Source organism: Pipra filicauda, unplaced genomic scaffold, assembly GCF_003945595.2.
Source record: "Pipra filicauda isolate LSUMZ 115617 unplaced genomic scaffold, ASM394559v2 scaffold113_size4260070_pilon, whole genome shotgun sequence".
NCBI classification, from domain to species: domain Eukaryota; kingdom Metazoa; phylum Chordata; class Aves; order Passeriformes; family Pipridae; genus Pipra; species Pipra filicauda.
The window spans coordinates 2,932,032-2,992,979 of NW_024103585.1; the positions used below are offsets into that span (position 1 = coordinate 2,932,032).

The window sequence follows — 60,948 nt, forward strand, 5'->3', positions numbered from 1 at the left end:
GGCAACAGAAGCAGGGATAGCACCACCCCAGGGCTCCTGGGGTAGACAAGAGAGTCTTGATACTGAAGGAACTGAGCACAGAGGCAGTATATGACATGGACAGGTAAATAATAAGGCAGAAACACTGTGATGCCACTGCCAACACTGCAGCTACAGCTTACTGTACCAGGAGGAGATGTCAGGAGAATCTTCAAGGCTCTTTTACAGAAAGCAGGCAGCTGGAAATGGGTCTGCCGGAAAACAGCCCTTGGCCCAAAAAAACTTTACTAACTACTGACAGCCATCTGAGGGCAAAAGGAAGAAAAACTCAAGGGTGGAAGGAACCCTTGCTGTTAGGACTGTGTAATTCACTATTCACATATGATAACTGTTCAACTCTTCCTAAACTTTCCTCAGGTAGTGAAGATTTTCCTGTCCCCTTAGGAAAGCATTCAGTGCTTATCAGTGATAATGTGTTTTCCATTAAAATTGGTTGCGGGGGCATTTGGGTTTCTCAGCTTTCAGGGTGAAGCTTCGCTCAGCTTTTATATATTTACTGAGATTTTGAATCCTGCTCTCAGTTTTGGGTTCCAAAGTCTAAGGCTGCTTCAGAATAGCATGAGATAATTGCATTACTCATATCCTTATGCCCTTATGTTCTCCTCCACACTCCTGGGTCATAAAGTGAGGGACAGAATGGCCCCGTTCATACACTCCCAAATCAAAACAATCCAATTAATCCAATCAATCCAATCAAACCAATACCTCTGTAGGTAATTCCTGGAAGGATGTTTCTTTTGTCTTATTGACACCAAAGGGACATGAGGAACAAAAAACCCACACTTTCTGCGTTTCTCAGGATTATGGCTGAAGAACAGTTATGGCTGGAGAATTGATTTTTTCCACACATTGTGTGTGGTCAATGCATCTGGCCTCTTCCTAAATACTTTTAAGGAACATTCCAGCATTTATGGAAAAAAAAAAAAAAGTCAGGTTCAAGTGTTTATTTTCCAAAGAGATCATGCACTGGAATCCTTTCATAATGAGTATTTCTGTTATACCAGATGACTGATGGAGCATTAACCAGCTTATCTGCTGGCTTCTGTGTGCTAGAGCAACATTTTCTGACGCTATTGCTATTGATCTGTTACTGTCCCATTAGCTTACAGAATTGACTCATGGAGCACTTTAGACATAGGAAAAGTAGATACTACACAAAAGTGCCCTCTGGTTTTTACTAATACACTACAGCTAAATTCTCAAGAGTTGTCTTGGCACCACTGATATACAAGAAGTCTTAACTTGTTTGCGATTTATCCTGGTAGGCATGTGACACATCTTCACCTCCCTGTGGAGTTAGTGCTGACCTGAAATGGAATGTCCATTGCTTACAATAGTGTCTGTCTGTTTAATATTAACAGATCAATTTGCTGTAGGTTTACAGACACATGGAGTCTAAGCACAGTGTATTCTAACTTTAACAATATTTACAGTTCTCAGCAAACCACTTCCATTATCAATATCCAGTGCCTCTGTTCCCTGTCAGTTCCTGTTCTAGCAATCACAATGATAAACATTGTTTAGTGAAGAACATTTTTATGCAGCCTACTTTGGACAAATAACGTGGGAAGGAAAAAAGTTTATGAGCCTCAGAAATTTTCCAAATGCTACTTTTGGTTCAACAGATACATAACTCAGTTTCTTTTTCACATCTGGACTGTGTACACACTCTCACTGAAAACAGACTAAAGAAATTCCATTGATGTCCCAGGAAGATGATCAATCCCCATAGCTCACCTTTTGACAACAAGGACCTAAATAAATATAAGGTCTTTCACAAGTAGGACTGGCTTTGAGAAGAGGTGAAGTAGATGATCACAGAAAAATCCACACTGGCTCAGTAACAGTGGCAATGTGTCTCTTCCATGGCTCAATTTGTTCTGATGTTTCAGAGGGTAGAGAAGAAGCAAACTCTACAGCCTTTATAGTACACAGCTGTCTGCTACTGCCTGCACACCTGCCCTTGCTTTCTATCTACCTCTATATCTTTTGGTCAGCAGCCACACTAGCAGAAGGTGATTCCCAAGCAGAGAGACGAGAGCAAAGAGGAAACCCCAGTGGTGGGCAGCACTACCTTGTCTCACCTTTCCGTGGTCAGCAGGTGTTGCCTGAATAGGGCTTGGCACAGGAGATGGGAGGGAAAAGAGGGGCAGGTACTTTCTGGGTCCAGGCATGGAGGGAGGATATGCACGAGATATCTCTGCAGAGAGGGGGATTTGCTCAGCCTCAGAGCTCCCAGCTGGTCATGGAAGACAACACTTCAGTGAGCAGTTTTGTTGCTGGCAAAAATTTGATCTTTTTATGACCCAGTATGAGGACAAATTAATACATTTAATTTTCAACCATGGGGAAAAAAACCATATTTGCCTGCTTTACTGAGATCACTGAGCTGACCTTGCTCACTGAGGTTGAGAAAGAATGAAACAGTTTTGTGCAGTGCAGTGTGACAGACTGCCAAAGACATCCCTCTGACAAGACCAAGAGGAAGGCAGCTCTGTCATGTCTGCCCCAGATGCATGCAGCACATCTCAACCACCCTTTTACTTCAGCCTAGGCAGCCATTGATACCAATGAGGTTAGCTGCTGACAAGTCAATTTACATTCATTTCAGACCTGAGAAAAATAATCAATGCATAGAGCACAGCAATGGTGAATCCAGCCCAAAAAGATGGATGATTTATACCCCTGTTAACGAGTTAAATGAAATCAACTCTACTTGAACTCCACATTCTCTCTCTCAGCCAGATATACATATCATGGTGTATATCTTAGGAAGAGATTATAGTTTGTTTCTTAATTTAGACAGAAGATGCCAATATAAAATTTACCAGAACCTTAGTGATGGTGGTCACAGCTACTTTATGGGCTTCCGAGATAAGGCTTAGTTTCTCTTAAAATGAATACTGCCAACAAAGAGGCTTTATTCTTTACTGTCTTCTAGATCTTCATCACTTACCAGCAGTTTTGAATACAACCCTTTATTACTGCAAAAATGACTGCACGTGGTTCCCAGAAATGGACTCTCAGAGTCATGGAGAATGCATCTTCTCCTCCAGTGTAAGGATCTTCCAGATTTTTAAACTGCTCCAAAAAATTAATCTAAAATGAGGTAGCCTGGGAAAATAGGCCTGGGACAAATTTGCATGAAAGTGGATATTAATACTGTGGCTTCAGGGAACAGAAATAGAATAAAAAATAGAATAAAAAAATAGAATGGATTTTGTCAACTGATTATACTTTGTCCTTAGCTTTGGCTTGTGCACCTTGAGAAACATGTTTTCCTCTATGGAGATCATTCATATTAAATGAATAATTGGTTTATTCTGTTGCTTCAGTTTTTATTTAAAATATAATTCATAGGCAAATTCTGTATTCCCTCTAGATTTTATGAATTACAAAACATACATTTAATCTATTTTACTTAAACCCACAAATTTTCCTTTTCAAAGGATAGGAGCTCTTCAGCACTATAAGAATATCTTTAGCAATATCTAAACAGGCAGATGAGAATTAATCTGTTTCTTTGTCAAGCCTGCAAATCTAATGCACATTAATTGGAGGTTTATGTGCAGCTATGTAAAATCTCATTCTTCAAGGTGCTGAACAGCTTACCTAACACCTGGAGGTGGTAAACACACCTCAAGGTGCCAAGCTCCTGTAAGAACTTGTGCATTTATGGAGGCCTTTGTTATAACCCACGACTTCTTCAGTTGCTTAACAGAGTTTGATGCATTCATTATAAATTCTGTCTCAGAGTGAGAAATTCTTTTATATTTATCTGTCTAATCTTTGTGTTTCCCTCTTGGTCAGACAGACTTAACAGAGAACTGTGAGTCTTGTCAGACTTATAGGGATGTCAGTTGAGTTTTTAATCATCTTCCCAATTCTTATTTTAAACATAATATATGTAAGCGTATTAATGCAATGTAATAATAAATGTGTATATAGTAACTGCATACCATGCAGCAAATTATTAGACAAAAATCTCACACTCTTTAAATTCTTTATCTAGATCAATTCTTTTATAACTTGACTAAAACTGGAAGTAGGGTTTATTTTTCTTTTGAATGGTAGTTCTCTGTACTCTTGTGTTTGCAGTCGCTGTTCCACACCACATTGCACTGGATAACCAAAATAGGCAAAGACTATCTGAGAAATTATTACATGACTGTAATGATAACACCCAGAACTCAGTTGTTTGTTTTTTTAATTGTTATTGCCCTCTTTCATGTAATTTCTTGTCTTTCTGACAAGTGCACAGAAGATATTTTGTTCAACACACATGATAAATACTTGTCAAACGCTTGTATGCCCAGACAACCAAAATTTCAGCTATGTTTTTAACTTTGGTAGCATTAATCTCTTGTCTGTAGAATACTATCAGTTCAGTCCATTGGACAGTCTCCCTGACCAAGAGCCTTCTGCTGTAGTGTTTCAATTTCCTAAGAATGCCACTATACATCAGTTGCATTTCTGCTCCCACGGAGGTTCAATTTGCATACATAAACCATTGCATTCTTTAGGTGTACATTGCATAATTACAGGAGAAGACCTACGTTTCACAGCTATTTTAATAGTGCAGGTTTTCGAAGTAGCATTCTGCTTATTTTTATCATCCTCAGCATATTCTGTGATTCTGTGATATAGTACTCAAACTGGAAGAAACTAGAAGATGTATTGTTTTCAATTCAAAAAAGAAGAAATTAAATGAGTTTTGAAGACTACTCTCAAAAATTAGGAGGTAGAGAGTAAAATCTGTTATTTAAGTCTATTATGATTTTCTGCTCATATCAGTGTTGTGCATCACGATATATTACCAGAAACTACCTGAAATTTGCTGCAGCCATTTCACTTGCTGCAATGAGTATTTTGTTCAAAGACACACAGGAGGTTGCTCTTCTGGATTCTACTGGACAGGATCTGCACACTGTTTGAGTTGTGTTCAGTATCATACAGAGGTGTTACAGAATTATTTCAGATTTGTTGACTTTATCTCTGATGTGTTGGAAGTTGTTCAGACTTTTGCCCCAGCAACACAGAAATTATCTGAGGAATGTGACTATCTCACCATGAGTTACTGAGCACTGATTCTTTTTGAAATACACAGTGCAATACTCAATAGAAGGGTACATCACCCCCTTCTAAGCTGACTTACTACTCTATCTTAAAGCTTGTAATGTTTCAGTCTTTAAAATAAAGAGGTCACATCTTCTCACATGCCACATATGCATTTGAACTTTTTAGTAAATATAGAGGATAATAAATGATAAGAATTAGGAACAAATATCTGTAATTGTTATAAAAAGTTTATTTTAACATTAATTTACAAAAATACTGCACAATTATGCTTTCTTTCTAAAACAATGGGATCTATCTAGATGAGACATATTCTGCTATGACTGTCTTAGATGTTTAAGTGTTCCATTATGTGAAGCCTCTATGACTAATAGCTCATTTAATTCAGTGGCAGAATAGAAACTTTTCAAAAAAGTGTTATTTAACTAACTTAAAATACTGGGTTGTTTTTTTTAATTCAGATGGATAAATGAGTAATTTTAGAGTAAATGGAATGCCTAATATAAGAAGCTGCATTCTGCTGGGACCAAGGAAATCAAGGATGGATCAACTTCCACTTGACAGGTACCTTTGGTTAGCACACTTCCTGTGGCTGAACATATTTTGAGTTCAAATAGCCATTCTGCTTCAGGACAACTGAACCAACAACATCCAGAGGAGTGCTCTAAATCTTCTGAGCCCAGAAATGGCGGGAGTTTGATTTTCCAGTCACTTGCCTTTACTTATTTCATTTCAACATGAATAACACTGAATACGCACTGGGGACAAAGGATCGTGTGTCTCCCTTGCACTATGTCTGCCTGAGTGGCAGGGCTGGGGTGTTCCTGGGCTGTGCTTGTGGAATCTATTGCCACGTCACCATTCAGGATTGGTGGATAAAAGGCAACACTAGGCAGCATCACAGCTTTAAGGGCAACTCAAAGTGAACAGAACAACTAGGCCTTAGGTGCAGGTTGGGGATACACGTGGGAGGTCATAACTAACCACACAACTGAGGTAAGAGGATGAATGAACCCTGAATAGGTGAGGATTAGAAAAGGATAAAGACACCTAAAGAAAATTAAACAACTAAAGATATCTGTGCCATCTTGTTGGGGTTATTAGGAGGACAGGAAGTAAACTAGGATAAGGGAGAGAGAGGAGAGCGTGGGAAGAAACAAAAGCTTTGACTTGCTTTGTTTTATGGATACCAGAAGGAAATAATGTAGTATTCCTTTCTTTTCTATATGATTGTGAATGGGAGAGGGAAGTGAGAAGATAAGTTTCAAGCCTGCTCAGCAACAGAAAGCAACTCTAGTTTTGTTCTTTATCAGTTCCAGTGAGAGGAAAGGAGCTGGTAAGGAAGCAGAGCAGATTTTATTTGCACGTCAGCTGAAGGAGCAGTGAGCAGAGTGGGAGGACATTAAAACCTTTTGTAGGTTTCTGAGATGAAGAGAGCTGTGAAAACTCAAAATTTAGTCTCACTTCATTTGATCATTGTGTGGGGCACAGAATAAAACTAAAATCTTCCATTTTATTGGATGAGGGGCTTTCAGAGAGAAATACAGTATTTATTATTTATTAATGTTGTCATGTGCTTGTGTTTATTGTACTTCCTGTATTTTTATATTAGTATTCAATATGAGTATATTGCACAACTCGTATTGTGATTAATGTTTATTAAACTCATTCTAAAGGAAGGACCAAAAATATGATGCTTTTATGAAGAGGAGTAAGAAAGTAGTGACATTCCTTTTGTATTTTCTTTTTTTTTTTTAAGGGGTTTGAAGAAATTAAAGTAATGGCTTTTGTATGTGTTAGCTGTGAGGAGACAAGTTACTCCATATGTCTCATTTAGTCCAGCCTGTTTAGACTGGGGGTAAGAGTACATGAAAAATCCCATTGTTAAAGTCAGTGAGACAAACAATCAGTGCCTTTAATACGTTTTACAGTGGCACTACAAGATGCTACTGGGAGAAAAGAGATAAGTCCACTATCTGAAACCACTTTCTTATAGTTTCCTAGTGTTCACAAGTCTTGATTAAAATATGTTAGAATGTAACATATATCACTTTAAGGAATTTGTCTACTCCCTTTCAAGGCTGTGATAGTATCTCCAATTTTTCTATTTTAAATTAGCTTCACCAAGTGCTCTCTAGTCCTGCCATTGCAAGATGTAAATTTCACTTCTGCATTGACCTTTTTCACCACCTTCATAATTCTGTAAATCTTAGTCCTTTTTCCTTTCAGATTTCTCATTTCCCTTTTAAATCACTTCAACCTTTTTAATCTTTTCTTATAAGGCTGCTGTGACATCTCCATCATCATTTTACTTGCCTTTCTCTGTACCTTGTCTAACTCCACTGTGGTTTTTTGAGGACCAAGAAATTTTAATTTTGCAAGATGAGGGGTTTACATAGTGGCAAAATTATGTTCCCTGTCTTATTTTCAACACCTTTCCTGTCAATGATCGAGGTTTTGCTGGCTTTTTAGGGGGCTGGTACTGAATACCAGGTCAGTGATTTCTGCAAACTGACCACGATGTTTCCAAGATCACTTTCCTGAGCTGGAATAGCCAGTCCTGAATCCTGCATGTAGGCGCACTTTAGATTCTTTTTCTCTAGATGCACTTCTTTTCATTTAGATAGAGTGAAACTAATTAGATATCTTTTTGTCCATTCAGTTTTGTGAATTTCTTCTGGAGTTCCTCACTGCCTATGATAAGAGCTTGGTATCATCTTCAAACTTGAGGATTTTGCTGCATTTCCCTTTCCAGATCACTGGTGAAGACGTCCCTACTGAATTTCATGGCTGATATTTTTCCACCCTGGACAGTGTCAGTCTTTATTTCCCATCCTTTATCTATCCTCCAGTAAATAAAAGGTCATTTCCTGCAATACTATGGGTGTGTGAGGTTGGGTTTTTGTAGCCTTCATTTTCACTATGACACTCATGATTTTGTAGGCATCTATCATATTGTATCTCAGGGGGATGCTTCTGGCTGAATAGCTTTGTCTATAAAGCAAATCCTTTGCTTTCATACATTAGAGCACTCTTATCCTTCTCTGGGCCTTCAGCTGGAGATTTTTTGTTTCCTTGCCTATTATTCTTTGCCTGGTTTTGTGCAATTTGGGATAATTTTGTCTGGAGTATATAAACTGTAAAGTAGGGCATCCGGCAAGCCTGTTCATTTTCTTCCCCAGAGCCCTAAGTTTGTAACAGAATCTACCATGAGATTGGAAACTCTTTTAAATCATGTATACCTCTCCCCACTCCGCATTCAAAAAGCATCCCATATTTTCATCTGGGTTTTCTGGGAATAAAAAATCTGCATGTACATTATGGACAGTGCCCATCATGGTTATTCACACACACAGTTAAACCTTATGGCTGAACTAAGTTGGATGGTCACCATCTGTCAGGAAACAAACTTGTCAGAAAGCTAACTCTAAGTGAAAAGGGAGCAGTTTTTAATTGGATTAAAAAATTGAATCAGCTGTGAGGCATGCTAGAGCAAGAGAGTTATGCAGCTGCAAGCACAGGAAGCAAGGGCAGGTGCAGCCTTCTGGGAAGCAATGAGCCATGAGGATGGCCAGCTATACCCAGCCTGCACACTGACTCACTATGGGTGGGACAGATGCTGCCACAGATTGGTTGCAGAGCTGAGCTGGATATCTCCTGCAATCTGGTACTCTTTGGACAAGTTGGGTTTACTGCTGAGTTTACAGCAGCTGTATTGGGTGTCCACGCCCTGGTGTTGGCAGCAGGGGGGTGCAAGGGTGGTCTTTGTGAGAAGAAACCAGGATCTGCCACTGCATTAGGCAGTTCTAGATGGCTCCAAAACTGAGCCACCACATGACACACAGCTGGGTCTGTCAGCCAAGCTGTGGTACCTCTGCAAAAATGTATTTAAGGAGGGGTTAGAAACCTACAGAGCAGCAGAGAGAGAGAGGAGTGAGAAAATGTGAGAGAAACAGCCCTGGAGACATCAAGATCAGAAATGAAGGAGAGGAAGGAGGTGCAGTCCATAGAATATGATGGAGCAGTTATTCACATTGAAGGCCATGGAGTTCCCCACACCACAGTTGGTGGATGCAGCCTTGAAGGAATGTACAGCTCATGGAGAGTCAATGCAGGAGCAGGTTTCCTGGAAAGAGCTGAGGTACCCACGATGGAACAGTCTGGTTTTGAAGGACTGTGCCCTATGGGAAGGACCCTCACTAGAGCAGAAGGAAAGTGTGAGGAGGAAGAAGGAGCAGAGAGGAGACGTAATGGACTGACTGCAACCTCCCATTCTCCATACATCTGTCCCACCTGGGGTAGGAGGAGGTAGAACAGTTAGAGGAGTTGGGAGAAAGGGATTGAAGTTGAACCTGGGATGAAGGTCTGGAGTGGAGGGGAAGGTGTTTTGATTTTGTCTTTCTTTCTCACTATCTTACTGTTTTTCTCCTTTTTTTTAATAGATAATAAACTAAATTAATCTTTTCCAAGTCAAGACTATTTTGCCTGTGACAATGACTGGCAAGTGATCTCCCTGTCTTTATTCATGAGCTTCTTCACCTTATTTTCTCCTTGAGGGGGGAGGCCAGCTGGGTGCGTGTCTGACAGCCAAGCCAAGGTCAATGAGTCAGCTGCAGTTGTGATATTCCATGTATTACAGAAATCATATTCTCCAACTCATTTCACATGCAGAGCAGTAGAGAGTACTCATTTTGTTAATGAGAAGCTCAATACAAGCAGGCAAGGAGCACTTGCAGCCCGTAAGACCAACCGTATCCTAGGCTGCATGGCCAGCAGGTTGAGGGAGGTCCCTTCCAACTGGAAACATTCTATGATTCTGTGATTTCTCGGAGCTGCCCAGTGGGAAATTCAATCAGAGCAGTAAGATCTAGTCACATTGTTAGAAATCTGGCAATCCTAAGAAAAAATATGGTGATAGTATAAAAAGCACAGAAAACCACAGCAAATTATTACAAGAAATGTTAAACTTGACCAGTCTGTACTAAATAACAAACAAGAAAACATAAAATTTGATTCAGAAAAGAAGGTGATGTGAAGTATCATCCCCAGCCATGGATATGGGAACCACCAGCACTGTGCACTGCCTCTCTCTTCCCCCTCCTTACATTCACAGCTGCAGTCAGACTCATCTGCTAGGGCACCCACCCTGCAGCACTGATGGACAGGTTTCCCTGGGGAGAACCAAGAATGGGCTGGCAAATTTATAGGGGTTGGAGTGTTGCAGTTGGACATAGGAGCCCTGGGATGCAGTATACCCCTGTTCCTACACATTGATGCAATGGTCCCTCTGTGTGTTCAGAGGAGAGTGTATGAGACACAGCCCACACGGTCCTGATAGCATGGAGTAGGATTGTTTGAGAAAGAGGTGGTTTTTTGGACCTTACGGAGTTCTTCATTCAAGCAATAGTGATAACTTTTATTATTACAGGGTTTGCAGAAGTGTTGAACTCTGTCCAAATCACACTTGGCATTTTTCCAGCCAGAGGGATTGCTGTTGTGGTTGTACTTTCATTGTAGTTATGGGTATTGTAGAAGCTTGCTAGTTATAAGTCTTTGCTGTTTCCATCTCTTTCTAGTTTCACGTTTATGCAGCTGTAATGAGAACAATAACAAGCCCCTTGAAAAGCTGCAGTTAGGTAGGGACATTCTCTTCACAATTCTGCAGAGTTTATTCTTTGGTTCAGCTGCTACAGGGCATAGGCTTAAAAATACATGACGATACAATGACTGCAAAGCATAATTTCAAACAGACAAGTGAAAGAATGATTTAGCTCTGTGAAATCATTGTTTTTAGGAGAAGAGCGCTAACAACAGTAAGATGAAACTGCAGGTGCTGAATCTGCATTGTTCAGGTGAAATGCCAACAAACCTTAGAGCCATCCAGAGATACCATTGCACTTGTTCAAGATGGGAAAAAGATTCTCACACATTTCAGTGTGAACTGGATTAGACCCGACCATCTCAAATATAACAGGTAATTAACACACCATGCAAAAGAATGAATTTGCAGTATACTGTCCCGTACCATTTAATTAAAAAAATGCACTATGCTTTGAAATTTGTAATTATTCCTTCTTTTTTACTCATTTGAGCATCTGAGTACAAAACTACGTGGATTGTTGGCTGCTTTATTACTAACATTGAAGAACCAGTACAACTCCACTATTCTGATGATCATGCTCTCTTTGGAAACCTGTTTCAAATTAGGTTCCAATCTTCTAACACGACCATTGAAAAAAAATGAGATAGTAAAGCCAAGCATTCACAAGCCTGTAAGATGCTCCAGTTAGGGCTCTTCATGCAATCTCAGCTTGTTCTTCCTTGTGTGTGAGTGTTATAATATCACATTTAATTTTAAGTTAATGACAAGATATTCCAGATTCACAAAAAGAATGGGTGATGCTCTAGGACAAATCTGGTACCTGTGAAGTTAGAGATTGTAGGCTGCTTCATTTAGAGACATAAGTAGACATGCATTGGGTAAGCCAGGGAAAAGCAGGATATCAAGTGATGACCTTAAGACTAGATAGTTGAGTGCTTTTCTGGGAGACTGAACCTTCCTCAGATACAGACTGCTTCTGTGATTCTAGACATTTTTTTATATTTAATCTTTTGTCTTGGCCAATAAGTGAGTCTCATGCTCTGAAAATTTAGGGCCCTGATTTAATTTTTTTTATAATAGCAATTGGCATATATTTTGTATGGATACTCTGGGTTTTCATTTCTCTGCCTCTGCTTATATATTGTAACAGTTGCATTGTGGAGATAACTATAATAATGATTTTGAATTACTTAGCTTTTTCTATTAACAGCAATCCTGAAAGCTCTGTAAAGAAAATGAGATTTCTTTTTAATCCAACATGGGCTGATGTGGGAAAGTAGTGAAAAATGGAAGTACAGTTTCATATTATTAAAGACAATCACAATGTCTGTGCTTTGAAGGAGCAAATTAAAATTGCACAGAGATCCTGAATTCTGTCATCCTACAGATTCTAAATATGTGAATTTAAAATCTTTCCTCTATTTTAATGCCCTAATTCTGAATTTAAATTTTAACTTTCATTCCTAGTGCTCATTTAATCACTTGAACTTCTGGAAAAGTAATAATAAGATGCTATGCTAGGAAGAGTCACAAGTTTGGAATTTGTTTTCTATTATCAAGATATACATGTTAGTTATCACAGTGTCTTTCCTTCTAATTTCTTTTGCCATCCTTCCAAAGCATTTCTGCCATTCAGAATGTTAATTTTCTACCTTCCTAATTCCTTCCTCACTGCCAAAGTCTCTCAATCAACTTACAGTATTTTGTTTTGCTGCGTTACAGAAAAAATCATGTTTCACTTCCAGAGCTGAGAATATTCTCAGATTTAAAACGCATTCAAGCTTTGGCAAGCATACCAAATGGTGCTTTCCCAATTCTAATTAATTTCTGTGTCAGATTCTTCCCTCGTTTAGCCATGTTTCTCAATAAATCCAAACATAAGGGGTCCTAAACATCTAAAATTTAGAAAAAAGATATTGAAAAAGCAGTATGACCACTAACAGTGCTGTATCATCTAAATAGCTAATACCAGCAGCCATGCATGAAGTCATGAGGGATGGCACAAGAGGCTGAAGGAGCTCTGCCTGTTAGGATCCATAGTAGTAGAGAATGCAGGGTCCTGCTAAGCTTCTGTCCCCACAACATGCTGCAAGGAAGAATCCCAACCTGTATCTGCACAATTATTGATCTGCTGATATGCTTGCACCTGTCTTCCCCACCGTCACGCTGCATTAAAAGCATCTTTTAGTTTCACTCTGTAGGAGACAGGTAGTGAAATTTTATACAAGAAACCTTTGCTTTCGGCTTCCTTTGGGACTGCTGACTTATGAAACCATAATGTTGTTCTAACATAATTGGAGTAAAAATATACTTGACAAAGAAGCATTTTTATGTAATGCTGCTACTCCCCTCATCCTGAGCCGCTAGCCAAAAATGAAGTTGTTGGCTACTTATGTAGGAGCAAAAGTAGTTGGCAGTGTGTTTCTTTGTTACTGTTCTCTTTATTTTTAAACATGTACCAAGGTCCATATCTTTGCACTGAGAAAGGGTAAAGAAATAAAAACAGATTATTCATTCCTTTTGAATTTTCCTTCAGTCTAAGCACACCTCTGAAAGCCCATTCATTTGCTTCTAGCTGTGATCATGCCCTAGAGCTAGGGTCAACCTTTCACCTCTGTCAACTTCACTGTTCCACCGTGCTCCTTTACTCAGATGAAGTCCTTCTGCTTTATGCAGTCAGATTTTTGCATTCCAGTAAATAAAACTGATGACAGACATCCTGATTTTGACTGAGAGTTGACAGATTAATCCAGCATATCACATAAATTAGCATAAACTATCTAGAAAATTTCAAAATGTGATATGCCAAGCTTGCATTTATCTTATAGTTAATGTAGAAATCATGGCACTAAAAATAAACTTTACTAGCATGAAGATTTTGCTTTTCTCGTAGTCATTAGATCACAAAGACACCTTACTTCCCAAATAATTTATTACTTTTACATTGCAGTATCACAGAAGTAGTCATTCTTAAAAGCAAGTCAAGTAAGAAAAAAATTTTCCAGAGTAATTAGCCAAGCAGCTATGTCTGAGATGAGTGATTCAATTAGAAATTGAATTATGCAGAGTTTGTTTTTACTGATATGAAAAAAAAACCACCAAAATCCCCAAAAACCAGAAGGATTCAGTCCAGCCTTGGAAGTCTGTGGCTTTAGTTGACATTCCTATCAAGAAAACTTCAGGAGTAAAGGCTTCCTTTCAGGCAAACAAATCTTTTTCTGAGTAATTATTACCGCACTTCAGGTAGCGACTGTTGTAAGCTATGATGCTGCTTGCTAAGTGACGGGCTGCTAGAGACATGGAAGTGGCATTTAGAAATTCTCTGTCTGCAGCGCTGCTTGTTTTTGAAATCAATTAAGGAGCAGTAATAAAGAGCAAGATCGGGATTTTTTTTTTCTGTAGGTACCTGAGAAGGTGAAATGGTGTCAGAAGACATCCCCTTATACTCTGCTTGTGAAATGATTACAGTCCCAGTATTTGCTATCTCTTGAGAAAGTGGTCAGCTCCATTCTAGCAGGGCAGAATTGAGCCTCCCTGCTAGTGCCCCTTCTGCAACAACAGAAGGATACAGAAAAAAAAAAAAAAAAAAAAAAAGAAGAAAATACCCTTTTAAAATATAAAAGTGCAAATATTTTCTTGGATGTTGCAAAATTTGGGCTGCTACTCACGCACTTCATCTCAGTTATTTTAGGCTCCTAACTGAAGTCCTAATTTGTTGCTTAGGGTATTATTTTACAGCAAATGGGAGAGATATCTTTAAAGAGTGACTCAGCCAAGCCAATTGCAGGTGCCTATCTCCACTTGTTGACTGGAGAAGGTTTGTTGGGCAATTCAGTTAAGGCTCCAAAGCTTTTTTTTTTAACATGTTTATTATTTCCAGAGATGTCATAGAGCTGATGGAACTTCATATTGTTCACACAGATGAGTGCATTGTAAGTACAGTCTGCCCACAGATATCAGCCCACACCTCTGCTTGTTATTATTTTGCATAGCAGCACTTTTCTGGGAATATAGGACAGCCTATTCTTGGTCCTGAAGCAATATTACAAAGATTATTATATTATGTTCATAATTTGTAAAAAAATATTAACTAACTATGCTATTCTATGCTATTTCATTCAGTCTCATGGTATGAAGCATTATTCTTTTAGATTATGCACCTCTGTGTGCTAAACTTATTTTGCATAGCAGGTCATATACACAGAAATTAGATACACACAGAATACTGACATTTTGCTTTAAACTAAAGACAGAAACTTCTGTGTAAGATTAGTTATCTAAACTATACTCCAGCATCATGCATTGAACTGAAAATTTAGAAAGTGGCTTGATACTTTCTGACCATCTGTACAGAGACAAATGCACCACTGATACAAGAAGATTCAACTCCATTTCATAAGCATTCCGTTGATTCGCCTGCAAAATACTAAATATAGTCAAGGAATTTCAAAAGGTTGGGACTACCAGCAGAGCAGAATACGAATACATTATCTCATACACTTATAACATACAAAAACTTGAATATTTTACATAATACAGTCATGACACTCCATGATATGTTTATAACTTACTGTGCATAAAAGTTGCCACCAAAAAGTCTTTCTTTGTAGTTGCTGGTCAGTATCATTTTGGATACCATAATATCTCCTTTTATTTTAGGGGAGAAATGGAAGCACAGAGGTATTTCCTGTGCAAATGGGTTCTTCTTTATTCTGAACCTCATGTTATTTTCCTCCTATGGACTATATGACACAGAAACCCTTTGCACAGCTGGAGATTTGCTTGTTGTTCACCATAGTTCTCTTGGCAAGCCGAAAGCCTTAACCACTCTGGTTATTAAGAAAATAATATGAAATAAGAGGCAACACTGTTGTTACAGTAAATCAATGCACGTACACAGAATTGCACATCAACCTTGGTGTGAAACAAGAAGGGCAAGCCACAATCTAAAACTTTCTGTGGTGTGTGTATATGAAGGAACACAAAGAGAACACATTCATCCAAAAGCAATCCAGACTCATCCAAAGAGCAATGGAGAGATGGACAAATTAGCTAGTGACTCACATACAGTTGCTTTGTGACTGTGGCCATTATCAATGAACATGCTGGAAGGTCAAGATTAAGGCAGAATCGATTGCCTGATCCTTCCCAGTATATTGATGGACATAGGTGTGTCTAATAAAAGCATCTCATCTGCCATCCAATTTTGTGTCTCTTCTTGGGGAATTAAATTAGGCAACAAGCTGTCAGAAATAACTATGGCTCAGAAACAGTGTTAAGAAAATGCAGAAACATACATATAGAAACAGGAATAGAAATGGTAATGCCACTTCCAAAGCGCAGTTGAGCTCCTCTTCGTTTTCTGAATCTGTTGCTCATCTGAATCGAGTAATGCTCATAATGACTGAAAGACGTTGTAATACAGTCTGCTGAAATTAGTCCATCTTCATCACAAAATAAATCATCACTGCTCCTGCCACTAACCAGCATCTGTGCTGGCATTTTCAGCAGAAGAGCTGAAGGTACTGCCAGCAGACAGAGACTGAAACCCTTACTGGTCATTTGGTTGTCATTTGGGACAGGCATGAGATGTCTGCAGTAACAGGGAGCATGTAGTGCCTGAGAGCCCACAGCTCCCCACTAACTCCATCTCATGACCACTTATCTGTCCTTACACAGCTTGCATCGCTCAATTACTTGAGCAATGTATGTGTGTGTTTGCCTCATGCTTTGTGAAGTACTAAAGCATTCCTTCACATTTCCTTTCAAATGGATAAAAAAATTAGGTGACCATGCTGAATGACTTACCAGCATATATAAAAAAACTTATTCTCACTTCCACTGCAGTCACTAGGCGTGAAGCCAGTTTCCCGACACTTGTTTCAGGAATGGTTGACTTTCAGCTGGGGTGAACAGAGGTCTTCAAATTCCAGGCCTGTTGATGTGATGTATTTTATAGATTTGATATTCTGCATGCGTGATATTTTAAGAAAGAATAAGACAGAATATAAACTGCTTAGTATATTCCAAATATGTAAGCAGGAATCTTATTCTATTGTTTAAATATGATGGTACCAAGTATGCAATACTGTCATTATTTGTGATCAGTGTTTTGTTCATCCACTTCTTGCGCTTTTGAGATTTAAGATGACTACAGTCTATTTAATCTGCCATTAAATTGGTATTTCTCCCCATAGTAAATTGGTATTTACTATGAAAATTCAAGTGATCACTAATTCAAGTGATCAAATACACTGAAGACGAAATAACGAACTGGTGTCCTCAGGAACAACTAGAGATGGACTTGTGCAGGCTGTCTCTGAGAAGCAGTCTTTGCCAGGGTCACTCCTTAGCAGCTTAGAGTATTCCTTTCTCAAAATAGGTGTTACTAGGCCTTGCTAAAATCAAAATTTAAATGCTCTTTTATGATGCAGCAAAATATGGATAGCAAAGTGCAGTCTATAATAAATACATAATAAAAAAGATCTGTGCATGCTTAGGGAATTTACTTGATTTATCATATTATTTCTGTGGAAAAAAGTAGCTCTTTAATGCAAGAACTAGAGAAATAATTCTTAATTTGCCATGTTTCATCTGCTTGTCAGGGTAAAATTCCTACAGAGACTTAGATCAACACCATCTTTTAGCTCTCAAAAGCAAAATGACTGAGATGTTTCCTAGTGTTATCATTGCAAAAGAAATTATACTACTGAGGTCATGTACAAAGGAGTACAGTGTTGGTATCTTTGTGAGGTTCTCCACCTTTTTGCTTGTTTGCCTTATTTTGACCATCATGTTTTGAAAACAGTCTGCTTTAAAAACACAAGGAGTGTTTTATCTACAACCCAGAAAAAAAAAGCAAAACCAAACCAGTTTGTGAATTAAATACACTTATTCTAGTGAGTCTACAGACCTTTGTCTCCACAGAAAAATACTATGCATTCAAATAAATATAAAAAACCACAAATCTTGTTCTGGAGATAAGAAATCATGTGACGACTTTATAATATTTCTTTTATCCATATCCTTGTCTTTATTTTTACAGTATCAACTCTGTGTTCCCAAAACCAGGTTTCATTTCCACAGGTCCTTCTGAAGTGCACAGTTTCCAGCAGTTAAATATTTAATAAGAAATGTCAAGGCTACAGTGTTAAATGCTGTAACCTGCTACCACCATATTAATATCCCTCTCATCAAGCAACAATTTCAAAAAATTAGATATCTTTTTTCCCTCAAAGCCTTAGCTCGAGGGTCTAAAAGACACAGCAGCATTTGAACTAATTTATTTTTTAATCTGGAGTTTAAAGTGAGAATTGAGACAGTTATCTCACACAGGTCTGTGTTTACATCACAAAAATGATCATCAACTGATAGTTTCTGTTCAGCCCAGGCTGGGGATCAGAACACCTTACAAGCTCTACATCTCAGCTGAAGCACTTCGGCAAGACAAAGTGGAAAAACCTGTAGCTCTACAGACGTTAATACCTCAAGTCACTACAGTTAGGGTTGAACTGATATTGCTTCACTGTTTCCTTTATCAGTCTAATGGGAAAAATAATATGATATTTACCAGTGTTGCAACAGCTATGTCTTACAATAGAAGTTATCTCTGAGTACAGGTGTGTGTCAGTAAAAAGGGAGAAGTAAGAAGCAGTAAGTATATTAGTTTGTGATAAGACCCTCTGATGGACATGTAGTGACAGGACAAGGGGAAGTGGCTTTATACTGAAAGAGAGTAGGTTTTGAATAGATATTAGGAAGAATCTTTTTACTGTGAGGGTGGTGAGGCACTGGAACAGGTTGCCCAGAGAAGTCTTGGATGTCCCACTTCTGGAAGTGCTCAAGGCCAAGTGGATGGAGTTTTGAGCAACCTAATGGGAGGTGGCCCTGCCCAAGGGAGGGAGGTTAGAACTCAATGAGTTTTAAAGGTCCCTTCCAACCCAAACCGTTCTATGACTGTACTATTGCTCAGCTTACTCAAAACTAGCCTTTCTACACAATGGGAATTATTACAGTAGAAATATACTGCATCATGCTCATATGTGTGCAGCCTTCTCAAACTCAGGAAGCTCTGTGGGCAGGTTTGGTGGTTTGCTTTCATATAAAGAAAACAAAATTACTTTTAGTTTTCAGCAGCTGCTGCAACACTAGTCTCTCTGTCTTCTTTCAGCATTGAAGACTAATGTTTTGGTTTTGTTTGTTGACTTGGTACCTGATATTCAGATTTACATTTTGTTCCTTTCTTTGTGCTGCATGAGAGAGCTCTCAAAGCACTGAGATAAAAGGATAGCACCGTGTCCTTATAGGGAGCAGATTTCTACTCGTGAGAAAGTTTCCACACACTGGCCATTAAGTATGTAAAGCAGATAGACACAGTGGTGCCTCTTCATACACGACATTTTCTATTCTGATCGTGTGGCAGATGTACATCTTGGTCAGACAGGCTGAGGGGGAGGTCATGCTCGGGATTTGATGAAGTAACAATTCATGCATAGCCACTAATTCTAAATCTGTAATTGTGAAGTTTTACATAGCGTTTACCAGGGCATGAGGCTGAGATGAGAATACTTGTTTTCTTCCTTATGATGAGCATCCTGGCCCTCTTATTTCAAGCTATCTTGCAGCCTTTGGGGAAGGATTTACGTTGTCTAAAACCACTGATGCTGCAGGCGTATGAGGATAGCATCTCATTCAGTTAGGAAGCTCAATGAAGTCAGAGAAAGGTCATAATGCTTTCAACCCTGCATACTACTCCTGCAATCTTCTTTCAGACTAACACAGCTCCTATGTGTTTGTATATGTACCTGATGTATCCCAGGCTCATTAGAGCTGTTACATATGTACAGATGGAACTTCGATGCATGCGCTGCAAAATCAATTTTCAAAATGAGTTTTACTTCCAGTTCATACGCAAATCAGTTGCACAGTGGGTCCCATAAGCTATAAACCTCTCATGCTGTGCCTATACACTAGAGCACTTGAGAAGTGGCTGTGTGTCCTGGATTTGTTGATGCACAGCCACTGAGATACTTAGGAATCCTTGAAAAGTGGCAAAATCCCCCAGTAGTTCAGAAGGCTATTCATAAAAGCAGCCACCTACTGCTAAAATTGGTAAAGCAAGAGTGTGCACACTGCGTTGCAGACTAGTTTTCCATTGTGGTCACGATGCCAGTTCAGTCAGTTCAGCCAGATTGCAGTGTAACTGGGGTGTGATGACCATTCACATTACAAATAAATTTAGGTTCTTAGATTATTTCAGGGATCTCAGAAACTATTTAGACAGTGTATGAGCTAAGCTGTGAATAGAAAGTCTGAGGGGATATATTGGACTGGAAAGCCATGTCAGAAATTATGAGCATAGTGTAACTAATCTTCTACTGATATCTCTGACCTCTCTGGGAGGGATTCTCCGTTCTGTGCCAAATTGACCTGCACTTAACTTCATATGTATTAAATGCCTTTTCATTGTGTTTCCCTGACTGTCTAATCAATTGAGCAGAGCAACTGACCATGGAAAAAGAACTCCTTCCCTTGCTCTTACACCCAATATTTCCTTTTTGTCTTCTGGAGAAATGTTATGTTATAAGACTAAAAAATCCCATCCAAGAGGAAGAATAGTCATCAGTAGAGTTCCCAAGCACTGCAACATAAAGAGGAATTAGAACTGCCAAAGCATGCCAAGACGAATAGTAAAAGGAACCCAAAGTTACATAAATTTCAGATTAAGTCAAAACCACACAGAGGTTTTTAACAAAAAAATTTGAATTTTATTTTAAAATAGCCCATTCAATACAAAATACTGCAATACAGCAAATGAAAGTATATCCACAGAGGAAGTGAATCCACTTATTTTGAAGTAAATGAGAGTAAAATTGGGGCCCCAGTATTTTGGAAAGAAAATTGAGGAATAAGATAATCCTTTAGGCAAGAAACTGAAGTGTGGGTTAGCCTAAGAATGCTGTAACAGATAGAAAGAAAAGCTTTGAGCTTTGAGACAGACTCACACCAGCCTTTCATCTGCTGCCCAGTCACTCTGTGTTTTCCATCTATGGCATAGTAGTTGTTATCCCATAACATGACTGTATGTTTGACTAAGCGTAAAATAAAACTGAATCACCACATAAGAGATAATTTGGTATTAGATGCAACTCTGCCAGCAGCTCTTGCTCACATTTGTCAAAATTTCGTTTCATGTGCTTCATACAGTTGTGTCCATACAAGATGTTGGCCATACAGATGTAGGCAACAGAAAGTTTGCCATGACTTCAAAGGAGTCAGGATTTCCCCCATATTCATCACAGTATATTCAGCATAACAGCAAAAGTGAGGATATTTTAAAACTCATTTAATACGTGCAAGGAGTATTAGGCAAGTAGTCAAAGATGAATCCATTCAATGCCTCATCTTTGCCAACACATATTTATCCTAAAAAAAGTACACTCTTTGGCTTAGTTTACTTCCTAAGATACACATACTTATCAATTTTAGGCAAATGAGTGGTAAATTTCCACTGGCTTACAGTCTTGTAAGTGGGCAGATTAAAACTATCTGCCTGAAATCCAGCTCCCTTGGAATCAATACGAAAACTTCGATGGATGTTGCATAGTGCCAGGATTTCCTGTTGCCTCAGAGACAGTATCTGAACATACTGGGCCTATTGGTTGTGACTGTTGACTGGAAGACAGTCAGAGTTTTTACGACCTTCAGCAAATGTTTACATTCTATGAATGCAGAAGACCCAGTATAATTTCCTTTAGGAATCTAGAACTAGTATTTTCCTTAGTAGATAAGTCACGAGTCACTTCGGCTCTGTATTTGACTGTGGCTAGTACTGCATACTTGCAGAAAAAATGTTAGGAAAAATCATGGATATAATATAACTTTTCTTTTCATAGTATGTCCCACCATGATGTTCTGTTCATTTGCAATAAAGAAACTTTCAGAGGTCTTGGTTTCAGCTAGACAATTGTGTTTAATGTTAATCAAATCAAATTTTAGAATATATAATTTTAACAGAATCACAGAAATGTTGACTAGAAGGGACTTACAGAAGTTGACAGGTTTATCCTCCCACTCAATGCAGAACTATAAATGTCTTATCTTTAAATCCTCCCTCCCTCATTAGACAATTTAAGACAGCAATTGTATTATTCTCTTGGCTATCTCTTCAGGTTGAACAAACTCCCTCAGGCTTTGTACATCACATGCTCCTACCCCATCACCATGTCAGTGGATCATATTCAACTTTGCATCCACTGTGACCCCCACCAGTGCTCCTACTCAGCCAGTTAATTCTCAGTGCATTGGCTTATCCTGCTCCAGGTGAACAACTTTAGTAAATCTAATGGTATATTTTTCTATATTTGACCTTGTGCTTCATGAAAGAGATATTGGAGCTTTTCCCCAAACATATAAGTGTGTGAATGCCAAACAACCATGAAAAAGATGAATAGCAAGTACCCTTTTTTGGAAAAATCTGGTGTGGCTTTTAAGTCACCACCATCTCCATAGCTGTTTTCTATTGTCCTTCTTCTGTAGATCACCAAGCAAAAGCAGCATCAGTACACAGGTCATGTTGCCATGTTAGGTTAAGCTTGAGACAGGGCAATGCCATCATACAGAAGTGGAAAAGAAATGGTCACATACTCCCTCTGTGAGCTGAGCTGTAAGGACTGTAAGTCCTTGAACTGTAAGACTAGCATGTGAGAAGTGAAGATAGAAAAGAACAGGCAGGGAAGGTGTTGTTTATATTGGCTGAAAGAATTGGACGACTATCTAAGGCAAAAAGAAGGTATTTTATTTTAATTAAGACTCTTAGCAGAATATGCCAGATTGTGAAATAGTAAACCTGATGATATTGATATGTTTTGTGGTTACAAGTAGCAGGTTTTTTGTCTCGAAAATGGAATATCACTTCAAAGATATATTGATAGAAGTGATCAGTTACTGTGAAGAAAAGCATTAGCAACAATAGTGCTATGTGACCACATTACCACGGGCACTACTGCCTTACGTTCAGGTGTGACCTTTATCATTTACAAGCCTGTGTGTAGTCAGCCTGCCAGAACCCCTTAAATTTTTTTCTTAATTTTATACAACAGCTTGTAAAAAATGAATATGCACTCACTTACAGAATTAGGCTCTGATTTGGAATACAGGCTCATTAGAGCAGCATGAAGAAATGCATTTTTTTTTCCAGTAGAAGATTTTAATATTTCAAAATTTGGAATGAAACCAAGGAGTGTTGAGTCTTTTCATGGTATGCTGCCTCAGCTCTGGGGAAGTCTGTCAGCCTCACCCCCCGCATGTCTGGGCAATTGGGATTGCCAAGAAGCCATAAACTGGAGGTCCCTTCCTTCCCAGCTCTCAGCACTCTGTCAGTCCCAAAGCAAAGCAGTCTGTAAGCCCAAGATCGCTTAGAACCAGCCAGAAGGGCTGTTAAGGAGAGAAATGGCAGGCTCATTTGTCTTGGAAACCTGCCTGGATTCCATTGGAAATTGGTCAAAAATGGAAATTCTTTTGTGGAACATTTTGATTTCAGTGAATGGCATATCCTGACGAGAAAATGTTTCATCAGAAATTTTCTAGCCAGAGTGTTCTCTGTTGGAAGTAGATAAAGCTATTTTTTTTACGGATTTTTTTTTTTTTTGCACTCCCACATGGTTTTGTAGGATCAGATTAATGAGCAAAGCACTCTGAACATTCAGTGGCATTTGATTCTGAGGTTTTGCTCCAGGAATCCCTCCCTCTGGCTGAAATCTAAGTTCTAGCTCCATCATTCAGGCTCCAATTAGAGAAATTGTTATCAAGTGAAGCTGATACCAAAAGATAATTAATTGCTCTCTACTGACACATTTCTTATATGCCCATAAATGCTCTTAAATTCAGAACAATTAATTGAACTAGAGGCCTCCCTCTGATTAAAGATAGACATTAATACCAGATTAGTCCTAAATACAGGAAGGGGATATTACCTACGGAAATCCTGGTATATCTTTCTGTAAGCAGTTTCTGTTCATTTAGACAGCTTCTAATAGTGCTACAAGAAATAAAATCCTGTAGCACCAAAATCAGGTTCATAAAGTGTAGGATTTTCTGGTTATTTAAATTTAAAATGGTAGTAGGTAAATAGCAATCACTCTGTGACTATAAACATGTTTATGGGTAGGTAGGCAGATGTCAGATTAATGTCATTAATTGCTGTGAAACCAGTGAAAATTCTAAAAGGAAGAAGAAAAACTACTTCAAACACCAAAAAGACCAAATATCTTTCCTCAGGTTATCATCAGAGGCCCTATCATGCTATAGAAAAATAAAATTATTTAGGTGAGTGACCTAACCAAGTTAACAGACCATGTTGATAGGAGAAATGCAGTGACTGTAATATATTTTGATGGTGGTGGCATTGTGAACTCTGTCTTTCATGAGATTTTCAGGTGCAATCTAGGCACACAAGAATTAGAGAAAACTTCCATGACATGGGTGAAATACCGCTGGAAGAAAAATGCACTCAGCTGTATAATGCCCAAACCCCTGTGCTATTCTCAAGTGTTCTGACCTGTCCAGGCTCTAGTACAAAACACTGCTCCCATTGGCACTCCAGATGATGGAGTATTGAATTGTCAAATAAGCAGCTATAACCAATCTGTAAAAGCCTGTGAGGACTTCAAAGAACAGGAGTAACTTCAAGAAGATCTTGACACAGAGAAGAAATAATATAAAAAAGGCTACAATTTAGAGTACAAAAAATAAGCTCATAAATATAGGACTAGAAGCTCTCAGCAGGGTGGCAAATCCAGAGACAAGGATGGAGGGGTCATACACGATGACAGTTGAACATCAGCCATTGAGATTGCTGTGGCAAAAATGGAAGAAAACATCATGTAAGAGCACTGTGTGCCATAGATAATTTTATGCTGGTGATGCCTAAACAGGAGAAGTGTGTTGAAGTTTGGCCACAATGTATCAAAGAAATTGTAATCCAGAGGAGGAGACTAAAAGTCTGGTAAATAAGATTTGTGAGTAAGGATTAGGGGAAGTGTGACTGTTTTGTTTAGGGAAGGCTGAGAGAAAACAGAAAAAAATTCCTCAAACAAGAATAGGCTAATAGCACAGGCAAAGCAAATACATGTCATGATTGTAGATGAGAGGAAGAAACAAACCTGCACTACAAGGGAGGCTCAGGGTAGACGTTAGGATCATAAGCACAGATAGGTAACGGTATGGATGTCTTGCAGAAACTAGACCCTCCCTTGCCAGATGGAGTCTGAAGGAAAGGTTCATGATTCTGAAGGGAAATAGAAAGGTGGGTTAGGAGACCAATAAAGGCCCTTTTCAGCTACTTCCCGATACTCTGTGAAAACTATGTGTGACTTTATCTGATAAAGCAGTCAGTTCTGGTAAATTCTAAAAGTAGTGGCTTTAGGGATAATTTAAACCACTGTACTGGGGGAAACATCTTTGGTGAATTTTTAACAGAAATACAGCATTTTAAGAAGGAAAATACATCAAAAGGGTCCTTCGTAACACAAATCTGTTACAGTAACATTTCTGTCCTGTCAAAGTCAAGTGACTTTAACTCCAATATGTCCTGTCTAGAAACTAACTGTGCAACAGCATAACAGACTTTCACTCCTCCAGTATTTTTCTTTCCTTTTCCTTCATGGTGTTTCCATTTGCAGGATAAAAGACTCATTGCAAGTAATAAAAGTTTAGAAGTCAAGTCTTGCATACATAATTTTTTAAAAGTAGTAAATAGATTTTTATTTCTACAAGATATATTGCTAAAAATTTAAAAAAAAAAAAAAAGAGAGAGAGAGAAGAAAAAGAAACAAATAAACAATCCCACAAACCAAAAAACAATGACGAAAAAGAAAAAACACATTCAGGCAAATACAAATGATAAAAACCAAAATTGCCTTCTAATTTGTTTTGGGAATGTTGCTAGAAAGGGCTGTTAGTTAGTACTTTATTTAAGACGTGCAAACCATTTTGTGCACATACACAGGCAGTCACTTGTACAATCTCACATCCTTTTGAACTAGTGATGTTTCCTGCAAACACACAGGCTTGAAAGACAGGCCATGGCCTGCTGTGTAGACCTGATGGAGGAACAAGTTCATGCCTCTTTGAAGAAGTTTGCTCTCCTTGGGAAGTTGTGCACCTCTACATTTTTTGGGGGTGGCATGAGGGTGTGCATCTAGGAGATTTTGCTCTCAGGACATCCTACAAGCTAGTATTTAAGTTGAGACTTGTACACAAGTTTAACAAACTGGGTGAATAGACACGGCAAAAGACAAAAGAATAGTAAGAGCTGTTCATATAGCACATTGCTATAAAACAAAGCAAACATACTTCCAGTGTCTTTATTTGAACTAAAATTTAAGTTGTCTGTAATTGTATCATACGGAATACATGGTTTTAAAATTTACTAAGTCATACTACTCTTTTTTCAGAAAATCTGTGGTATTAGGCTTGTACCTAGCAGCATGAGAAACAGTTAAAAGTGCTGATGTACAGGGAAGGTGTGTCCAGCTGCAAAAAGGAGGTATCGGTTCTGACAAGGTATCACACTTAATGAGACTGTTGTTAAAATTGATTGGTTCTCATACCATACCATTGTGGCTATTGAGATAAGCCTCCATCAAAGAGATCTGAGTTTCAGTGACCATATCAAAACTCTGTGGCAGAAGGAAGTAACCAATGAGAAATACTTTTTCCTCCTAAACTGCTGAACTCAGAAAACTGCCATGTCTGTGGTGAATAGAAAGTCTCCACTGCACTTGTTTTACTGCTCAGCAAGGCTGAACTTCTGTCCCAGCTGGACTGTGAAGAGCTTTTGAGACAGGAGTTGATTAACTGCAGGCAAAACTAGAGTCTGCTATCCTTTCACTGTGAATGTTACTGTGCTACTTTGAGATGCTCAGCAATAGCAGTGAGATCCATAGAGGTGTAACACCAGTGTGAAGGTGGCAAGAGAACAGTATCAGAGGGCATATGAGTTAAATGACACCTTCCAAGTAATTCCAGAGGTTCTCATGTTTCTGGTTCCTTTCCCCACAACTGCAAAGCAATGTTTTCTAACCTCATCATCCAAACTGCCACAGCTTCAGTATTTTAATCTCAGGGTACTGTATCTTCTGGCCCTTGAAGAAATAATTTTTGCAGTGTGGTCTTATGACTAGTGAGCTCTGCTATATCACCAGGTATCTGCTGCTGGAGTTTCCACAGTTGCCACAGATCCTTTCATTAGAGTTCAGTTGCTTGTACTAGCTGGAGCCTAGTCTGATCTCTAAATAAATCTCTTTAACCTAAAACCATCTGCATTTAGGTCTGCTGTACCTAAAGTGTGTTTGCTGTCCAAGTTCTCTTTTTTACTTTCAGGGTTAGTCAGATGCCTCTGTTACCAGTTCTGTAACTCTGTGGTTAGAGCTAGAATCCCCTCTTCAGGGCTGTGCCTATCAATCTACAGCTAAGGATGCAATTTGTTTTCTGTGGTCTAGCCAAGCATGAAAGTAGAGATGCAGTGATCACCAGTGTCCCTGCACTTTTTATCTTACTCATCACTTGAGGTTTAAATGGATGGAGTCTGGCCATTCCATGCTGGTGACAACTGCATGAGCTAGCAGAATCCTTAATTATACAGGCTGCTTTCTGCTTCTGGATACATAGGATTTAATAGCTTTTATTATAGTAGCACCTAAGAGCCCAACTGAGTATTGTCTCTATCCTGCAGATATTTGCTGAGCTCTGTTTTTGCCCCATCACCCTGAGAGTTTTCTCAGAAGATGGGATTCTTTCCTTTACACTAGATAAAACAGACATGATAACTGCTTACAATGGTTTATATGTTGGTAAGACAGGAAGAGTGGTTATCTTTATTAAGCACTAAAGTGTAGGTGGACATGGAGACACTGTCCATCAACTCCTCTCTCATCATTTGTGATGTATTGTGAAAAACAGAGCACATTCCTCACGCACTTATATAGGTGGGAGGAAAGAAATTATGATGAGGGCTGGAGCTTGTTGGTTTCTAGCAACAGGAGAAAGGCTCCCACTCCTATCTGCAGATCTGCACCTAAAAAATACTGAGTGCCCTGGCAGCAGCTGAGGGGCCAGGAGCTCAATCCAGCAAAGCAGATGCACCAGCTAAGCCTGACCCTGCAACAACACCAGGTGGAACCTGCAAACGATCACAGGGGCAAACTCCCTGCTATGGGGAAGGAGGTCCTCACAGGCTGATTTCACCTGCTGGCAAAGGGTATTTCCCTGTTGCTTGGGCTTGTATCTCAGACACCAAAGAAAGACTTGTGGGGCCTTAGACTATTATCCTCTTCTGCTCTTCCACATGGGTAGCAATGATATTGCCAGGGGAAGCTGTGAAAATATTAGGCATAACTATATGGCTCTGGTGGAGAGGCTCAAGGACGTAGGGGCCCAGATGGTTTTCTTGTTGATCCTGCCAGAGAAAAGAAAGGCAGGGCTTGAGGAGGAGTGGGCAGATACTGCAGATCACCAGCTGGCATCAATAATAGGGATTGGGTTTTTATGCTTGAAAGATTTTATCTCAGGGTAGGAACTCCTAGGAACAAATAAGGTCCTCCTGACAAAGGGGAGCAAAAGCAGCTCTGCCACGTAGCTGGCCGACATGGTAAGCAGAGTTTTAAACTAGGAATTAAAAGGGAGGGAGATAATGGCCCTTAATCAAGTAAGGAAGTGGTGTGAGATGATGTGTAATAAACAGAACAGGGTGAAAGAGGTCAACTTAAGCAAATGCACCTCAATGAGGAAGTGCCAACAGTATGGCATTACGAGAAAAGGCCTGATCTTTTTCTGGGATGTTGGCTCAATGGGGTGCCTTATCTAACATATTTATCCATGAATGCATGCAGCACAGAGAAGCAACAGGAGTAGTTAGAGATCTGTATGCAAATGCAGGGTTACAGTATCTCTTTGAGATCACAGTGATGTCATGGGATAGCTCACACAATCGTGCAATCGATGGTTACAGGCAGTTTAGTGGGAGGGAGAGGAGGAATTTACCTTCTGTGAGAGAGTAGCAGGGATACATGGAGCTCTGCCTTGAGAAAGGTAGGATCTGGTTGAGAGTTTATGGGTGAGAAACAATATCTTGGTGAAATGAAAGATTAATAAACTTTGAAGCAAACTTCACATGCTTTCTATGACAAGGAGTTATAATTGGAGTAGCTTCGTTGTGCAGGAGAATTCTCATGCTGCCGCAAGATGTTCAGAGTGGTGCTCATGCCCTTTCACAGGGCAGCTCACGAACAATATCGTCTGTCTGTCTCAGGGCATCTCCAATTTCCAGCTGGTGATGCTAGTTCTTGATCTCAATGAGTACAATCTCAGTTGGAAATGTTCCCCGTATGCTTCTTGTCTAAAACTGGACAACTGATTTTTAGGACTTTCAAAGCTTTTTGGAAGACCGTTTAGACTCAGTAATGTCATATGTGGGAACCATAAGATATCCACATGGAAGGTTTTGCAAAAGATCTGCTTTTTGCTCTTTATCACTGCAGATAGATTTTGCATGGGTGTCCAGCTTTTTACACTTGGCTCATAAGTCCTCAAGCCACAGCATCTGTAGTAACACCTATGTACCAGATGTTAAGACAAATCTTTATGAGTCTCATATGGCAAAAGAAAATTACCACCTCCCACTTCTGTCTAAATGACAGAATATCCTGTCCCCACTGGCACCAAATGGCCTGATTTCACAAAGAATATTATATTTCCTAAGGAATTTATAGGATATCATATAAAAGGAATAGCCCTTGTAACATTTAAAGTACTTTAGCAAATCAGATAAGAAAGCTCCCTCTAACCTATCCCGTATATGTAATTTACAGAACACTTTGGTCTCTGCTATTGTCAATCTATAAGAGTTGAACAATACTTTAGCAGTTGCAACTACACTGACTTCAGTGGAATGTTGCTCACTTAAATGAGGAGATTTCCTTTTACAATTACATGCATTTAACTTGAAATAAAAATAGACCTAAATTAAGGGAAAAAAACAACCAACCAACTAAAAAAAAAAATCCATTGCTACTCAGACATCTCATATCAGAGACCTGCTATTTTGGCTGCTTGCAAATTAACTTCTGATAGCAACAGGGTGAGAAATCAAAAAATGAGAAGGTATATATTTTAAATCCTACCCCATCATAGGGCAAACACTAAATAATACATTCTCTCTCAGACACACACCCTCACTGTCTATATAAAACTGATAACACCAGTCAGAAAGGTAACAAAATGTCATTTTAGGGAAGATTTTTTCATACATGTTCTCACATGTTTGGAGAGACAGGAGAGAAGAGAGGAGCAGCTTTCTTCTTTTGCTTTTACATTTTAGTTTCTATTTATAATTAAATGACTCACTACTCAGTGAAAATCACATTTTCCAATTGCTTCCAGGCAAACTGCCTGCAGTGTTCTCTAAGGAATTTTCTTCTCTTTTTTTTTCTCTGTAATATTTAAAAGAGGGTCTAGCATTTGCATCTTATTTATCACAGCACTGTAATACTGATGTTACCAAATGCAAAGACAAGTATTTCCTATGATTCTGCTACTGTGTTGAGAAAAATAACTTTTGTGCCACAGATATTCTAAGTTTTGGAGAGATGGGTCTCTGCGGCTGGCTCATTGAAAGCACCATGGAGAGATCTGCTAGGGAAGAAGTATTAGTTTATAGCATGAAGTTTAAATGTGAAGTATAGGCTTGCAGGGGAATAGTACTCTTAAAAGTCACCAGGAACTGCTTTGATACCAGAACTGAGAATCAAGACTGATTAGTGATCAGCAGAACATCTATTGCCAGAGGCAATAATCAACGGCCTAAAGGTAAAGCACTTGAAAGGGTTTGCTTCTGTATTTTACTTTATTTTCATTTATCCCTGTTAGCCCTGGGATGCTAAATGAGGCATGCAGTACATTTAGTTTTCCTGTAACTACATGAAGGAAATGTTTTAATTTTCAATAAAAACCAAAAACATAGTACCGTGCTACAAATTTCACTTAGTAAAAAAAAGTAGTAATGAGAGAGACAAGAAAGTTCAGGTCAAATGCTAGAAACTAGCAAAGAAACTTGTAAAAGACAGGAGTAAGGCAAGAAGGTCGTCTTTGTTCAGGCCCAATGTATTCAAGTTCTTAAGATACTTTGGATTCTGATGTTTGCAAAATAAATAGTTACAGTATATGTTTTTCCTACACAGTGTAATCATAAAACCAAGTTATCTTGTTATTTTATTTTTAAATAAATATAAGCATTTTAGAATTTTAAAAATTTAGATGTAGAACACATTAGGTCATGATGAAACATTTAGAATGTACGTAGCTATGAAACACATTATGTTTCATACTGAACTTCTTAATCTACAGAACATCACAGACAATAATAAAGAGCAAGGTCCTGTAGGTATAGATATTATTTGTATTTCTTATGGAAGACCTCTACTTAATGACCATTATAAGGCAATTTACAAAAAAAAAAAATAAAAACAAAAAGGAAAATAATAAAGTAAATTAGAAAAAAAGGGGAAAAGAGGAATTTGGAGCCTTTTTGAGACATTATGGAGGCTGCCATACCCCTTTGTCTTTTGTTCTGTCAGCTGCCACATTTCCAGGGAACTGTGACTCTTTGCTCTCCATGCCTTGTGTCACCCTTTCAGCCAGATAAATAATCAACAGAATTAGCTGCAGCCATTCTCAAGTCTTACTTATTTCTTTGACTTTGATAGAGATGTATTCTGGGGTGTTAGTTATTGTGCAGATAATATTATTTCTTCTTTTAATAATTTGATACTGCTACCTACATAATATTTTTAAAATGTTTGTTTCTATTGCAAACATTAGCTTATCAAAGGAGTCAGCCTCTATTAGCATAAAAAATTACTTAACTAATCTCTTACTGTAGACAGTGTCACCTAATAAGTAATCAGAGGAACATGGTGAAATTTCATATATTAAGCACTGAAATAACTGTCAAACTAAGATATATTTATATCATCATTTAGAATTAAAAGTTATAAATACCTCCTTTTCTTTAGTAGTGCTCCCACTGGATATTTCTTTGAGAATACAGTATGCCTGAAATTTCCATGTATTGTGAAAATTTACTAAAGAAATTGCTTGACTGATGTTCAAATAACCATCCCATACCAAGGAGCAGTTGGTATAAAAGACTGTTATTTTAAAACGGATAAAAGAAAGATCTATTGGACAGAAGTTGTTAAAATAATACATGGAAACTTCCTTTTGTCTACCTGACACTGATGATGTATGATATGCCCTACATTTTGGCTGTGGCTTTGTTCTCTGCTAAAAGAAGTGCCACGCTGATTTTGTAAAAATGCTCTCTCGCTGGTTTGACAATAGTGGAATTGACAAGAGCCTGGTTCTCTGCTGCCCTAGTACTTTCCATACCCACCCCAGCAATAGTCCAGCTGACGGAGTTAGGCTAGCAGAAGTCTTCCTCACAATAAAATGCTGTTCTTCCCGCTTACCTCCCTACCTATTCCAACGACCTCTACCTCCATACCCACCCACCTACCTACCCCAACTCACGGTGGGGTTAGAGAAACATCAGTGCCCAAAAAAAAGAAAAAGGATAAAGAAGGGATGGGGATTACCTTTTCTTCTTACACAATAACACAGACTGGCTCTGTCCTACTGACCACAGTGTTTTTAAGAGAAAAGTTGAGGGTTTTTTTTGTTTGTTTGTTTTAAAGCCGAAAGTATTTTTTTCTGTTCAGTAAGAGAGGAAAACTTGTGGTGTGCTTGGGGAAAAAAATGGGTGTGTAGAACACAACAGAAAACAAGCAGAAACATTTTGGTCTCCCAGCCCCTCCCGGACCGAGCACCAGACTGACCCTGGGGCACACGTGGCATCCCCGGTACAGATGCCTGGCTGTGCACCCTCGCACCTGCGGGACCGCGTAACCACCAGCGGTCCAGCACCGCCCCTGTCACCGGGACGGCCCCTGGGCTCGGTTGGGGCGGGCGGGGGCGCGGCTGCGGGCGGAGCTGCCGCGGCCCGGGTCCGCCACCGGCAGGGGGCGGGTGCGGCCGCCCGCGCCTCCCTCCGGCTGTGCGGCGGCGAAGGCTGCGCTCGGTTCCTGCTCGGGGCGGGCGGGCCGGGGCAGCCTGTGCGGCGCGGCCGCCGAGGGGACGCTGCACGCCGTGCCCGCGCCCTACAGCCCAGGTGGGTGCTCGCGTTCTCCGTTCCCGGGGGCCGAGGGCGGCACAGCCCCCCGCGGGGCGTCCCGCCGCTGGCTCCGCCGCCCGGGCGCCCATCGCTCTCTTGTGCGCGGGGCAGCCGCGCCGCGCTGGCGCTGGCCGCCGGCCCCTGCCTCTGCCGCCGGCTCCCCGGCCAGCGCCCCTTCCCCCGGCGGTGCCTCTTCCCCGGGCCGCCTGACCCTTCCCTCGTTCCCTCCCGCCCGCGTTGGGTGAAGCCGGCCGGGGCTGCGGGTCAGAGGCAGGCGGCATCCCCGTTCCCGGGCCCTAGCCGGGCGGCGCGTTGGGCGGGAGTCTCCCGGCGCTTCCTCTCCTCCCCGTCCTCTTCCCCTCGTCCGCCGGCCTGGCCCAGCGAGGGGGCTCAGGGCCAGGCTGGAGGTGGTGGGGCGGCGGCAGCCGCTCTCCGTTCCCTCCGGCCGGGGCGAGTGCCCGGTGCCGCCGGCGGAGGCGGGGGAGCAGGAGCTGGAGGAGGCACGGGGCGGTGGCGGCGGCCAGACACGACACCCCGTCCAGTTAAACAAGTGAAGTGTTGGCGTTGTTGAAACACCCCTTGGTGCTGAAACAAAGACGGCGCGGTGCAAAATAAGTGGTGTTGCTTCTCGGTGGTGGTGTTCCCACCGCTTTCTCTATGGAGAAAGCGCCTGCCTGGTCGCAGGCGCTGTTGGCAGATGGATCGTAGGGCTTGACTGAAACACTAAATACACCTGTACGGAGGGCAGCAGTGAACTCATAAGGAATTTGAATGTCCTGTTTGCAGAGACATACTTGTCGAAGCAGCCCGTGTGTCTCTGGTTTCTGGCCTCTGAGTTGATGAAGTAGGAAAAATATACAAATTTATATGCTTTTTTTTTTCTGGTAGATAAGTGCTGCCATATGTTAAGCCACATTTTTGGCTGAGCCGCTGGGGGGGGATGTGTAACTCACCTGACTCGTTTGTCTGCCCATTTTCTCTCATTTAAGAGGTTAAATAATAACTCCAGACTTGTGTGAAGATCTTTACGTATACCAGATATTTTTTGTAATGTTCTGTGTGCCCTATAATGCCACACAGGCTTAGGGCCCATTGTTGGCTCTTTGCTGGTGAATCTGTCTGACTGCTCCTCTCTTTCAACATGGTATTATTTATTTAATACTAATAGGGGAATTATTTAGCAAAAAAATAATTCAAAACAACAAACCCATACCAGAAATAGCTGGTTAATGACTGTACAACGGTCGTGTTGTTTTTGGTTTGGGGTTTTTTTTAAGCTTTCGAAAGTACTCAAGGTATGAGTGTCTTCATTAGCACGTATTCTCCCCTAGGGATTCTTTTAAGTATGAAGAAATGTTTTTCATCTGTTGGTTTGTGTAGTTTGTGTGCCAAAGCAAGTTTTGTGACTTGGTTTCAGCCTGCGAGTAGGTTCTTCACAAGCTGATAGCTTGGTATTGTAATGCAATAACATCTAATCACTTCGGGGTGGAGGAAGCACAGGATTTGTTGCAAGCCATTACTTCAGTCTCTTTACAAAGGTCCTGACCATTTCACCCAGTAAGAGTAAATAGTTAATAAAAGTTGCTTCACAGAACCACAAGTTACTGCTTAGCCTCTCTTTTCGAGTGCTTCAGGGCATATGTGCTCTACCCAGAATTACAGAATGGTTTGGGTTGGAAGCGGCCCTACAGAGCATGTAGTTCCAACCCTCCTGCTGTGGGCAGGGACACCTTTCAGTAGACCAGGTTGCTCAAAGCCCCCTCCAACTTGGCTTTGAATGCATCCAGGGGTGGGATATCTACCGCCTCTCTGGCAAACCTGTGCTAGTGTCTCACCATTCTCCTAGGGAACCCCTGAGACATGCCATTTATCACTGTTTTAGTCACTTGGACATTGAACCGCTGACCACAGCCATCCAGTGACCACCCACATTTAATGAGAACTCTGTGTTTAAGAAGAGAGTGATAATGTAGAGTTTGAGATTTTAGTGGAACTTTGGGAAGCTAATATTTAAAAAGGAATTCCTGCATGTTCAGTTTTCGGGGAAACATTATACTACAGGTAAAGGAATTTGTTTCCTTTTCTTCTTTTTTTTTTCCTTTTTTTTTATTGGTAAGGTCATAAGATGAATTGGTACTATACTTGACTGTGTACAGATTGTTTTGTAGCCTAAAGATTAGGTGTCCATTAGATGAATCCACAGCAGACACAGAGAACACATTCTTAGAGGTTTGAATTGTTGAAAGAGAATTTGTTATTCAAATAGAACTTAGGTTCTGGTTTTTAAACCAGCAGTTCCAGTGAAGTGAGGGAATTGACATGTGAGTGCTATGGCTGCAAGTCTTTCTACTTATATGTTCAGTTCTAAGTTTTTCACTAAAATCTGCTGAGAATTTATAGGATCTAAGGCTTAATTAATGTAAATCTTCATGTTTTATTTCCCAGTGGCCAGCTGCATAACCTTTTTGCTGTCAACAGTATTGGAATTATTGTAATTGTGTTGCAGTTTAGAAGGATCCCTCTGAGAAGTCACACATTGATCTGAAACCAAGACTGTATGTAAATTCTCAGGAAGAATATCGTTTACATTAGTTTCAGAAATCTGAGAGTCCTGCAGTGAGACCATGAGATGGGTGAGCAAAATTAGCAACCTGATGCTGCTGCGCTTTGCCTCTCAACACTCTTGAAAGTTGTCCACTAATCTGTCATAAGTTATGTTCTCTTTTACTGCATTAGGGTTCCCTAGTGAGCAAAATCATGTGGCCTGGGCTGGAGAAATGGTGAGTGGGCTGGAGCAGCCTGGCGGGGAGCTCACCTGTCTTGTAAATTTTCATGGTTCTTGATATTATCTAGGCCTAAAGTTCTGTGACGTGAGACCACGACAGAATGGTGACAAGGAAGTAACTTTAAACTGGTATTGCTGCTTGAAACCTCATTTCTTAGCATTTCTTAGCTTAAGCATCTGCAAATTATAAGTAGGTGCTCCTAGCTTCCTGCTTCATCATCTAAAATTTTGTGTTTAACCATGAATCCAAGCATAGCCTCCTCATGCTTTTGTTACGGGTATATGCGTCCCAAGAGGACTTTAGGATTTTTTTTCTTGAAGGGAATATGTTTCTGGATAATTTGTGAATCTAAATCTACCCTGTAATTTGTTTCCATCTGCTTGCATCTTGGTATTATCTACAAATTTAAAAACCTTATCCTTCTTCAGTAGTACAAGTCATTGTACTACTTATTAAATAGTATTTTACGCATTTGTAAGTTCAATCACATTAAACTTTTTACAGGGCATGAACAATAGGTACTCTTTTGGAATTATTTAACTGGTTTTGCTCCCCATATACAGTACAAAAATAGTTTGTATTTTCATTTGCAAACTAAGCTGTAATTTAGCATTTTATACCTCTTGTTGGCCTCATACATCCTCAGTGCCAAGAGGATATGGAACAGACTTTGTAGAAGAGAGGAGAAATTTTGCAAGACTATCAGGACAGAGGGAGCTGCTGGAGTAAACTCTGCCCTGCATTTAATGGGCACTGTTGTTGAGTCAGTTTTAATGGCAGAAAGTTGCACAATGTGTTTATATATACAAACATGCGCTAGTTCTCATGACAGTCCAGTTAAAATCTTAATTAACATTGAAATACATGACACAGTCTCCCCTCTAGTTATATGACTTGCTTTCTTGTGTCTGGCTGACTTCCTTCACTTCTCCCACCCATTCTCCAGTTGTCTTTTCTTTGTGGAGAAAGTAACCATCTCCTAGTACCAAAGGTCTTTTGTTGTTTCTTGATCTGTTTAACTTGATCACCAGTTAGTTGAGTCATCATTTCACAAACATTTAAGCTGGTATAAGCTAGTATTGCTGCTGGTAGAAAGCTGCTGACCTGCTCCCAGACATTAATTCTGCTTTTAGATCAGCCTGGATACTCTTGAGTTTACTTGGTGAGGTGGTTGAGGGAACTGGCATGGCTGACTGTGTGGTTGCTGGTGAACTGAACATTAGTGATACCTGAATGGTTTTGGAACTGCATTTACTGAGGGATGTTGTTCCTCAAATTAGTTCTTCTTGGATATGGCTTATGTTTTTGATACTGTACCCAGCCAAGATGTAGGTTATAGATCTTTATTTTAATATCTTCATGCTTAGAAGCCAGTGTAGAAACTGCAGATTTTGGGGCTGGGCTGTCTTGTGTGTCTTCAGTAGAAAGAAGTGAGTCGCTTGAGCTGTTAAGGATTGTGTCACTAACTGACTTCCTCTCCGTTTCCAAGCATCTTCCACCTCATCACCCACAAATGGTGGCCTGACCAGTGCTAATATGGACCAGTAGTAATGACTTGCCTGTACCACAGGAGCTGTGTGGTTCTGAGTGCCTCACACAGCATGGAGGTTATCAGTTACCAGCAGCAGTCTCATATGTGCAGTGTGATCCCACTGTGCAGTGCCTTGTAGGCATAGCACAGTCCTTCTGTGTGTTGAGCCTGCTGTGCTGCTGCTGCCCCTTCTCCCCAGAGCTGATGTGAAATGCTTTCTCTGCTGGGTGCACCGCTTGGCCAGTGACTTGCTCTGTTAATCCTGCAAAGGACCAAAGCTGTGCCAGATGCTGCCTGCACATGGTAGATGAGTGGATGAGAAGAGGTTCTGTGATGGAACATGGGTTTCTGTATCCCTTAGAGCAAGAGAGAGAGATACCAACAGTGCTGTGTGTGAGTGGTGGCTGTCACCAAGGAGTATTTTCTCCTGAGACGTATTCAGCTTCCTGGTGAGATCAGCTTGCTACTGAGCAAAGGTTAAAACTCCTTTCCAACATGCAGCCTCAGATAATGCTGAGCTTTTGTTAAAGAAGCTTAAATGCTTGGTAGCGTAGATTTGCGGTTTTTTTCTGCAGTGTGCGAAGATGTCCTTTGTTACTATTAGTAGGCTTAATCCTCTCTGCCTTGCAAAGTATATAGAACCTCTGTGCCTCACCATGTCTGCAGTCTCAGTGTGCAGCTCTGTGATGGGTGTGGTGGTCTGTGCAGTAAATAAATCTTATTAAAAAGGATCATCTCGTTCTGACATCTGAAAGCTACTATCTAGAGTCTTACTGTGCTTGGGGAGAAGAACAGTGCAGAGGAGCTGATCAGTTCTCCTGCAGTAAATCTGGAACTATAGAGGAAGTATTTGTAATGCTCTTTTCCTTTTCTGCTTTCTTGCTTCCTTGATAAATTTATTTAAAATGGACCTCAGTGTAAAGTGATGTGCTGTAACCACAGCCTCAAGTAAATTTATGTAGTGGTCATATGTGGTTCTATCAAGTCCCCAGTACATGAGAGAGATGGAACTTCTGGATTGGGTCCAGGGGTGGGCACCAAAGATAGCCAAGGCGCTGTCTTACAAGGATAGGTTGAGAGAATTGGGCCTCTTCAGTCTTGAGAAGAGATGACTGAGATGTGATCTAATCAATGTCTATAAGTACCTGAAGGCAGGGGGCCAGGAGGATGGAGCCAGGCTTTTCTCTGTGCTGCTGAGCAATAGGACAAGAGGCAACAGTCAGAAACTGATGCACAGAAAGTTCCACCTGAATATGTTGAAGAATTTCTTTATTGTGTGGGTGACCAAGCACTGGAATCACAGAATCAAGTAGGTTGGAAAAGACCTCTGAGATCATAGAGTGACCTAACACTGGTGTGTCAAATAGAGCATGGCACTAAGTGCCACATCCAGTTTGTTCTTAAACACCTCCAGGGACCGTGACTTCACCACCTGCCTGGGGAGCTCATTCCAATGCCCAACCCTTCTTTCTGTGAAGAACTTCTTTCTAATGTCCAACCTAAACCTCCTCTGACGCAGCTTAAGACTGTGTCCTGTTGCTCGTTGCCTGGGAGAGGCAACCTGACTACAACCTCCTTTCGAGTAGTTGTAGAGAGTGATGAGGTCTCCCCTGAGCCTTCTCTTCTCCAGGCTAAACAACAGATTACCCAGGGAGGTTGTGCAGTCTCCTTCACTGGAGATATTCAAGAACTGTCTGGATATAATCCTGTGCCATGTGCTCTAGGAGACCCCTCCTTGAGCAGGGAGGTCAGATCAGGTGACCCACTGTGGTCCCTTCCAACTTTACTCATTCTGTGATTCGTAGTAATTATGTGTATGATTATTGTTCTTCAGGCACGTACCTTTTGATGTGGTAGTTCTGTTGAAATTTTCTGTATGGAGCAGGATAAGATACGTGGTAGTGATGTGTTATACTAATAACAAGCTTAGTATTTTTTATTGATACAAAGATGTGAAAGCTGTTGTACATCTGAAACGTCTGCTAGATTCTGGCAACACCTTGTTTCAAGTGAGACCTGGTGATTCTACAGATAGATGTGTTGCAAAGCTCTATTTACTCCTTCCTGTTGAGGAAAAACTGAACAGACTTTGCTCTCTTATGAAATCAAGGTGGTAATTTTTTTTCTTAAAAGAACATGACTGAAAACAAATCGGTAGTTTTAAACTTTTGAACAGGTAGTATTTACAGCAGTGCTTCAATTACGAAATAGTTTGTTCATCGTTTGGCAGAAGAAAACGTTAAACCTCACTCTCGTAAATCTTTATTGTGAGATTTATGTACTTCTCTGTGATGAAATTGGGAAGTAAGTTTGTGAATGAGGTTCAGCAAATTGTTCTTGGGGATTTTATCTATCTGAACTCCAAAATGTGATATTATCCAACTCTATGAATATAGAGCTAAGATTCTCTTTAATAGGTACGTCAGCAGCAATAGTATGGTTTACTTTATCGCATATAAATCATATGTTTTTTAGGGACCATAAGTCCCATTTTTAACCATATGAACCAATAAATTTTGTGTAATATTTGAGGAGAGTCTTCAAAGTATGGATTGGGTGCTTATAAGGTTGGATGGTTGATTTTGTTTGTTTGTTTTGTTGTTTGGGGTTTTTTTGTTGTTGGTTTCTTTTCTTGGGTTGGTTTGGTTTTGTGGTTTTAATTGCAAAAGGAATGTGGATTGAGTTTCGTGTGGGAAGAATGCCTTAATACTTTTATCTTGAGCTTCCCAGGATTCAGAAGAATTTTTCAGTGTTTGAGACTGAGTAGTTTATGTGTTGTGGGAAAGTACTGGCTGGATGCCATTAGCAAAAGCTGGCATGATCAGTGATCTGACATCCCATTTGGGGAACGTTAGTTTTGCACATCAGGTATGAAAGCAACTCTGACACAATTCTGCTTCTTGTATTTGTTGTCCTGGAAGTGAAACCACATAGCAGTATTTGCAACATAGGACATGCAACAGTAGCTGAATTACCTATTTTTAATTTTGGAATAAGCTTGGGTTTAATTTCATAAATTTATCTTCATTTGGAGTAGATATAATTTGATAGAAGTAAAATAAAATCTCATTTTAACAGGCAAACACTTTGGATCTAAATCAGTTGTCTGGAATATCAAGCTGAATCTTAATGTGTATATAGAAGAATACAATTCAGGTGATATCATTTTTGTAAGAAATTAATCATTGTACTTCATGGTAGCATGTGTCGCAAAGGAGAAAATACATATTCATGAGTCTCGAAGTTGTTCTGTGTGGACAGACCTCATGCCTATGTGAAGTTCTGCCATAACCACAAAGATTTCATATGGATGTAGGAGTGCTGTTTGTAGGAAACAACTACTTAGGTCACAACTTGTGTTACCAGAAGACACAAACAGTGCATGATTATACAATAAAATTGAGCTGCGCTATTTATTTTTTAAAGATGTAATTCTTTTCTATGTCTGTCCTTCACTAGTTTCAAATTAAATTAATTTTGTAAACATGGTGGAAAAACTATTCGTAGCCTAGCAGAAGAGTAAGCAATCTGGATAAGAAAATACATCCTGCCTTGGAATAAAATTATCATATTAGAAGTCTAGATTCCCACTCAAATTTAGCCTTAGAATGATTTCGAATGTCTCAGCTGTTTGGTCCATGGCATATCATTTAGGCTGACACAACCATTGGTTTAAAACCAGAATTCACATAAGAATAACTAGTATGGTCCTTGATGTGTCTAATTCATTGTGTAATTTTGAGTAAAAAACCACCACTACTCTGAACTGCTTGAACACAACAAACTGAAATATCAGCGGAGGTTGGATTATTCAAAATGTTGCTTCACTGATTGCATTTTACCAATTATGAAAAGCTAAATTTTTTGGTTGGTTTGGTTTGTTGGTTGTTTTTGCTCTTCTCTGACAGGAATAAAATGCATCTGCTAATCACTGAAGAAGGCAGTTTGTGCTAAAAAAAAGCCCAGAAAACCAACCAATATCCTAATCTCCTAATGTCTTGGAAATAAAAATAAAAGCTCAAGCCTTTTTTTTTTTTTTTGAATGCTTGTCTAATTCTAGTACGGTGTGTATGCTATTCATATTAACAAATAGCACTAATAGTAAATGCAGACAAAAACAGGTGTAACATTATTCGAGCTTGTTTGAAAGCATGAAAACGTTTAAGTCCGGGTTTAGGGGGAAAATTTTGCTCTGAATTTAATGCAAAGCATCTCAGGCTGATACAGATTTAGTATTACATAATCTGGGTACAGATTTTCATATAATAGTGTAGAAAAAGGGGGTTAATATTGAAGGGGACATTAATTTGTACGTGTAGACTACCTGTGTTAAGAAAAACTGTCTCTGATATTTTTTCAGGTTGTTATGATGATTTACAGCCTCCTTTTATATTTTTTGTTTATCCTAGTAGATGGAAGGTTGTTTTTCTTCAATATTATAAATACAAACAAGTAAGCAGCAACCAGGGAATACTGAGAACAGTTGATCTCGGCATATTTTGTTACAAAGTATATATTATAAAATATATATATATTTAAAATATATATTTAAAATTATATTATGGATAAATAGTATTTTTAAAAAATTAAATATATTTTAAAATGACACCTTAAAGATAAGAGGCAAAGGTGTCTGACCCTTACTTCCCTCACTTTCATAGTTTAGTGCAAAGCAGACTTGATTCTTTTATCCCTTAGTTAGTTTATTTAGGACATGTAATTCTTATCTAGATTCTTCCATTTGGGGATTATGCGTTAAGATAGACAGGAAAAAACTGCACATGGGTCTCAGATAAAAGTCAAGACAGCACACAGAGCAAAGTATTTTTTGTTTGTTTAGGCAGAGCAGAGTAGCTGCCTTTTTTTCTTTTTTTTCATACACAGCAGTCCTGATGGTACAGCTCACAATGAGCAGTTACACTTCTGTGGCAGTATGACATTTTTGACCCCTGTATTAGAGAGCTGCTATAATCTCTTGAATCCTGTTCTTCGTTTCTGCTGCCTGTCCTGCTGCACTCGATGTCCGTTTTGAAGTGTATTACTTTCTGTTTTATTAAATATCATTGTTGATTTTAAGACCACTTTGTAATCAGCTAAGGTTAGAATTCAAAATTATCTTGACCTTCTAAATTTTTGCCTCTCATCTTTGCTTGTTTTTATGTGCCCATTTTGTAAGTATAATCTGTGCATGTTATGATATTGCTAATGGAATGCTGTTACCTGAGAATGAAATAGACTAATCTGCATGTTTTGTTATTATCCGTAAAAACATTAATTACAATTGTGTTTGAAAAACCCTTTTAAATGTTAAGTACATTGCAAATGGCCACAGCTTTCTGCACAGTAAGTAGGACAGAGGCTGTGCCCAAGTGACGTGTATCCCATGGCACCATCTCTGGACAAGAGTGTCAAGAAAGCCTGATGAAGAATTGACGAAATTTAATTGCATTCAGCTTGGGACTGAAATCTGGATTTCATTCAGTAGTGCGTCAGTGTGGCAGTATTAATAAGTACCGTTTGTGTGTATTTTGTCAATTACATCAATGCAGTTTCCTCTTGCACCATGATTCTAAGAGGTAAACTTGTTTGATGATGATCCTATCTAACACATGAATGTAGAAAAAACTCATTCTTTTTATTATCTAATGAAACATGATTATGGACTCGTAATCTTCCTAAATGAAGTTATAAGCTTCCTCTGTGAAGTACCTAGCAGGGTTCCCTCAAGAGACACAGGTTGCTTTTAAAAGCATGGTATCTGCTGCTCCCCTGATTGAAGGTATGGATAAAAATATGTGCGGTAGCTCTGTGGACTTATCTGCTAAATTTGTTGTATTTGTGTTGAGTTTGTCATCCTACACAAGTTAATGAAGAAGTGGGACAGAGTGGAGGGAAAGCCCTTTGTTTTTTCTCTCCTTTTTTTTTTTTTAATTTTTTTTTTTTAATTGTAAACTGCTGTTTTCTGTGTAGCATCTTGGGGGTTGTTTGGAGTGGCTTTGGCACCGGAAATTGCAACATCTGGATATTGCCCCTGCCTTGGAGCAAAATACAATGCATAAGGATGGATGGAGTAGAAAAAAAAGCAATCAATAACCTGAGCTCTCAACTGTCTTTCCACATTTCCACTCTATAGCAGTTTGCATCTAGAATAAATAACCCTTTTCTGCATGGACAGACATGCAATTCCATGCGGGGAACTGGACAAATTCAAGAACCTTTCACTTGTCTTCTCTCATTCAGGTTCTTTTGAGGACAGCTCCTCATTTCAAGGCACTTTCTGCTGCATTTGAGGGATTTTTTTGGTTTCTTTGCACCTCCCAAGTTTTGGACCTTGACTGATAAACCTCCTAAGTTTTGTGCTACGAAAACAATCTGAAGAAAAAGATGATCTGTGTTTTGAGTCGTGCAGTATAACGCTTCTCAAAACCATCCATTTTACTTTTTAACTTGGAGATATTGATCGCTTCTGTTGCCTGTTTTGTGATGCTCTCTTTGGCTTTTGCTTCTTTATAGGGTCCTGCTGTGCTCATTGGGGTACTGCCTGTCAACCCTGCTGTATCTCCTGCCTCAGTCTCTGACTAATAAGTGATAAATGTCAGCTTTGTTCTACTGCCTCACAGAGAACAATTACGTAGTAATAAAGACATTATTTGTATTACTTGACATTCATAAATCAAGAAGATATTTAGGTTCTGATTCTGCTGCCCCTGTTTGATGGAATCTTATGCCGAAGAAGAGAAAAATAGTGTTTGGGTTATTTTGACCCGTTTTTAAAGCAATCAAAGGAATGTTGTTGGTATTGGTTTTATGCACCTGAGTCTGCATCAAGCTCAGTTATGGTCCTGTGTTCTTTGTTTTTAAATGATCCTAAGATGTGCACTATTAGAAATTTCAAATCCATTTTTTAATGAGTTCTCTGATTTCAGTTGTGAGCTCTAATACTGAAGATGTAGAGTAATGGTCTTTAAGCATTCATAAGAGCTGCCCTGTTTTATTCCTGTTCTGTCTTGAAATAATAAAAAAAACCCTCTAAGGTAATGCGATGCAGGGAAAGGACATGGCATCCATAAATTATTGTCCTGCAGCTGGAAAGTGCTGTGCAGTACTTATCTCTACTGTAGCATTACTGTATTTATCCTGTAGATCAAAACCCACAATATTTTGATATACTGTAATTTAGAAAAAGAATCTCTAAATCACTTTTGAAATTCCTTTCAAGGTGACACATGGCATACTCATTTTTCCTTTTCCGAAATCAAAAACATTCCACACTTTAAAAAAAACCCCAAACCATGTTCTCTGTTGTATATTTTTTAATGGCAAGAAATAACAATCGTTAAAATGGGTGGAAGGAGATGTTAGGATAAAGGCAGTCAAGATTGGATCAGGATTGTTTCACTTAGATTCTGCTTTCTTTTTGTTCATATTTTTGCTTTCACACTTTGAATTCATGATGTGTATTTGTTTAGAGTAAAACAAAATAGGAAACTTTAGGGTTTTTTGAGTGCAACCTTAAAACAAGCTTGTAGTTGTTCAAACTACAGACAGTGTTTATTTTAACACTGATATATTTCTGAGGGTGGGGAGAGAAAGGAGCCTAGAATAATTCTGTTCACAGACTTTGAAATAAAATGAGTTTATCTGCTCTGACAGATTCTTTGTCTTTTTACAAGACAGATGAATACTAGCCTTTCACTGAAAGAAAATGTTATTTCTGGATATAATATGTAGCTATAAATATAATGGATATATTATGCCCATAATATGCTATGAGATTTCCCTTATAGTACAACATTAGCACTCAAAAACATGTGTCTGCTTTTCAAACTTTGTTGATACATATTTTCAAATTCTTATATAGTAGAAATAAATATTTCTATATTTGCATTTGTTTTTTCCCCTTTATTTCTCTGCTGGCCATTTTCTTGGAAACTTGAAGCAATAGAGCACAATGAGTCTTTGTCAAAGAGGATCTGGACACAAATGACTGAACTTGAAGATACTGAACTAAGTGAAGGCAAAAGTTTGTCTGCATAATACTGATTTTTTTTTTTCTCCCTAGCATAAACCATGAAAACTATGTGGGGGCTTTGGTGCTTGTCTCCAAATGATTTGCATTTCTAATAACAGTATTTTTTCAAACAGTTTTAAAGATAATCTTTTTGATGTTGTTCAAAATCATGGCGTAAGACTGCAGACCATTAGGGATGCTGTAGCTTTTGTGATGGGCGGTCTGGGGCAGCTACTTGGATTAGAGTGATAGCTGATTACATGTTTTCAAATGTGCCTCAGTATAGATGATTCAGGGGAAACTTGAGCCAGATGTCCAGACTTAGTGCAGCATGGGCCCACCAAGGCTGAGCATGACCAGGGTGCAGAGTGCAGATTTGGTACAGCCCAGGGGCACAGCATCACTTGAGGAGGAGGTGATAGTCTTCGAGCAGAGCCTGTGGAGTTTGTGGCCCATTTTGACTCTGTATGGTGGCACGCTCTTCTCAAGAAGATTTTGGAAACTTACATGGTGTTTGCTCATAGACAGTGATTTTCCATTTATTCTAAAATAGTCTGAGTACTAAGTTTGGTACTTCTATCATCATTGACCATCATATTAGTCTTCTGGATGTAGCTAAAAGTGACAGATGCGTTGTTACATTTCTGTAAAGCGTAGATTAAAGTATTGAGATTACCTTCTTTCGGTTCTACTGAGTGCAGTTTACGCAATACCCTAAAGGCCAAAACGCTTAAATCTTTTCTCTCTAAATCATAGTTTGCTATGTTATGTTGCCAAATAACAAGTTGCATCCAGAAGTTGGTAGGACTTCGAAGCAGTGAAGATGGAGTTGTTGACTTTTATTACATAGCTTTTGGAAATTAAAGACTTCATAGATAGAGCACTGGTAAATACTTATGTCACAAATTGAAGGACTGAAAGTTAAACTGAATTTGTAGCGGATTTGATGACATTGATTTAATTTTTTTTTCAGAACACTTGTTTCATGGAGTAGCAAGTGAAAGCAAGACATCAGAAATCCCTCTTAAATCTTGCCTTTACTGTGAGCATTAAGAAATAGGTATTCAGAACAATTATCGTTAATTTTGTTGACTAGAAAATCTATGGACTTATTTCTGTTAACTCATCACAGAAGTGCTCATTTGGTTGTAATTACAATGATGTGTTGTTTTTTTTTCCTGCAGGTGGCTATTTTTAATGCAATAGTGTTGTTAGCTGGCTGAAGACTAAACATGAGAATAGCAGGTAAGCACGCTCTGTAAAATCAGACTTTGGTCACTTGTGTAACAACTGCTATGGACAATATTAACAAGTTGTGACAATAAGGATTTAAAGTCATAGAATCATAGAATACTGTGTTGGAAGAGACCTCAAGGATCATCTGGTCCAACTTTTCTTAGCAAAAGCACAGTCTAGACAAGATGGTTGCCTAACCATGTGATCCCCCCATGTGAAAAGGGGGGATTTTTCTCAAATGCTTAGTGTTTAATTAGTCTGTCAGCACCCCAGGAAAGCCAGGATCATTGTGCCTGCACAGTGTGTCAGTTATGGGGACCCTTCACTGAACTTCCTTTATGTTTAGGTGGAGCTTGAGTGACTCTAGTCATACATGCTTTTGTTACTGATTCGTGTAAAATTCTCTCGCTTTGCTCCTAAAGATACAGTCAATAAAATACAGAGCACCAGTAGGGGGTGATCATAAAACATAAAATGTGCAACACCATTGGGGGGTGGTCATACCTTGGAGGTGGGCAACTTTGGGATAGAGATGTGTGTGTTATTACAGTTAAGCTTCAGTGAACAAAGTTCATCTGAGGAGAGAGATTTCACCATGGTTGTTGGCTCAACAGCAGGACATCTTTCCTATCTCCCTTGGTTGACAGGTGCTATGTGGTTTATCAGCTGCAAAGTGCCACCAAGTTCCACTCCCTGCAGGGATTTTAACAGCCTGGCCATGGTGTTTTCACTCTGCTCCGCCTGCCATTTCATCCCCCTTAGCATGGCCTTAAGGTTATAGATTGTGTGTGGCAGGGGAATCATTGTGGGATAAGTTGTTGAGCATGCTTATGGCATTCCATCCAGGGAGTAGCCAGCTGCATTTTACCCTATAATTTCCATACCATTGTAACTTCTGTTTGAAAGTGACTGTAACTTCCTCTAATTTGACCGACACCCATCTTTCTGCAATGGCCCAGCACCCTGTTCAACCAAATCTTAAGAATGTCCAAATTGGAGAATCCACCACTTCCGTGGGGAGATTATTCCAACTGTTGATTGTTCTCATTGTGAAAAATTTTTCTTCTGTTTCCAATTGGAATCTCCCCCAGAGTAACTTGTACCCACTTCTTAATGTACGTTCAAATCATCTGTTTTCTCCAGTGCTTATATGTAGTTCTCTTCTCTTCAAGTGCAGTGATCTTTGGAGTTCCAGCATAATATTTTTAAGTTAAGTTTGCAGCTTGTGTTTTCTTACATCACAGTATGTGTGTGCTCACACACAAAAAAAGAAGGATCAACTACAGGCAAAAACCTCTTGTATCTTTTCATCTTTCTTTTCTGTTTTTATCCCCTTATCTTTTTTTAGCCTTTTGGAAGGATTGATTAGCCTCTCTCATGCTTCTGAAAGTTGAGTAATCTGTCTATTTTAAGGTTTTCTGAACAGCCCATCACAGCAGCAGTCTGAGATGTGCAGGAATACATAAGTTTTTTTTTTTTCTGAAGGATTTATTTGGCTGGCAATGTGAGAAAGAGAAGTGTGCTTTAAGGTAGCTTCTTCCAACCAGTTTGACATACTGCAGAGAGATAGGAAGGCAAGATGTTGATCAGATGCCTTCTCACCTAACTTCTACTCTCAGTCAGTATTTTACAATAAGATAAATAGATGTAAAAATGTATTTCAAATTATGCTAAAAATTGTGAGGTTCATGGCAGTGCCCCATACATTTAAGTTTCCATTTCAGATGTAAGTTGCTGAGGTTGTGTGCTTCCAGCTCTTCTCCCAGGAGATAGATTGGCCACTCAGCGCTGGAGCAAGTTTGGCTCTCAAACTTTGACATACCCAGGGCTTCAGTATATTAAAAGGGGGAGGGGAGAAGTACTACTTTTTCTTACTTTTTAAAATAGCTCTTTTGAGCCATCAAACTTTGCTTTTGAAGGTCATTAATTTAAGTTTGTTGAAAAGTAGGTGAGGATGCTTTTTTCTGGTTGCCTGGTGGTTTTGTTTTTTTAACACAATACTCAGAGCTGACTGACCATAGCAGCCAAGCTACAGTATATTAACAGATCCTAATCAGTCTCAGTCTTGACCATACATTAAAATAGAGGTAGCTCAATTTGAGGGGTTGGGGGTGGGAAGCACAGTATTTGTGAACAAGGAGGAACCAGGTACTCATGGATAAAAACAGGGAAGTGGAATGAGAGAGGTGGGAATTTCATGTTTGGGCAACAGCCAGGTAGATCAGCTTAGTTCATCTTGTCAAACTCAATTTTCATGGAAAAGTCTTTGGTTTCTCCTGGCTTCTGAGCTGAATTGGTGGACTGTGGTGTCAGGCAAGCATGAAACAGGAAAAAGCTAAGAGCAGAGTATGTATTTGGTATGGTAACCTGATGGACTGGTGCAGTTACATTCTACATTATAATGTCCATTTTTTGCAGGTTAATTCTGTTTAGTAAGTCCCCAAATGATCATATTGTTTCTGAGTTCCCCATAGTGTAATCTGATACACAATTCTCATGTTGTCAGTTTTGGTGAACTAACGTTGCTATTTGCAGATAATTTTTTGAAACTTTTCTCTGTTTTCTAACAGGTGCTGCAAAGTTGGTAGTTGTCATAGCAATATTTTTGTTGACGTTTTATGTCATATCTCAAGTGTTTGAAATAAAAATGGATGCAAACTTAGGACACATATTTGGTAAGTGGTGACTTTGTTTTCTCTGTACATCTGTTAATATTTACTTGAGCCGTAATCAAGAACATCATATTCATTGTTCTTTAAGCTTGACTTAGGCTCTTACACTTAAGAATTCTGTGTTTGTTTTTAATATGTATACTTGTTATTTTATATATATATAATATATAATATGTGTATTAAATTATTTTCTGTATGAAATACTTAAAGTACTCTCTTATGTTAAGTGCATCAGTTTGATTCTTTTGCTTGCCAAGTATACATCATTTTACCTGCTTTTTTTGTTTACTGGTACTTGCATTCTTAGTGTAGAGTTGCAAACTAGGTGACCTGAATGATGTTTCTGGAAATCTGTACTCTGTCTTACTACTGCTAAAGAAATTCAGAATTTGTTTTGGGTGGGCTTTTTTGCTTGCAGAGGTACCATGTTAAGTTGAATGTGCAGTAATCGAAACATTTCAGATGTGCCCAGGTTCTACACACAGAAGGATTAGCAGTTGAGGTGTCTTAAAATTAGAGTCTGTTTTGAGCCAGCATTATCTTTAAAGGTGCTTTTTATTGCCAAAAACCCACCAAAGAATTTTAGGTACATGGGTAGAGTTCATGTTCGTTAACTCCAGATTACTGCAGTGTGAGACAACATCTGAACCAGTCAGCAGAGATAACTTTAATAACCATCGAAGAGACAGAGGTGTCATTAAGGTATGTGCATGATGAGGTCACTTGTGTTTCTTCCTATCCCAAGAAAGGGAGTCACAAATGGCTGGGTTGAAATACACCTCAGTTGCAGCTTCCAGTCTCAGGTGAAAGGAACCTCATCCTCCTGAAGCTGTAAGAGGGAAATTCATTTCACTTTAGTGCCCACACCTCCATAAATCCTTGGATGTTTTGTATCTTCATGGATCTTTGTGTTAATCAGAGAATAATAAATTAAGGCAGTGTTCTGAATGGGTTTCCTGATCACTATCATTCTTCTACTGTGTAAAAGTTGCTTTTTACTGGAGCATAGTATTCAGATGTATTTAATACTTCATTTCAACCAACCTGTGTTTATAGAGGTACAGAAAGATTTTACATTTATAGGCTATTTTGTAGCAGATGACACTTTAATAGTAACATCTTGTAAAATTTTCCTTTTTCATTTTAGCTAGATCAGCATTGGATGCAGCTGCACGCTGTGAGTATTCATATGCATGTATTACTGCTGTGACTTGCTTTTGCTAGTAACAGAAAGACTGTTGAATTTTCATAGTTAAGGAAGTTTTAATTAGACTTTAAATGCAATCAGAAACTAATTTTCCTCTTTTCCTGATTTTTTTCCTTAATTTCTGGTAAAGTCTATTCTGTAGTTTTGGCTTGTGGCTTTTGATGACAGTGCCAGAGCAAGCAGTAGGGTGACAACAAGAAGTTAGAATAATGAGGTACTTCAGAAACCTAGATTATTTTAAGCTGCTATGCAACTACAGATGTGATACTTTTTGCTTTTGCTCTTTTCCTTGAATTCCTTCAGAAAAGTAGCTGATGTTATTTGTCTGTTAGCCTAGCTATGGTGTTGTCTCTAAAATCTTGTTTTATTTCCTTTTGAAAGCTACAAAACCTCCAAGATACAAATGTGGAATCTCTAAAGCTTGTCCTGAAAAGCATTTTGCATTCAAAATGTCAAGTGGAGCAGCGAATGTAGTTGGACCTAAAATTTGTGTAGAGGATAATGTGTAAGTATTTTTACCTGTTATCTCAAAGTATCTCTTTCCAATACTGTCTTAGATCACTTTGCACATAAAATCAATAGCTTAAATTAGGTTTTGTTTTGCCAACAGTCTGACCATATGAAAAAATTACATTGCATTATAACTTTATCTCTGAAGTGTACTTAATGCTCTGCAGTACATGCAGAAATGTATGTTACTTTAATACACGCAAGACAGTTTGCACTTTATATCAGGTTTACAGATTGAAGGGTTAGGTAAACTTTGTCAAATCAGATGCACACTTGCCTCTAAGTAACTTGTCCTTATGCCTCTAATAGTAATTCAGTGAATTATTGTATTGTCTTTTTCAAGTCATCTTTTAAGCTGTATTTCCACAGTACCACTGTCAGAACACATTTTCCACTTCTCTTTAAAGGTTGATTTCAAAAGGGGAAATAGTATTTTAACAATTGGTATTTAACTGTGCTAATAGTAACTAAAGTTAATAAACTTAAAATAATTGTGAAATGAGGAAAAGAACTGCTCGAGACACAGTTTGGTTTTAAGTCTTCTATTTTTAATAATGGTATTTTTGACAGTATTATCAATAATACTGCATCTAGAGTATTTAACTGCATACCTTTCAGTAATCCCCATAATGGGAATAATAGTATTTATTTTTAGACTGTTTTTTCCTTGTAGGTTGTTCCTCCTCATTGTCACTCAGAGCGTACAGCTTCCTATTAACATTATCTGTCTACTCAATTTTGCAGGTGACATGTCAGAAAAGATGTTACGGTTGTCAGATTTTTTTAATATCAGTCACACTTAAAGCCTTTGCCTTCCATTTGCGTTTAAACTACTTCAGTAGCTGTTTGTCAGCCCACATTATGTTAGTACAGGAAACATATATAGCAGTTGGTGCTAATGAATTCTAGAGCAGATGTCAACTTCACTGTGAACAAAAGAACCCCACGTAGTATAGTAAATAGGATAATTAATCTATAAGACAATAAAACATATTGGTTAACATTTTCCATCACTTTACTCTCTAAAGTAACTGTAAGACTAGTCTCAAATGATCTTAAAGAGAACACTATTTTTAGCACTAACTCTGGCATTCTGTTGGGAGGCTGACTTAGCTCAAGCTTGCTCGCTTGTGTAGGAGTCACTTTGCAGCAGAGCATCACGGTGTAGTTGGGGAGCACGTGCGAACAAAGCATGAGCTCACCTTGGCACATACTAACTACAAGCTGCTAGGTTTTGCTTTCCATTCTTATCAGTGAGTCATTTTGTGACCTTGGACAGGCTTATCTAATCTCTTGGCGAGGTATTTTTGTTGGTGTTACAAAACTTGTTACCATCTCATTCTGGTTGCTTAATATAAGAAGCTTAATATCTGTGAAGACTTAAGCTGATTCAGTGATTAAAAGTTGTGGGAGTGTAAGTAATATTTTAATTTTGGGATTGTAGTGTTATTTTCTTTGGGGTTTTTTTGACTTTTTTTTTTTAATGTATCGCTTACTGTTTAACTAAGAAGAGATTGTTGTTCCTGTCCAAAAAAAAGTAAAAAAATCTTCTACTGGATATTTTACTGAAGAAAGTGATGAAAAGAAAGTAGTTGCTGGCAAAAGTTCTCTTTTCTGTTAGTACTAGTGCACACTTCAGTGCACAGCTATTGCATTTTAAAGTCCAGTTTGCCTTGGCAAAAATCTTTCTGGTTTGCTTCAGAGGAGGACTTGTCATGTCTGTTTAAATGTCCACCAGAAAATTTGATTGATTTTATGTGGTCTCCTGCTTTGCTCATGAGAGGTTTTATTTCTCTTTCAAAAGCTCTCATAACTTGTTGATTGTAGATTCTTGGAAGAATTCTAAAACTGATGAAGGGCTGCCCTCCTGTGAGAAGCTGTTGCACTGCAGCCTGTTATGTTCGTGACGGTGCACAAGCTGTCTCAAGTGTATAACGTAGTATATCAGAACTCTGAAAAAAAAATTATTTCCTCTTCAGAAGCTGTTTTATTAGAGATATTTTGTGAACTCACTCCTGCAAAGTTTTTTTTCTGATTACTTTGTACTCTTCTTCATACTTCCAAAACAGGAAAGCAGGAACAAGTTTTCATAATTTGTAAATTATGTTTACAGAGTAGGTTTTTCCCTATGCATTAAATGTAAGGTTTATGTAAGGTTTATGAAAGCACTAAAGGTGCCAATACGATTCAGAATGCATGTAATTTCTCAATCTTTAATTATATAGATATTTTAATGTGAAACAGGAATTCTGCTGTGTAGAAGCTCAGTTATAGCCTTGTTCTGTATTGGGAGGACATAATCCGAATTAGAAAAAAAGTACTGGACTCATCATCAAAATATTATTGTAGTCGCTACTTCTTGGGATTTTTAGAAGGGGTGATACTTCTTTACCACCAACTTCTCCATGCAGTTTTACTTCCTCTGTTAAGAAGCCAGTTGCATGATTGTGCCACGGTAGCCTGATATCAGAACGTTGCACTAAATTCCTTTAATAACTAATAATTTTTGCATTCATGGTTGCAGGATTTTTTGTTGTCTGAATCCATTGTAACTTTATGGATGTGTGGAATTTCAGTGTCTAGTCACCTCAGATATTTTTGGACTGTTCTTTATTTACAGAGAATTTTTGGTTAAAATGAAAGGGAATTCTTATTATTTTTTGTAAATTAAATGTCCACTAAATTTCGTATGAGGAAAGGAGTGTGTTCAGAACTTCACTGCCTTCTTGTTCCAGTCTTTATTTGCCATATGTTTTTCTTGTTTAGAACGGATGCTCAGACATGACATGAAAATCTTATTTCTTGATGTGATGCTGTAATATGAGTTTAAATGCTTCTGTTCAGTTAGCTTTTAAACTCATTAACACATTTTTGTTTACCATGTGCTTACAACAAAAAAAACCCTTAAAATGTTGACTATGTGACTGTGCCAAGCTCCTCAAGTTAATATTTGGTTCAGGCTCTTTAGCTGCAAGGTATTTTTTTAAATAAATTAATAACACTATTTTTGTGACATTTTTAATATACAGACATACTTTGAAATGAAGATGATTAAGTGATCAAATTAAATCAATACAACTGGAGATATTTGTGTTATTCTCAATTTGGTGGTGTCATAAGAGCACACAGATTAGTTCAAGGAGATTTTGCTTCATTTAATTACTCATGAATGTGTGGTCTTTTAACTATGTGACTTCTAGAGTTTGATCCGATTTAAAAAACAGAAATATTTCACATCAGAAAATTTTCCTATTAAAAATATTTATTTTGTTTCAGTTTAATGAGTGGAGTTAAAAATAATGTTGGCAGAGGAATAAATGTGGCCTTGGTCAATGGTAAGTGACATTTTAAGTCAACAAATTGTCTTCATTTTCAAATTGTTTCCAAAATTTAAGGTGAAGAAGTAAGGGATGATGAAAGACAAGCAGTATGAGAAAAGGAAGCATTCAGCATATTTATACTGAGATAATGTCAGATCTTGGCACTGACACCTTTTTGCTACAAAGTAGAAAAACTCAGTGTGTTTTTGTTTCTAAAAATGAGCTGTAAAAATAGCAACAGTGGAGTGCTCTGGTGACATCAGATAAATTCCTAATACACAACAAGATGGAAAAAGACATGAGATGCATCCTACTTTTGCCCTTGTGTGTTTCCACCACTAATAAAACTGTAGCCTGCATTCTTCTGTTGCTCTGTTTTCAGTGAAACTTCTTTAACAATTTTGTTACTACATGGAAAGACTAGCTCATTATTTCTTAGCTTGAATCTGTATATTTGGTCTATAGATCTTGTCCCTAAATACATGATGTTAGGTAATTTTGTTCAGGGTTCTTAATTTTCATTAAAACCAAACAAATTTAACTGTGTGTTACCTTGAAAGCTGAACTGAATGTCAGTACTGGCAGATTTCTCCTTAATGTGTAGGAAGCAATTCCTTGTAGCACTGAGATAGCACTTTGTCAATTCGCTGTAATATAAATTCATGTTATTTTTGGATCGTACTTAGGTTTACATCATCTAAAGCATGCCTTATAAACCTGTGCTGCTTTCCTAAATTGTCTTAATCTGTTCAAAACCAAAATACCTATCTTTGTATTTTATAGCTCCAGTCTTTCTCTCTGTCTTGTAAACTTTAAATGAATGTGTATATTAAAAAAAGTCTACCTTCCATCAAATACTGCCTTTGTAGACAGCATAATAAAAAAAAGCTAATGAGATATACTATATTGTCCATTTTTTCTATCTATTCTGATTAAATCTACTAACAATTTCCAGTCTGTAGGGAAACATGCAGTGTAATTTTAATCTTCCTTACTTTGCATGTGGCACTAAAGGCAGTCTATAGCTGTACTGTCTATTTTTGCAAAACCAACTTTAAAAAAGGCAAATATATGTACTGAATACTCTGTATTTGTTTTAGAGGATGTAGGTGTTTTATTTTAGATTACATTTGAAGTGAAATCAGAAGTTTGCAAAGAATCATGGAATGGTCAGGGCTGGAAGGGAATCTTAAAAGATTACCCAGTTCCAACCCCCCTGCCATGGATAGAGACACTTTGCACTAGACCAGGTTACTCAAAGCCCCATCCAACCTGGCCTTCAACACTTTATGGATCATCTCACTTTATTTCCTCTTAGGTTTTCCTGCACCTTTTTGCAAACTACTGTTTAAGGAACAATTTTCATAGAAGTTAAGAGTTATCATTTATATAGTGTCTTCTGCAGCACTTCCTCTGGAAGAGTCAGTAACAGGAGTGTTGGGCATGTTTTCTGTAAGATAATTTTGGTTAAATTCGATGACACCAAATATTTCTTTTTCCCTCCAGGTAAAACAGGAGAAGCATTAGACACTAAGTTCTTTGACATGTGGGGAGGAGGTAGGTGCAGTTTAGCTGGTCAGAAACAACAAATGTGCTTTTTTCCTTCTCCAGACTCCATTTGCTGTGGTGGTTTAACAGGATAGTTAAGGGAGTGCTTCACCTCTACCTTTGTAATTGTGAGGAGAGTGCAACTTACACAAATAGCTGAGGTGGAAAGAAATGGTATGGTTAATCAAACAAACTTGTTCTCCAGAGTAGTTCTCACTAGTCTTTACACAATATGTATTGAACTCTTTCTATAAATTAAGAGTTCTCTGATGCATTTTAGCTTTCTCTCACTTCAGCATCTTTTTATAAATGCTAAGTACATTTAAAATATTCTTAAAATAATATCTTCACAGAAAGACATTGCAGATGTTTAAGTATAGAACTGTGGCTTGTTAATAAACAGTTTTGTGTTCTCTTTCTTTTCAGATGTGGCACCATTTATTGAATTTCTGAAGTCCATCCAGGATGGAACAATAGTGTTAATGGCAACATATGATGATGGTGCAACGAAGTATGTAATTGATTTTAAATAGCAAGTGTTGCTTTAAACTTTTAAATGCTAGTTTATACTGAAGAAAATACATTCCTTTTCATGCAATCACTTTAGATAAGGATTTGTTTTTCCAAGATGACAGATTTGAAACTATACTTTCTGTTTATTAGTTTTATAATGCTGATGTGATTTGGGAACATCAAAGATCAAATTAAAACTAAGCAGATGTATGTACATATTTACTTAGAGAGCTGTTAGGTGTATACTATTGTTGGAAACAAAAGTAAATTAGATATTAAATTAGACCTTTAGCAGAAATATCATGAGTGTTTGTTTCTGAAGACCCTGTAGGTAACTTAAAGGAAGAAATGAAGAGCTGCTATGTGGAGATTTTGGAATGATAACTTATCCTACAGAATTGTTTTCCCTTCCATACTAAAATTATCCTTTGTGGGCCTACAGGCACTGAACTGTGCTGTGGGGCAGCAGTCTGAATTTTGAATTAACTGACCCAAGCAGACAAGAACTTCTTTCATATATTCAGGCCATTCTTCTAATCTAAAATAGCTTTCACTTTATCTAGACTTCAGCTTGAGCCTGCAAACTTTATTTACTTTAAAGGTTGACTTTTTTAGTTGCTTGGAGAATTGCTAACATGACTTGAGATATATGTATAAATTCTCACAGGAGTGGGTTCCTGGCTTTTGTTGGTGTACTAATAGGTTTGTATCCTGGTTCCTTGAGCTTATAGCATGAAAGAACAGCGCTCATTGCATCAGGTAATGTTAGAACTAGCCTTATCTGATTTTGAAAGATAGATCTTGCCCAATATTTACTGACTTAAACTATATTTAATCAGATTAAAGATGATTGGTGCACTGAGCAATGAAAGCTCTAAGGGCATATGTTTTATTCACATACGGAACTTCTGTTTTGTTTAAGGCTTAACGAGGAAGCCCGGAAACTGATTGCTGAACTGGGAAGCACATCAATTACCAACCTTGGCTTCAGAGACAACTGGGTCTTCTGCGGTGGAAAAGGAATTAAGACTAAAAGTCCATTTGAACAGGTCTGTGATTCTTTAACTTACTGGAATTTAACAGCTTGCGTTAATAAAGGCGTAGCATGTTTTATAAATGCCATGCATTTTTACAAGATGACTGTCTATTGCAGTAGTGGCACACAGTGTTATTTTCAGATTTTTTCCTTGAGTAGCCTCCTCCTTTTAAACACAACAAAAAGATTCTTTGGTGACTCATAAATAAGAAAAAAATCTTACACGGGGTAGATCTTAATATGCCAATAACTAGATCATTTATCTTTTTAATGAATCAAATTAAACTGAACAATTCAAAACTTATTGCCTAACGCTTGTATTTTAGTTAGTTCACGCACTAACAAGGGTGAACTTCCGACAGATAAGTGGTAGTAGTTAAAGTGTTGGTGTTCCCAGCTGTTATCTTTGCTCTTCTCTCAAAAATTATTGCTGCTACAGCAAAATTTGTGAAGTAGAGTATGTTCCCGTGCTTTAGCTGTTAAGTATGTGTCAATGATGCCTTTAATTACTGGTAAACCGCAACTTTGAACTAGGAGAGGAAGGAAGATGCATTTTCATTTGCCAGCTTTGCAAGGGAGTGGAATCCAGTGCAGAAACAGTGGCAAACTCTTGGAGGCAATAGTGTCTTACATGACTGCAGATCATTGCTTTGTGGTGGTGGTTCATGCTTTAATGCAGTTGGTCTTTCCTTGGTTGTCTCTCTTCCTAAATAAACATCCATAATAAAATTTAAAAATGTTTTCCTGGTGTGGCTTAACTATTCATAGCATACACTTGTCTGAGCAAGTTACATTAAGTGGTGAATACTGGGAGATGGTTACATTTGATATGAAGGACAAGAGACTAATAGTGATGTTTTTTCTTTTTGTCCATAGCCTGAAAATAAGTAAATGTCTTAAAGCTGTGAGTTAAAGCAAAAGGATAAATGACTTCACATTAACAGCAGATTGATGTTTTCCATTTATAGCATATAAAGAATAACAAGGACACAAACAAGTATGAAGGCTGGCCAGAAGTTGTTGAGATGGAAGGCTGTATCCCTCAGAAACAAGACTAAATGAAAACAAAAGGAAAGGATAAAGAATACGGAAGAAAATGCACTTTCTGCTATTATTAGAGAGAGGGCTATGAAGGAGACTGCACTGTAAATAATATTTTTAAAGCATGCAGCCATCTTGTCAGTGTGTGCATGAGCACTGACATTTTGAATATTGGGATTATTTATTGCTAACACACATAGAAATTCTTTTTGTAAATATGTCCAAAATAAAAGAAACATCAAATCATTTCTATGCAGGTTTCTTAAAAGCACAGTATTTAGTTTTGCCTGTGGTAAATAATATCTTGTAGATAACTGGCCAATAAATTACATATGTGGACAATAAATAGATCCTGACAAATGTACTGTCTTCTTAACAGTGCAGTGTTGCTGTGACTATGTAAACTTAATGGAATATTGTAGATTTTAGTGATAAATTAATAAGGAGCTTTAATTTTTTTTATCCTCTGCCTTTTTAATGGCAGCATCACTTTTTATTAAAGCTATTTGGTTACTCTGATACCGCATGCTCCAAAAATTTTTGTAGTTCCCCATGAAAACTGAATAATCAGCAAAGGAAGAATATATGATTGTGTAACACAGGTATGCCATGAAAAGCACAATAGAAATTATTTTTTTTTATCTTTAGGGGATGAACAAAAATAAATATATAAATAGTGTGTGTGATATTTAAAACAGACTTGGAGGAATTTGTACTTAACTTGAAAGTGTTTACTTTATGGAAGAGACTTGGCATGTTAAACAGCAGTACTGTGAGTAATTTGTTCAGTTTTTATTGCAATTCTTGTACTGCTGCTTAACCATTGATTCTCTCTATGGCTATTCAGCTATAGTGGCTGGTCATATAGTAAATGTGCATAATGGAATAGCTTCCTCTTTCAGTTCTAACATCAGAATTAGATTTCACGTCCCAAAGAGCCTGTTGGAAAGCAGTCTGCCTTCTAGTTAGAGTTGTTTCAGGGTACACAGTTGTGATCCTTTACCACCCATGTTACTTCTAATGTGAGCTGAGGCAATCTGTTCTTCCAGTGAAATGTTGTTAAGAGCATTGTGTCTTGGGTTATGCAAAGTGTTACTTGTAAACTTAACTGACAATGCTTTTTTTTATGGAAAAAAAATGAGCCAAGTTAAGTGGCCTTATTCTGTAGCTTGTATGAGAGCTGTGAGAAGACCTTGCTTTCTTTGTAAATTTCTGTATAAGTATGGCCAGCTTGAACTTTTCCTGAAACTAAGTAAGGTATAACTGACGGTGTCTGTATTCACAAATTAAGGGCTGACACAGAATTGGCTGTAATGTCTTGGGCTTTGTGTCATGAGTTTTCGTATATTCTGCGTAAACTTCAAGCTAGTACCATGGGGCAAAAACCACAAAGGATTTTTCAAGAACCCACAGTGAGTTTAACTGTTATTGTTGATGTTTTCTGAGACAAATTCTGTGCACTAAAATTTTCAAGCAATATTGAGAATTACCTTGTAAGACAAATAAATAACCTCTGATACCAGAGTAAGACTGGATTCTGAGTTGTTCTCTATGTTTAACTAGCCTGTTAAATAATGTGGGTTTCCATCAATTTTAATGTAGAACAACAGTAAACACACCTGACACGGTAAAACTGCTTTTCTTAAATCTTTCAGATTTTCATGTATAGGAGAACATGTCAAAATTCTGTATGTTTTTTCATCAATGTAAACCCCCCTGTTCTAATGAATTTGAAATTCTATTTCATAACATTAAGCCGTTGTGGAAAACAAGTTGCATAAGTCCTGGAATTTTTACAGAAATCCAGTTTTGTTGGTGTATATGCCACTGTTGGCTACGCTGCCATCCAGAATAATATCAAAATAATTTTGAAGTTACTTGGCAGGAGCTTAAGAGAAAAAAAATTTGGCTGCATTAATAGTTTCCCTGGACTACTTTTGTTTTGGCTTTTAATGCCAATGAATATTTTATCTTTCATCAAATTAAAAAGTTCAAATTTCCTTTACAAAATTAAATGGAGAGGAAATAAGACTAAAGGCAGCTCTCTTTTAGCCCTTGTATCTTTTAAATTTGTGCCTTTTTTAGCAATGCAAATTGAGTAAATATATTATGATTCTTTTAACCTCTTAAAGTTGTACCTACAAAAAATGTTTTAAACAATGGATTTTAAAGCAATAAAATGGTAGGATTATTTTTGTATGTTCTTAAATAATTTGATTCTTACTCTTATTCTCTAACTCATGTCCTCACAGCTCTGTGGTATCACATTTAATAAGACTTCTGTCAAGTATATGAAAGTTGTACTGGAGTGGCCACACAAATGTGGTCTCCTTGCTCTTGTCCCTTGTCATGGTCTGTTGACTTACTGCAGGATTTGGTCATGCCATCTCTGCCTTTGGTGGGCAAGTTACAGTGTCCTGCTGTCAAGGGGAACTTTCTTAATGTTAAGCAGTGAGACTTTCTGACAATCTATCTGCATTTCATTTGAGTTGCCAAGCACAAAGATTACTGTTCCGGCCTCTCTGGTCTCCCATAGTTGATGGTAGCAAGTAGTCTGTTGCAAAGATGAAGGGCATTTTGTACCTGTGTGTG

The 60,948-nt window shown here is 38.5% G+C and overlaps 1 protein-coding gene and 1 long non-coding RNA gene across 4 annotated transcripts; one reads left to right on the forward strand and one right to left on the reverse strand.

The window, feature by feature from the left end:
* Nucleotides 1-10,545: 10,545 nt before the first annotated feature.
* Nucleotides 10,546-19,321, reverse strand: LOC113987769. Of its 2 annotated transcripts, none has more exons than XR_005564370.1 (3): nt 19,259-19,321; nt 16,526-16,686; nt 10,546-10,707 (listed from the first exon to the last, which is right to left on the reverse strand). It is a non-coding gene; the product is annotated as an uncharacterized LOC113987769 (long non-coding RNA). The 2 variants fall into 2 exon arrangements; XR_003540655.2 differs by lacking the exons at nt 16,526-16,686; nt 19,259-19,321 and adding exons at nt 14,124-14,266; nt 14,390-14,477.
* Nucleotides 19,322-32,839: 13,518 nt separating this feature from the next.
* On the forward strand, nt 32,840-59,891 carry FAM3C (FAM3 metabolism regulating signaling molecule C). 2 transcript variants are annotated; one of them, XM_027720882.2, is made up of 10 exons: nt 32,840-32,942; nt 46,458-46,518; nt 49,080-49,184; nt 50,329-50,358; nt 50,770-50,893; nt 54,175-54,233; nt 55,725-55,775; nt 56,193-56,277; nt 57,202-57,328; nt 58,284-59,891. In XM_027720882.2, exons 2-10 carry the CDS (start codon nt 46,506-46,508, stop codon nt 58,371-58,373), a joined length of 684 nt encoding a protein of 227 aa, XP_027576683.1. In that variant the 5' UTR covers nt 32,840-32,942; nt 46,458-46,505; the 3' UTR covers nt 58,374-59,891. The 2 variants fall into 2 exon arrangements, with proteins under 2 accessions (XP_027576683.1, XP_039239701.1); XM_039383767.1 differs by lacking the exon at nt 32,840-32,942 and adding an exon at nt 46,256-46,333.
* The last annotated feature ends 1,057 nt before the right edge of the window (nt 59,892-60,948 follow it).

What these genes read in the sequence shown, in the direction of transcription:
- FAM3C (XM_027720882.2), top strand. An exon ending in AAATGTGGCCTTGGTCAATG is followed by an intron (nt 54,234 to 55,724) that starts GTAAGTGACATT and finishes TTTTCCCTCCAG; the next exon opens with GTAAAACAGGAGAAGCATTA. An exon ending in CTAAAAGTCCATTTGAACAG is followed by an intron (nt 57,329 to 58,283) that starts GTCTGTGATTCT and finishes TTCCATTTATAG; the next exon opens with CATATAAAGAATAACAAGGA.